Raw genomic sequence first — 55,781 nt, forward strand, 5'->3', positions numbered from 1 at the left:
ATGCTAATTTTTTTAAAATCCATCATGTTCTTCTGGAAGAACTCTGAACTTGATTTTTCTCTACTCATCCTATTTTCAAGATCCATATAATTTGCTTGCAGAGTGAATATTTTCCTTTAATCTTCTTACTATCAGCTTCTCTTCTTCTAGGTTATCTTTCACTCCTGAATATTTGCATTTCCAGGCTATTATTCTCTCTTTTGTTTCTTTGATGAGAAACCATTAAAGATTCAATTTTTTTTCTTTCCACTCATTATATTTGCTAGGAAAATAATTGCAGGAGATAAATTCTGCTCTCACAATTTTAATTTCTCTTTTAAATAATTTTGGAACTGGATTTTGCAGTTCTGTAGGATCCTTTGTCTCATCAAGTATTGGTTCATTTTCCTTCATTCTGCAGCATTTATAGATACCTGAACTGATTTAACAGACCCAGAGGCTATATTTTCTTCTGTTGTTACAGTTTTTTCCTGTTGATTTATGTTTTTATGTTCAAGGTCTTTGAGATTACTTCTTCCTGGAATCTTTGGTACGTTAAACTCCTCCCTCCACCCTTTATTTTTCCTTATCACTCATTTCCTGGCCCTCTCTTCTCTGACTGTGGTTTCCTTCAGGACTGGACCTTAAAGCATCTCAGCCTTCTTTCACACTGAGTGATTCGGGGTTCTCCAAGCTTAGGTAAATTTCCCAACTGATTTTGGGGTAGACAGAACTGATCCTATCAGATATTATGCTCTTCCCTCAAAGTTACTGACATACTACAGAGCTACACACACATATCTAGTCTTGGGGACCTTTTTACTCCTTCTGTTCCTTAATTCTTTGCCCTGACACCAGCAAGATAGGGTTTGCTTTCCCAGGTATTGACAATTCAGAGCTTTGCAGTGCTGATTCTTTGGGTTTGGATCCCTGAGCAAGCTTTTGCTCCTGAAGAACCATGGTCAAGCTGGCTGCTGAGGTCCAGGGAAAACTCTACAATCTGAAACCAGAGTTTTAGAGCACTGGAAAGAGGGGGGGAGGATCAAGGTATAGGAAAGAGTTTTGATGAACATTTGTGTTGTGTCCCTGGCTCTGTTAGTTGAGCCTTGCTGCTGATAATGTGGGCGGGAGGGCAGGGATGTTGAGTGAGCTCAGGGTCAGTGAATTTCAGTTCTTAAATTTTGTTTTGTTCTGTTTTTTTATGTTCTTTTGATTTCCAGAGGTTCTAGACTATAGAAACAGCTAAAATTCTTTATATTTAGTGCATAATTTCTGTTTTGGACAATCATGAGAAAAGAGAAAATATCTATTCATTATCTTATTATTCATTGACCCAGAAGTGGCCACCACTATTTTAATACCAACTTCGGTGATCTCTCCCAAACAGACTACAGACAATATTTGTTTGGCTTCTTGTTTGTTATTATTTTTTAACAGGTAATGAAGGGACAGCTAGTTGGTGCAATGGATAGAGCACCAGCCCTGAAGTCAAAAGGAACTGAATTCAAATTCAATCTTAGACACTTAACACTTCCTGTCTGTGGGTCCCTGGGCAATTTACTTAATCCCAATTGCCTCAGCATAAAAAAAAAAAAAGGTAATGAAATCATAGTCATGAACATTTTAACTATCATTCTTTGAGGATGATGTGAACAGACCAAGGTTCAATTGTTTATTATTCATTGTAAAGGAAAAGACTAAAATAACTCTTTTGCCTTGAGAATTTTTTTTAATTCTTACCTTTTAAAAAGAAACAAATGTTAAGAAATGAATTCTTGGGAAGATACTTTAATTAGTATTTTGAGATAGCTGAATATGAACTTCTTTCTCTAGAATGGAGAAGTTAATACCAGTGGTTAGAAGAGACACTAAATTTGATTGTTGTCACAGCAAACTCATTTTCACTCATTTTTGAACATTTTTATTATTTGTTTCATAGTTACTAAATTGTATAAACCTAATATTGATTTAAATCAAAATTATTGAGGAAAGGTAGCAGTTTATACCAAAATGAAGAATCTTTGAGATCAGAGTAAGTTCCCCTAAAAATGTCTCACCCATAGGAAAACAAGGTAGAAAAAAGGTATTTTCTTCATTGGCCAAGAGGTCAAAGAGCCAAGATGATGGAACCTAGACTACTGGAGGTAGAATCACAGTAAATCATCAGGGAAAAGCAGCAAAACATTCCAAAAGTCGAAAATCTTCCTTCGTGGGAGAGGACCTATTTTTGTGCCTCCATCTCCATTTGTTCTTCCCTTATCCTATCCTATGTCCCAATATCCATAGTCTTAGACAGGCTAGCCTTGGTGTTCAGCAAAAAATATATATATATGATTTATTGACATTTTTTCCTTTTAGTGTTGTGAGCAAATACTGAGATAATCAGAGTTGTTGTGGGAAATGAGGAAGCAAATGTGATTAGACCCTGGCCAAAACCAAAGGCAATTGCTTAAGAATTCCAAGAAATTTACTCTGTTTTGTTGAGAAACAGCCAGTAATAGAAGGAGTCTTTCCTGGGAACGGGACATGTGTTTTCTATGAAGCATAATGGCTCGCAGGCACTGCAGGAGTATCAGCAACTATACTTTGAAGTCTTGTCTGTCTTCAGGGTTCTCTGGTGCTTGGGATGGCGAAGACATGACAATGGTGACCTGTAAGGCAAATGGTAACTTAGAAGTCCCCCATGGAGACAAAGAGATGAAGCAATTGTCAGAGCAGAAAGTCTCTAGAGATGTCACCTTTATGCCGAGGACTGGCTCTGGCTACAAGTACCTACAAGACTGCCATTCTAAAGAATTGGTTGGCCAACTTCCCACATACATTTAATTTTCCAATTCACTCTCAACATTTTTCTCCTCTCTTCCCATCATCTTCCCTTCTTACTCTGTCTCCAAGGTCACTCTGGAATGGAGTGATTCTATAACTGCTTTCTTCATTTATGCTGAATACAAAAAAAAAATGACACAAACCTAGAAAGCCCAAGATAAACAACCAATGAGACGTAAAGATGTGCCCTCTGTCTAGGTGGTCCATATCTGGGTATGTCCTGATAGGTTCCTTTCTAGTCAAGGGACATGTTTCACACCTTTCCTAAGTGGATGCAATATTCCAAATAAAGACTCATCATCAAACTGTCATCAAATTGACCAAAGCCCTTCCAATTTCTATGTCTTCTATTTGGAACTAAGGTAGAGAAAACAAATGTTCCCCAACTATTTTATCCTTATCTAGGATACAATATCTGCTTCATTGTAGGGTAAATGATGGATTTTCAATTGAATAATACTGGTGAGGGAGAAAACAGGGGAAAGTTTCCCTCCATTGTGCCTCTTTAAGACCTGAGAATCTGTGCAGCAAGATTATTGTATATATATGGATACATATATTGGATTTAACATATATTTTAACATGTTTAACATATTTTGGATTATTTGCCATCTACGGGAGGGAATGGGGGGAAAGAGGGGAAAATTTGGAACACAAGATTTTGTAAGGGTTAATGTTGGAAACTATCCATGCATATGTTTTGAAAATAAAAAGCTTTAATTTAAAAAAAAAACCCTGAGGAACCTTTATATCCTCCATGGTGGCCCCAGAAAAGGGTTGGTCTCTGATGATAGATATGATGCTTAGGAGTCTGGAGGCAGAGACACTTATTCTCTCTGAAGACAGGTTGTCCTCCCATTAGGCCTTGAAATGGCCTAGCTCCCAATCCTTCCAGAAGAAGCCCTATTGCCCAGTCCCACCAAAGTAACAGTCACTTCATGGTATCAGCTACTCACCCCACTTGTACTACAGCAGGTGGCTTTGCAGCCAAAGCTTGAAACTGTAAGGGAGATGGCAAGTTCCAAAATAGTTAGGATCAGCAGAGTCCCATTGATTCCCTGGAGAGAGGGACCAAACAGAAAGTGTTGAGGAGTTTACCCAAGACCCAACTTCTAATAAATCAGGAAGAAAAAAATAAAAGAGCAGATTAAATGTGAGAAAAGGAAGAGAACAAAATCCAAGATATATAAGAAGCTCTTTTCAAACCTTAAAATGTAATACGGAGGGTAATTTTTGTTTCATTAGCTATAATAATACCACAAATAAATATATTTGAGACCCATAAAATACTTTGTTAATGATAATTCTGTGTCATATATTGTACAAAGATGACCACCCTTGTTGTGCAAGCTGACCTGCCTATGATCACACACCATGGAGCACTGGGTTCTGTCCCATACACAAGTTAAGCTGGCATCCATTTGGGTATATCATGGATGCTCAAAATAGGTTTGTTTGATAAAGGAAAATGTAAAACCTCTAGGAGACAGAGTTCTGATCAGGGGCCAATTTCTGTGTAAGATTTGGTGAGTCAGTCCCTGAAGTTTCCTAGCCCACAAGAGTGCCTTCAGCCACCAGTCAGAATCCTGAGATTTAAAAATTTATAATTCATTAAGGCATGGGGAGCAAAAGCTTTTATTAGAGGAACTCTTTCTTGTTCCTCATTTGTAGTTCTTGCCTAAATCATACATTGATCTTTATCTCTTACTGCATTCATTCTTTTCTATTCTCCATCCAAGCTAAATTTGGACATTCTCTCTTTCATTCTTGCCCTGCTCTCCCCCTTGCCCCTACTCTCACTGACAAAAGTCTAGAAATAAAATCATGTTTATCTGTTGATTCTTCTGTTCCTTCAAAATTATCCTCAAAAATCATTTTTAAATAGAAAGGGACCTACATGCACAAAAATATTTGTGACAGCAAAGAATTGGAAATTGAAGGGATGCCCATCGATTGGAGAAAGGCTGAACAGGTTATTATATGTGACTGTCATGGAATACTATTGTTTTATAAGAAATAAGAAAGTGGAGTTCAGAAAAGCCTGGAAAGATTTCTATGAACTGATGCCACGTAAAGTGTGAGAAAAACATTGTACACAGTAACAACTTTGTGTGACGATCACCTGAGAAAGACTCTTCTCAGCAATACAGTGATCCAAGATAATTCAATAGACTTGTGATCCAAGATAATTCCAATAGACTTGTGATGGAAAAATGTTTTCCACATCCAGACAAAGAACTATGGAGACTGAATGCAGATCAAAGCATGCTATTTTCACTAGCTTTTGCTATTTGTTCTTTCTTGTGGTTTTTCCCTTTTGTTCTGATTTTTCTGTCATGACATGATTAATATGGAAATATACTAAGCATGATTACACATATATAACCTGTATCAGAATGGGGGATGAGGGAGGGAAAGGAGGTAAGGAGAAATTTTGAAATTCAAAATCTTACAAAAAGCAATGTTGCAAATTACTTTTACATATAATTGGAGGGGAAAAATCAAATGCTTTTAAGTGAAAAAATAATCCAAAATGACTTTCTTGACACCACTTCCTCCTTCGGTCAAAAATAGGTTCCCTCTCCTCAAACATTTCCTGAAACTCCCCTTCATATTTATTTGCCCTCTTCTATCACAGATCTTTTTTCCCTACTTTTATTTCCCCAAAGAACAAACAAGAGAGTGAGTTCTTTGTCAGCAGGAATTGTAGCATTTTTTAAAATTACCTTCTTATTTCCTGCGCAGAGCTTATTATCTCACAAGTATTAAAAAGGACATAGCCACCAAATCAGTTCCAACTGATCAGTAATGAAGAGAACCAGATACATCCAACGAAAGAACACTGGGAAATGAGTGTGGACCCCAACATAGCATTTACACTTTCTGTTATTGTTTGCTTTTTTTTTTGTTTTTCTTCCCAGGTTATTTTTACCTTCTTTCTAAATCCGATTTTTCTTATGCAGCAAGATAACTGTATAAATATGTATACATATATTGTATTTAACATATTTAACATGTATGGGACTACCTGCCATCTAGGAGAAGGGGTGGAGAGAAGGAGGGGAAAAGTTGGAACAGAAGGTTTTGCAAGGGTCAATGTTGAAAAATTACCCATGCATATATTTTATCAATAAAAAGCTACAATAATTTATTTATTTATAAATAATTTATTAAATAAATTAATAATATGATTTATTTACAAATAAATAAATTTGCTAGAAAAAAGAAAAATATAAAAATACAATAAAATATCCAGAGAATGTTCTAAAAAAAAAAGAAAGAAAGAAAGAAAGAAAGAAAGAAAGCTACATATCCAGATCCTTATTTGTTGAATTGAATAAAATGGGAATGAGCTGAACTGAATGAAGATAATAATTTCTTTTTGACCCTTTGAAATGCACAGAATTCATGTTTCTGAGACAAACACAAGAATGACCAGAAATACTAAGGAATTTCCTTTTCTTTCCTCACTCAAGCAAACTGCTTCTCCTCAGAGGTTCAGAGTTCTTAGTGTCTTTGCCCTGGATTGAAAAAAAGATTATCTACTCCAAAGATCCATAGTCAGAAATGGCCCCAGCTAGAAAGTACTCACCACAGATAGCATTATGCCCCCAAAACAGGATTCAGAGACAACTGTTCTAAGACAAAAATAATAGGAGTATTGCATATATGTCAAGTTGAATGAGAGAAAGATGATTCCCAGTACTGCGGCTACTGAACTTACAGCATTCATTGCCAGGCTGGTTTGTACCTGAAAGCAAACAAAAATCCACTTCTCAGTCAACTCATTAACATGGGGTCATGGAGCAGCTTCCGTGTATCCAGTCCTGTTTGAGAGATGGATGTGCATCCAATAGCAAGAGAAAGATATTGAGCAGCTGGATGCTCAAGTCTCTCCAGATACAAGGACCAATTTAAAAACTGCTTCATTCTCAAAGTCTTTGCATTATAGGCAATACAACATTTGCATTGGGACCCTTTGTTGTTGTTCAATCATTTCAGTCATGTTGCAGGCCATGACCCAGTTTGGAATTTTCTTGGTAAAGATACTGGAGTGATCTGACATTTCCTTCTCTAGTTCATTTAACAGATGAGGAAACTGAGGCAGAGTGAAGTGACTTGCCCAGGATCACACAGAGGATTTGAAGCTGGATTTGATAAAGATATCTCCAAGTCAAGCAGTCTATCCATTAATCCCCCGTTATTTTTACATTAATATAATTTTTACTATTGTTTTATATTTTTACATTATTTACATTAATTTTACCTTGATATAATTGAAGAGGTCAGCAGGAACTGAAAAACCAGGAGAATTATTTTTTTTTGTTGTTGGTATGACTACAGGCATTACCAGGTAACAATCTGAATAATGGAGGAATAGCCAATAGTGATTAATACCCGCTGTGACTTCAAGTTACAAGACGGGCCATATGGCATTGGTCAGACAAGCCTATTACAGCCCAGCTAAGGGTTACTGAGGCTATCTCTCAATGAGACTATGCCTTTGGTCAGCTTTGGTCAATGACTGAGAGGAAACATTTCATGAGTAGTTGTGTTTCCATACAGATAAGAAGAAAAAGACCAGGAAAGATGAGATTTTCGTCTTCATTTCTCTGAACTAAACTTATATAGTTTTCTTTTTAAAAATTTCCAGAGGGTGAAAAAAGAGATCAAAAATGTCTTCTTGAGCTACAGACATAGAGAGAATGTCACTCACCAGTGCATTTGTGGTTTTGTTCTCTGCAACAATAGAGAGGACACCAGAGATGATGAACTGTGGACAGAAGATGTAACACATGAATGACAAGTTTTAGTAGCCCTTTTTGTAGTGGCAAGAAACTGGAAATTGAATGGATGCCCATCAGTTGGGAAACGGCTGAACAAATTATGGTATATGAATATTATGGAATATTATTGTTCTCTAAGAAACTACTAGGAGGATGATTACAGAAAGGCCTGGAGAGACTGACAGAAACTGATGCTAAGTGAAAAGAGCAGAACCAGAAGATCATTGTATATAGCAACAAGAAGATTATATGATAATCAATTCTGATGGACATGACTCTTTTCAACAGTGAGATGATTCAGGCCAGTTCCAATGATTCTGTGGTGAAGAGAGTCATCTAGATCCAGAGAAAGGACTGTGGGAACTGAGTGTGAACCACAACATAGCATTTTTCACTCTTTTGTTGCTGTTTGCTTGCATTTTGTTTTCCTATTCATTTTTTTTTCCTTTTTGATCTGATTTTTCTTGTGCAGCATGATAATTATATAAATATCTATACATACATTGGATTTAACATATACCAATCCTTCCCTCTCTTCACCAGTGGAAATTGCAAATGAGAAACACTGGGCATAAAGATCATTTTGTAGACAAATGACTCTCCAAGGAACAAAAGGGAAAAACTCCATATTTCAGAATTAGCTTCATTAATTCTACTCACAAATATTGGTCCCCAGAATAGGTAGCCAGTGTGAAGCAGAAAATTTCTCAGGTAATGAAAATTTGCCAGAGAAGTCAAAATTAAAACCATTCCTAAGGTGAAGTTTATTAGAGCAACCATGATCTGGACAGTCTGAAAAAGAAAAAGATTTTCATGAGTACCTAGAGGATTTATTCACTTCTCTCTAGATACAGAGTTAAGCTTCTTTGTCCTTCCCAAACGTGTTTTTTATTAGACCCTTACTGAGGATGAGCAAGAAGTCACAGGAATTGGAATGTGATAGAGGTTCAATAAAAGCTTATAATTGACTAATTGATTAACTGAAATTTCAAGTCAGAAAAAATAGGATCAATCCCCAACTCTATTCCCTAAAATCCTGAGAACTTTGGACAAGTCCTTTGCTCTGTTTTTTTTTCAGTCATGGGCAACTTTTCATGATTCTATTTGGGATTTTCTTAGCAGAGACACATTTCCCTCTCTAGCTCATTTCACAGATGAGGAAACTGAGCAAATTAGATTAAGTAACTTACCAGCATCACACAGCTAATAAATGTCTGAGACCAATTTTTAATTCATAAAGATAAGTCTTCGTGATTCCGATTCCACTCTAAACACTCTACTATCTAGCTGCCCTCCTTAGTCTATTTCCGCATCTATGAAATAAGACAGTTGGACTAAACAGTTTCTAAGGTCTTATTCAGCTCCAAAAATCCTAGAATTATATAAGAGCCAGATAAGCAGAAAAGTATAATGGATAGCCATCTTGCTGAAGGGTCAGGAAGACCTTGGGATGAGGTCCTCCTAACTCTTACATAGATTGACTCTGTGATCCCAGACATCTTATTTAATTTCTTACCGACTGCTAGCAACACTCTAAGATTATAAATGGTGGGTTCTTGCCTAGCTATATTGGTAGAGGGAATTCTTGTTAGTTCTTCTCAGTCAGAAACATATGAATCTACTGTCCCAAGAATGGAGACTTTGACTCACCCCCAGCACTTTGGGCTCCCCTTTCAAGAATGCCTGCAGGTGTGCTTTCGATCGAAAAAATGGCATAAATCCCTTCCCTGCATCCTGAGGTAAGGAAGTAGGACCTGACTGGGGAAAGGCTGAAACCATTCTCTTTGTAGTTGTCTGGGAGTCCATGAGGCCACTGATGCTGCTGTAAGAAAAGAAAATAATTCACATGAAAAATGGGTTCAGGGTGCCCTCTCCTTCAAAAGAAAAAAAAAAGATGGTGGAAAGGGAGTCGAAAGAAGCTAACACAATCTTAGGCTACAATAACAGAGGGATGGTGTCTAAATAACACCCCAGGCAGATTTTGCCCTGTCAGACCACAATTTTAGGGTCTATAATTTAAGAAGAACATTGATAAGCTGGAGAGTATACAGAAAAGTCCCACCAGGATGGCAAATGGCTTAGACCATACTATATGAGAATTGATTGAAGAAAAAACTGGGAATCATTAGCCTGTAGAAAAAGAATATTTAGGTTGTTGAAAGAATAGATTGAGGCGATGCACATGAAAGGCAAGATCCAAAGGCAAGGAGTTGTGTCCTTCATAGGGGAAGATAACCCTGATTATAAAATACGTACTTTTGACATTTTTCCAGCTATGAAGATGGGTTTAGTATAGATTGAAATATCCTATCCTGGAAGTGACCACAGGCACCTGTCCATTAGGGCTGGGTCCTGATCAAAGATCAGAACAAGGTGAACTGGCTCATATATAGAACTTTGGGACTGATCAGTCTGAATCAAACTAAAAATGCACGGCTGTCACTTTGACTCAGGTTCCGAGTCCTCCAGAGGCCTTGAATTTTATCCTCAAAGTTGAGAGAACTGAGGAAGTGGAGATGTCTGAATGAAAATATGGGTGGGTAAGGATCTTCAGTCCATCCTTCTCATTCTTAACTATCCCAGATGGTTAGATTAGGATATATTCCACCTAGGCAATAGGACTTAGGCAAGAAGGACATTATCATTTACAAAACTCTTTATACCTACTCTTCCAATCCCTTCTCTTTACTTATACCCAGAGAACAATAAGCAAATCAGCCCTGAAAAGGGCTCAGAAACTTGAGGCTTAACGTGGAGGCAACTTTGTCAGCCATGCTAGCATTTGTCCAACTGTCTCAACTTTTAATTTGTTTCCCCATGAAATATACCTAGAATAGTGCTGAGGTTGGCATATAGTGTCCATTTAATATATTTTTGTTGGTTGATCGATTGATTGAAAGGGAATTCATTGAATAAAACATATAAATGAGGTTATCAATCTTACTTAAAGGTGGCTGGGAGAAACAAGCTTTTATAAATCAGCCCTATTCCGACCATGAAAAGGATCCAATTAATAACCTCACTCTTTCTCTGTTCCAGAGAAGGCGGGGCACAGAGACCACAGCTCAAGCCTATTTCCACAACACACTTTCCCCAACAAACTCCTCATTCTATGGGCACTAGGGAGATCTAGAATGGGGAAAATAAATAGGAAGAAATGAAGTTAATCAGCTAAAAGGGCCCATTCCACTCTGATTCCTTGATTCGATGGAGCACTGAAGGCTTAGTATGAATTCAACTATGTCATGAAGAAAGGGGTAGAAGACTACAAATCCTCATTTTCCAACGCTTGCCCTTGTCTAGGGAGAAGGAATGGACAAAACAAGAGAATTAGGGGGAGGGAGGAAGCAATCTATGAACTATCTCTGGAAAAGTCTAGGGGAGAGAAATGCTTTGGAAGAATTATTTCAGGATGCCCCAAGTGGTCAGGAAGTTAAGCTTAAAGTTGTTGTTCCCCTTTGAACTGGGCTTTGAAGAATATATCATAAGATGTGAAAAGGGGGAAAGGTGTGTGGATTTCTGTGAACTCTGACTGCCAATATTCCCCATCTCCCATCCTGCACCCTCTTAGATTTTAGAAAGGACTTCAAGTCCACATTGTAGGAGTGAAGCTGACATGAATACAGATCTGAAATTTGTGCAGTGGAATTTAAGTGTCTATTTAGGAGTCCCTCAAGAACTTTCCACTTCCCCAGCCTTAATCCCATCTGCACAATTATATGTGCAAATGACTGTCACCAAAGAAAGGGACCTTGTCAATATACTGATACAATTTTTTTTCCTCTAGTTTAAGAGACTCTGGTTGCACCTGAGATACAGGCAATGAATTCTAGACTGAAGAATTCAAGGCAGAAGGATCTTCAAAAGGACAACTATCTATTCTTCTTGTTTGGAAAAAACAGGGCAGATTGGAAGACTTTTTTTGGCCGCCCCCAAGCTAGAAGTCTTTGTGAAGGTCTAAGGGTTGTCCAATGAATATCTATTTCCTTCAAAAGATTCCAGCCTAGACAAGGCTAGGAAGACCCAGAAGATCTCTGCTCATAGTCAAAAGATCTTTTATCTTCATCCTCTGGTAACCAAACCTGATCTGTCCTGTCTGACTTGGAGGAGAGCCAACTAAAGAACTCTTTCAATCCTAAACAGGAATATTCCTTCCTCAGGACTCTTTTAGACTCCTTCCAAACCTATCTACTGTGGTTCTAGCTTCTTCTAGAACCAGGGATGGGAATCACAAAGAGTTCTTACCTCTCCTCCTCACTAGTTCATCCAGGGTTTCCTGGCCTTCAATCTTCCTCCTCACGGTCTGATGAGACAAGGGTTCCTCCTCTAGGTTTCCAACCTGTCTTATCTTCCTTCTTCTCCCTGAAACTATGCCCTTCCCCCTGGTCTTCTCTTACTTATGTGCTGGTGATGACTACAGCAAGCAGTTTCCAGAAATCACGAACTATTACTTTCCAATATAGGAAGTGACTAATGATAAGTTTGTGCCACAAATTTATCGCATGTATTATGGGAGAATGTGAAAAGATAGTAAGACATGGATGAATGGATGAAATGCAATTGGAATTAGTGGAGCTCAAGTAAGAAGAAAGAAGAAGGAGGAGAATAAGAAAGAGAAGGAGGAGGAGAAGAAAGAGAAGGGGAAGGAGAAGAAGGAAAAGAAAGAGAAAGGGAAGAAAGAAAAGAAGGAGAAAGAGGAGAAGGAGAAAAAAGAGGATGAAAAGGAGAAGAAGGAGAAAGAGAAGGAGGAGAAGAATGGCTATACATAATCCTGTTCTTTTTCTTATTCATGTTGAGTAGTGTGCAACTTTTTATGACCCCCTTTGGGATTTCCTTGGCAAAAAATACTAGAATGGTTTGTCATTCCTTTCTCCAGTTCATTTTATGATGAAGAAACTGAGAAAAGTTATATGACTTGCCCAGGCTAATACATCCAATAACTGTCTGAGGCAATTTGCCTTTTTGTCTTCCTGGCTCCAGGCCCAGAAATCTAGCACCACCTAGCTGACATGTTCATCAATCTTCATTCTCAGAATAACAGGGTTACTGAGTTCAGCTTTGTCCCTGGAAATCATTGCTTAATGTATAGGCTGTGCAAGGTCACCAGCCTCTCTTTCTCCTCCAGAGCCACCGGGGTCCAGTGTCCAGACATAGATCAGGACCAGAGCCATCCCCGGATCCAGTGAGAGGCCTGGGCTTTCTAAACTAAGGTTTTAACAGGTCTCAATTTGACGAGACTATATCCTTCAGTGATTATGGCTGGGGAGCAGCTGAGGCAGAGAATGGCTTTATTTACCTAATCAAGAATTAATTATCTAACTAACCTCCTTCACCTGAATTCAATTCACTCATATTTCATGTCATCGCCTCCCAGATGCCATGGTCATCTTTGAGAACGAAGGACAAGTGACAATTTCTGTGAGTAGGAGCTTCCCCACTCAGGACCTGGCAATGTAGTTTACCTAATTTCCTTCCTTTCTACCTAATTTCCTTCCTTCCTTCCTTCCTTTCTTCCTTCCTTCTTTTCCTCCTTTCTTCCTTCCTTCTTTTCTTCCTTTCTTCCTTCCTTCTTTCCTTTCTTCCTTCCTATCTCCCTTCCTTCCCTCCTGCCTTCTTTCTTTCCTTCCTTCCCTCCTTCCTTCCTTCCCCACTCCCATCTTCCTCCCTTCCTTTCTTCCTTAATGTCATGGTGTTCGCAATCTAGATTTCTTTTCTATAACTTAAATACCAAATCATTCTAGCTTTCATTGATTGACCCACAAAAGGTCAAACCCACCCGGTCTTTGTTTTGTCCCTGATTGCCTCAGAGTGAATATAAATAGCAAATGTCATTTTGGCCAGAAATGCTGAGGGTCTTCCCCTCTCAGAAGGATTCCTAATGTTTATAGTTTTTCATTTATCGATTTATCTATTCATTTGTTTGTTTGTTTTTTGACTAGGTAAAAAAGACCATTCTTTGCTTCCGTTCTTTCTCACCTAGCCTTAACCACTGATTGGAGGTTACCTCAATCAAATTGAGACTTTAGCTTAAAAAGGCCCAGGTCTCCCATTTCATCCAGGGCCCTCTCCAGTCATCCTGATCTATATCTAGCCACTGGTCCCAGTTGGCTCTGGAGGGGAATGTGCCAGTGACCTTGCACAGTCCATCCCTTACTTAAATTCAACTCAATTGCATGTCACAGCATTCCCTCCTTGATGTCATGGTCATCTTCCAGAACGAAGGACAAACTACAACAACAGCCTGTATTCTTTGAACAGCTTATGCTCCAAACACCTGTAGAGCATCTGGTTTGTAAGTAAGATTCATCTCTCTCTCTCTCTCATAGCTGAGGATCCACACATTTAAATCCAGTAGGTCATCTACAAAATTCATAGTTACCTTTTGTTCTGATTTTTCTTTCACAAAATGTCTAATATGGAAATATGTTTAAAATGATTGTACATGTATAACCTATATCAGATTGCTTGGTGCTTTGAGGAAGAAGGAAGCAAGGGAGGGAAAAAGGGAGAAAAAAACTGTGGAACTCAAAATCTTATAAAAATGAATGTTAAAAACTGACTACATATAATTGGAAAAATAATACTATTGAATTTCTTTAAAAAAGATTTATGGTTACACACCTGAAACATGTTCTTAGTGCTGTGGATTTACAACAGACTAAATAACAAAATGTTATTTTTAAAAAGTTATGTCATATCATAACTGCCATATGAAATTTTAACATTAACAGTTAATAATGCCATGTTAAGTGTGTTAAATTTGAATTACATTTTAATGTAAAGCTTTCTCTCCCTGAATATTTCCAGAAAAAATAGATGTGAGAAATTTTCAGGACCTCTGCAGATGCTAGAATTTAAGTCAAATGTGTTAAGTGTTTCATTTGTCTAGTTATCCAGGTCAATCCTGAAAAATAGTATACAATACAAGGGTGAAGTGTTTCCTTCCATTTATATGCCATAATTTGTTCATCCTTTTGATGATCACCTACCTGATTTCTAGTTCTTTGTAAACACAAAAGAGGTGCTGAAATTATTTTTGTACATATGGAGTTTTCATTTCTTTCCTTGATCTTTTTGAAATATAAAACCAGCAAGAGTCCTATCCTAATTAAAACATAAAATTTTGCGTTTATCTTTCCTGCTGTTTTAGCAGATACATTTTAATTCTAGCTCTCCAATCATTTGTTGGATCCCAACATCTTATACAGAACGTTTTCTATACCCCCAAGTTTATTTGCGTCACATGCATATTTGAAAAGCAATCTCTCCAAATCACTGATATCCATTTTAAAGCAATTCAGAATCATATAGTGGTCCAATATCCTGATTAGACCATCAATTTGTCACATAGTTCTTTAAGATATCTGTGCTAATTTTCACCCTTGATTATTTTGCTTATTTAAACTTGAAAAAAAGTTTCAGGACCTTGGTAATAAAAAATCCCTATTTATTCTATTAGTATATTAGAAGATAACTTCCATAAAGCTTTAAATAAACCAAGGTTTATAGGGAGAATTTGCTCTGTGATGGAGCTAAGGATATTGGGCTTCAATTGTAGATTCTCTCATAAGCTAAAAAGTCAGGAAACCGCAATGAGTGTAAGAGCCTTTGGCCGGATGACAAAAGACCATTTGGAAAGTTGGCTATACCATAGCACTTTCTCAGAAACTGTATGTCTTTAGCAAAGCTACCAGTCCTCTCTTGGCCTCTATATATAATATTTTCCCCATTTTCACAAGAGTAGGGAAATGAGGTACTTTCTCTCTGTACAACAGGGAGATAACTGCCATGGTAAAAAAAAAAGAACACCAGACTGGAAGACAAGACTCTAAATATGATAATCACTGACATGAACCAAAGAAATTCAGGGAACTTGTTTGGACTAAGAGAAGGCTAAACTAGATGATCTCTAAGCAAGTGTAAAAAGTAAGACTTGTATCTGATTCCCTACTAGAGTTCCTTCTCCTACACCACATTGAATCGGGAAGTCCTAAAAAGGAGACTTTGGTGGGAGGGGAAGGGGATGCTGTAAAGGAGTTTATGATTTGGTGGGCAAATGGGAAAACTTTGAGATCAGCAGTAAATAATGACTCACTGACAGGGAAGCAAGTAGAGGCTAGGAAAGCCACCAGAGCAAAGATCAAAGAGTAAGATGGAGCCCTGTGCATTGGAAGTGAAGTCGGGTACATCCTAGGAGGAGGCAGCAGGCTGTTCCAGAAGCTGAGGATGCTCCTTCATGGAGGACAGCTTGTGTTCCAGTTCTGTACCATCAAACCCAACTCCAATAGGGATCCAGGCTGGATTTGGGGTCAGCCACATTAAAACAAATTCACTGACATTTTTATTGATATTACTGTGAGCAAATCCTTGACATTATTAGGGGAGTGTTAGGAGAGAAAGAAAAGAGGAAGTAAGGAGTCCACAACAAAGAAACCCAGGAAATCAACATTATTTTTTTTCTTTTTTTAAAATTGAGAAACAGTCAGCAAGGCAAAGAGCCTTCCCTAAGAACAGGGAAGCATGTGCTCTATATGAAACTGTCAGGATGGCTTCCTGGCGATGCACTTGGGTCAGCAGCTGGGCTCTGAACTGTCCCTCCTTTGCAGGCTTCAGCAATTGGATTTACTGGCACGGAAGGTGGGGAAGGCATGAACACGGTGACCTATAATATCAACAGAAACCCTGAAGTGAGTCCCTCAAAAGTGCAGGAATAAAACTGAAGGGACTATAAGGGCAGAAAACCTTCTAGTGACATGACTTTTATGCTAAGGTCCAAGTCAGGCTAAATGAGAGAGGAAAGTTGGCATTCTGAGGGTGATAGCCAATGTCTCATATCCTCTCACTCTTTCTTTGAACTTGCCACTCATCCATCTCCCTGCCTTCTTCTCTTCCCTCCACTTTTCTAGCTTATGACCACCTTCCCCTCAGGTTTTCTCACTCTTTCTCCAAGTTCACCCTTGGCTAGGTTGCTCTCTGAACTTGCCTAAAATATAGAAGGAGAGATAAAAGGCTGATCCATAATTTTCCCTTTTCCAAAGATCTGGTGGCTGACCAAGGTATGCCAAGATAATCAAATGATCCCAATTAATGAGGCTCAAGGATATGTCTTCACTCTCCACTTTTACGCCTAAAAGGAGCCACTTAGTGATTCTCCAAACAGTAGATTCATTATACGTCCCACCAAAGTGACCAGGTCACCCCATGACTTCAGCTACTCACCCCACTCTGATTACAGCAGCTTGTCTTGCAGCCAAAGCCTGAGACCACAAGGGAGAGGATAAATTCCAAAATATTTAGGATCAGAAGAATAAGATTGATTCCCTGGAAAGAGGAACCAAAGAGAAAATGGTGAGAGGTGGCCATGAGATCCACTTCTAACAACTCAGGAAAAAATTAGGTAAAAGGGAGTGTTGGATAGGACAAGACAGGACATGAGAGATTGTCCCAAAACAAAATTTAAGACATATTTAAAGATCTTGGTATGATATGAATATTACTTATTTTATTATTAGAAATAATAACAAATCATATTTCAATGGCATTGTAAGATTCACATAGCACTTCCCTCACAATAACCCTGTGTGACATATCATAAAAGGATGACTATTCCCATTCTGCACATCAGCAAAAAGGATCAGAAATGCCCACTGGGCATTGTGCCTATGATCACATAAGTATTCTTCCCTTGTGTTCCATGCCATATACAAACTAGACTGGCATCCATCTGGGTATGTCACGGATGCTCAGCAAAAGTTTATTTGATAAAGGAAGCCTCCAACTCCCTAGAAGTAAACAAAGTTCTAACCAGGATTCAATTTCTGTGTCTATTTTCCTTACAGATTTGGTGATTCTGGGCAGCTCAAGTCATCAGTAACTCCCTGGTGCATTGAGCCCATGATGGTACCTGTAGCTACCATCCAGAGACCTGCTCTTAATTGAAATGTTTATCATCCACTAATAGAAGGGGAGGTGAACAAGGGCATCGTTAGAAGATCTCTTGCTCCCCACACTTGTCCCTAATCTCTAATTCCATCTCTATGTGATCTTTATCTCTTGCTGTCATGATTTCTCTTTCCTGATCTCCATCCAGGCTAACTTTATCCAGGCTAGCTCTCCCCATATCTTTCTCTCTTCTCTCTCTTTTCAATGACCTTCCCTGTACCAACCACCAGCCAGGAAAAGGCTAATATGCCCCATGTTTATCTGCTGAAATCCTACTTCTTCAAGAGCAATCTCAGTTAGCATTTACTCCTTAAAAGCTGTCTTGACTCATCTCCTTTTTAAACTGAAAATAAGCTGATTCTTCTTTAATACTTCCTGAAGCTTTCTTTCATAAGACTTTATCATCTCACACATGGTAATAACTGCTTCTTCTTATTATTATTATGGTTATTATTTCACCAAATTGATGAAAATGAACTGAATTGAATGGAAATGTTCATTGCTTTTTGCCCTTTGAAGTTCTCAGAATTTACATTTCTGACTCAGATCACAGCAATAAGATCATAAATATTAATCTGATATATATAATATAAATAATATTATATATATATCATATGTAATAATATAATTAAATATCTCTTTTTTTGTTTCCCAACCCAAAGAAACCACCTGTTCTCAAAGTTTCGGACCTCTACAAAATTTATAATGCTTTTGCCCCGGTCTGTAAAGACTGTCAGTTGCAAAGATCCATGATCGTATTGGTCCCAGTTTGGAAATACTCACCACTAATAGAAAATGACCAAAAACACAGACTTTATTGTCATTACTTCGGTAACAGAAATAGTGAGCGTGATCAAACCATATAAAGCTGACTGAGAGAAGAATGATTCCCACTCCGGCCACCACTGAGCTAAGAATGTTCATCGCCAGGCTGCTTTGGATCTGAAAACACAGAACAGTCAACCTCTTAACATTCACCCAGGGAGCATATCCAGTCTTATTCAAGACACACACGTGCATCCAACAGCAACAAGAGATAGATGCATCTATTGAGCACTTACTATGTGTGAGACTATGTCAGATACTGGAGATACAAGGAATAAAAGGAAAATTGCCCATTTTTCAAAATTCATACATTCTACTAGAAATGCAACATGTATGTGGAAACCCTTTCTTTACATTAAGATAACTTAAGAGATCAAGGGAACTGAAAAGTCAAGAAAACTATTTTTATTTCTGTGGTATGGCTTCAGGTTTTACCAGGTAGCAATCTGAATAATGGGAAAGCAGCCAAAAGTGATTCACACACAAACTTGTGATTCTAAGTTTAACCATGTGGTGTTGGCCAAGCAAGCATATTACAGGCCAGCTAACGGCTGCTGAGATTGTGTCTCAATAATTCTTCTATTTTTCCCTCTCCTTTCAGAGGGTACAAAAAAGATCAGAAGCTTCTTCCTCTTGAGCTGCAGAGAAAGAGGGAGTGTCACTCACCAGGGTATTTGTGGTTTTCTTTTCTGCAGCGATGGAGAGAGAACCAGAGATGATGAACTGTGAACAGGATGGAGAACAAATCAGTGCCCTCAAATCTTCATTTCTATCCCTACTGTGTTCACCCTTGCATAGTCAGTCACTAAGATCTGCCTCTCCCATTCCTAAGAAATTGATGTTTCTGATGGCTCCATCAACTACTTCAGGGGCTTCCTAAACATTTAGAGAAAGAACAAATAGACAGACTTCTTTTATAGTGAGAATTAGCACAAATCGCTCTCAGATCAAGTAACCCTGCTAAAAAGGTATTTAAAAAAAAGGTTTTTTCAATGACATGGACTTGGTGAAAGTTTGGAAGAAAGAGAGAAAGGATGGAGGGAGGAAGAGAGAGAAGAAGGAAAGAGAGAGAGATGTGTACATGTGCGTGTGTGTATATATAGATATGTGTATAAATAAAAATGTATGTGTGCCTCTAGATGTACATGTGCTTATACTTATGTTTATCTTTATGTGTATAAGAAGATTCATAAAACATTCTGAAGATCTGAGAGAAAATTGTTCTGTTATAAACACACATATAAAATAGATAGATGATAGATTATACATAGATGATAGATAAATAAATGATAAACAAGATACATAGATAGATGATAGATACATAGATTAAACATTGATAGATGATAGATAAATAAATGATAGATATATAGATTATACATAGATGATAGATAAATAAACGATAGACAAGATACATAGATGATAGATACATAGATTTTACATTGATAAATGATAGATGATAAATAAGTGATTGATAGATAGATGATAGATATATAGATTATACATTAATAGATGATAGATAGATGATAGATAATGGATAATTGCTAGATGATAAATACATTAATTATACATTGATAGATGATAAATAAATGATAGATAATAGATAATTGATAGATAATAGACATAGATAGACAGATACATACACATATATACATACTAAAGGGGCTTCTTTGAAAACAGAACCACTGCTAATCTCATGGTACTGTGGTGAATTGTGAGTTCTGCGATTCCATTGCATTTAGCTGTATTTGGTTTTGAAGCCTATGGCTGACAAGCTGCTTTGGGAAATATGGGAAGATCACAGAAGGGTTGTTGCAATCACACCTCACATAAAGGTAGAGCTTTTGAGTTGTACATAATGAGATCAAAATGAGTCACTAAACACAAAAGGCTTGATTTGAGGCAACAGAAGCTAAAGAAGAGAGGAGATGAGAAGAACAAGTTGGACCAAGCTCAGCATAGAGGATCAGAAGGCAGAAGAAAGAGTGTAGTTAGCAGCTGCTTAAGGAGATGGGTTAATAGTAAAGACTGCTGCTTTAAGGAAGGATGGAGGAGAATCACAAGAGCAGCTGTTTCAGATGGAATCATTGGAGAGAGCTGACTAAAGGGGAAATGTACAGCTGCTGGGAGCTGGTTTTGCTGAGAGATGATTGGAGAAAGTCGAATCCTCACATTTGAAGGATTTTCTGAGCTTATTGCCATCTGGTTCCCTCCTGAGAGAAGGGAAACCTTTCAGGGCAGCGAGGTGGGGCAGTGGACAGAGTGTCAGGTCTGGGGTCAAGAAGGCCTAGTTCAAATACTGTCTCGGACACTTATTAGCCATATGACTCTGGAGGCCTCAGTTTCCTTACTGGTCAAATGAGCTTTAAATATAGTCACAAAGAGTCAGACATGATGAACAGCCACCACCACCTCTCGGAGGAGAAACCTTCTGTGTTTGTTTCCCTAGAGCATTCTATGTGTGTGAAGGTACCTAGGTGGCACAGTAGGGAGAGAGCCAGCCCAAAGGTCAGAAAATACAAATCAAATCTGGCCTAGGACATTTCCTACTTGGGTGATGCTAGGCAAGTCCTTCAACTTCTGTTTATCTCAGGTTCCCCATCTGTAAAATGGGGATATTAGTAAATAATAATAATAATAGCAAATAAAAAATTAATAGCACCTGCCTCCTGGGGTTGTGGCAAGGATCAAATAAGATAATCAATGCCTCTTCTATAATCCCTAATGCATCATAAGCATTGTATAAATATCACTTGTTCTTATTGTCTCAAAAGAAAGATGAGATTTGCATCTGCAATCTCATGATGTAGCATGAAATATGCATAGAAAAATTGCACATGTTTAACATTTATTGGATTGCTTGCCATCTAATGGAGAGTGTGGGAGAAGGGAGAGGGGAAAGTTTTGAAATACAGGATTTTGCAAAGTGAATGTTGAAAACTATCTCCATATATTTTAAAAATAAAAAGCTAAAAAAAAGAGCAAAAAATAAACTATGCTGATATATTTTACTTTTTTAAAGAAAAAAAGGATAATAATTATGAAGGATAGCTGTATGATAAAAGAGTTTGATATTGTTTCCACGGGGGTAGTTAGATGGTGATAGAACACCGACCCTGGAGAACTTGAACCCCAATTTCCTCGCAAAAATACCAAAGCTATTGTTCCCTCAGCCCAAAAGTCAGAGAAATTTGGGTTTGCATAGCAGCTGTGAGGACGAGGAGCAGAACTGATAGCAGAGTTCTTTTGCCCGGCAGGTGATGCACGGTACAGACTGCAATTGAAAGAATGAGAGCTGCAGAGATGATAGTCCAGAGTTAAGATGTCCTTTGTATATGGGTTTTCCTACTCAATCTACTTCCTGCTGTTTTCTATAGGATGTGCTCACTCTCCGCGATGGACAATGGGATGTACTGTTACATTTTCATTATTTTTACTTTTACCCTCAATTATTATTGTTTTTCTTATCGATAAATGTTTCACATTTAAGAGTCAAGGATGACTGATTTTGCATAAATGGGGAGCCCCTCAAATAAATCTCAGGGATTCCAATGGCAAATCACAAGGATGAATCCACCCCTGAGGTTGGCTCATGACCAGGACTCTGAATGATTTTGTATATGACTACATGACTCCTCCCTAGGAAAATCTGACCTTATAGCCTAGTGATCACTATGAAGCAGCCCAAAGAGCTATGGGGAGTCCGTGCCTTTCTCAGGCTACAAGTAATCAAATAAAAGTTTTATGCTTATTATGTCATTTTAAAGGGAAATGATCTGCTGATAAGCTGTTCTAGAGAATGCCTGAAATATTGACAATTCACTCTAACATTATAGTCACTGCACAGAGATATAAGATATAAATATTGATGCATATGCATATGTAGGTATTTATGTATATCAACCCTTCCCCTAATCTACCACTGGAAGAAACAAAAAGTAAACCTTAGGAACAAGGGACATGTTGCTGGGACTCAAGTTCCCACCTGTCTTCTAGACTTAACGGGAATAACTCTACATTTCAGAATTAGTTTCATTAATTCTACTCACAAATGCTGTTCCCCAGAATATGTAGCCACTGTGAAACAAAAAAGATTCATGCATATAAGGATCCACAGGAATCAAAATGAGAACCATTCCTAAGCTGAAGTTCACCAGGGCAATGATGATCTGGATGGTCTAGAAGGAAAAGAGATTCTCGTGAGCATGCAGAGGAATGATTCACCTCTCACTAGAAATGAAGGTTATGTTCTTCTGCCTTCCTCAAATGTTTTCCTTTCCAGAATTTCACTGGATATATCCCATAGTGCCTGGCGTGTATAGCTGTGCTATTGTTATGAGTTTAAATAGTACATTTTTGGGGTTGTGTTTTTGATCTATTTGGGGGGAATATTAGTAGTGTTTGGTTATACTGCCGCTACTGAGGAGTAGGCTTAATAAAAATCTATAATTGGGCTGTCAAGTCAGAAAATAAAGAGCAATTCCCAGATCTCTTACATAAAATCCCTAGAAATTGACAAATGTCCCTTCCTTTCTTTCTAAGTCTCAGTTTCCTCATCTGTAAAATGAGATTGAACCAGAAGCTCCCCAAGGTCTTGTCCAGCTCTAAAATTCTCTAATCAGATCAATGGAAGAGAGGCAGTAACACACAATGAATAGAGATCTCTCTGGAGGGAAGAACTGGGCTGTGATCTTTTTCTCTCTTACATATAAGTATTGGCTATGTGATCCCAGACACAATACCCCTGATCACTTTGTACATTTACAAATGGAGAATTTGTAGGGAGACATTTCCTCCCAGAGAATTCCCTCATGGCTCCAGATGACAAAAATTAATTTTTACATTAAAATTATTAAATGTATTTTAATTAAACATACAAGATAATGTTTAGTAAATACTTAGCAAATTCTGAAGCTTTGCAAATTTGAATGATTATCTCAATAGGAAAAAACAACCAGGCATTGTGGAATACTATAAAAACAGCTGACACTAAGAGTCACATGATTTGAGTTAGTCTTGCCTTTCACACGAAGGGACAGACTTGGACAATTCACTTGTGCTCATAGCACCCTTCATTCCCTTATGGTCCCATAAATATGTCCCAGAGCTGGGGCCAGTTTGAAGCATTTTACACCAGAGGGACCATAGATTCACTCCAAAACCAAGAGAAAGAGAGGGCTCTAGAGTAGCTTTTGTTGAGGGCTTTTGAAAGTGAATACAATCTGGAAAACAAGTGTAACTGAGAATGTATGTGCTGTACATTCAATGCCCAGTTTTCGGCTCCCTGGAAGGAGGAGCCCCTACTAGAATCATCACTTTTAGACTCACTGCCATCCTGCTAACTCAAGCCCTGATGGATACCACCCCCCCCCCTCAACCTCCTCTCCTTTCAGTTTAGAGGGATAAAGCTGGAATCCCAACTTCTCCCAATGCTTTCCTTTCTAAAGGGCAGATATTGGACTCTTGGATCACTCCACTTAGCATCACTGCCCTCTCACTTCAACTCCACAGAACAAGAAATGGGCATGAAATGGGCAGCCTCTGTTGTCCCAGCTCTCCCTCCTATGTTTTCCTGTCTCCTGTTGTTTCATTTCTTTCTTTAGATTGTGATCTTTGAATGCAGGAATTGTACTTTTTTTCCTTATTAATTGTAGCCCCAGAGATTAGCACAGAGCCTGAGTATTAATTATATTAATTAATAATATTTTATTTAAAATAATAATAATTAATAATAATAAATAATAAATTAATAATATTTATTGGATTGAAGTAAGACTAGTACACAGGCTACTGACATCCCTGAAAGGTAGTTTACTTCTCTGCCCCCAAGTCAGACTGTCAATCAATAAACATTTATTAAGCATTTACTTAATAATTTAATACATTTTATTTAATAATTTACTTGCCAGCTAAGAGGTAAACCAAAAAGAAAATCTAATTAAACAGTTGTAAAAGATTTATTTAATTTCTTTTATGCTATCAGCCATTTCAAATTGTTTCCTTGCTCTTATTGGCCCAAGAAGCCCATACTTTCCAAGATACAAGGATATACTAAAGAATCAGCAGTTGGGAGAGCCAATGGCTAAACTGTCAGAAGTATTTATCCTTCTGAAATTAGCAATGCCTCTAAATCAGAGCTTGATTTGCTGTTTTGTTGATTGTCTAGACTTAATTGATGTAGTCAATTAGGTTAATGTAGATTAAACTTTAAAAGGTGTCCTGCATGCATTTTTTTCAAGAACCTATTATTAAATATTTATACTCCTGATGCTGAACCAAGGAAACATGAGGGTAAATAAACAAAAGGTCGGAGAAATTAGATCAGATGGTTGGTATCAGTACATAAAGAAAAGATCCATTCAATTTAGAACTCCAGTGTTGAGACATTCCCTTTTCTTTTTTCTTCCTCTTCCCAAGAAGCACTTGGGCACTTATTTATCCTATTCCTGCTAGTCATTCTTATATAATGCTATCATCAAGGATAGAATAGGAAAAAAAAAGGCTTCATATGAAAATTCCGACTTTACTCCCTCGGACAACAAGAGGGAGGCAGAAGCTCCAAGTCAGCAACTTAAACCCTCCTTACCCCCTCAGCTAAAAAGAAAAAGATATCTCTCTTCTCCTTCCCTGTCTAAATTAAAAGATTTGAGACGAGGGACCCACGAAGTTGGTACAAATTCCTGGATCCTCCTTTGTTCTAACTGGTACTGTTTAGAGCAGGACAAGCAGGGAGAATGTCCACTTTTAAGAGTAAATAAATATATCCCAAGGGTCATTCTGGCTCAAGGTAAAGTCTACCAAGCTTTGAGAAGGTCATATTTCTGAAGCAACCTGTAGAATGGAAATAGCTTTGAATTTTAAGAAAAGAAATTTGTTCAGATTATGAGCATTTCTCCTTAATACCCTCATACCAGCAAAAGTTATTGATTCTCTCTAGTTTACTCATCTGTAAAATGGGAGTTTCCTGAGATGCAGACTCTTGAGAAAGTATTGGGATTGGAATCATCATCTTAGGGTCTGTTATGTCCTATCTCTATGCTCAGAGCGTGTCTCTAACCCTAGCAGAGTCTCAGTTTCCTCATTTGTAAACCAGCCAGGGAAGACTGGAGTAAATAATTTTTGGTGTCCATTTCATACTTCATGGTATTAAACTCTGTCTTGTTAATATTTAAGTTAATCATCCCATAAGCATTTATTTACTAAGCTCTTACTCCTTGCCAGGCACTGTACCAAGCTCTGCAGACACAAGACAAAAGCAGTTCCTTCTGGCTCCCAAATCCACAAATCTCTTAAGTTCCTCCCAGCTAGAAACATAGGAGTGCTCTCCCAAGAAATGGGGAACTTGGACTCACCCCCAGGACCTTGGGCTCCACTTTCAGGAATTTCTGCAGGTGTGCTTTCGATTTATAGAGCTGCATGGGCATCGCCAATGGAACCTGTGAGAAGTTGATGAAACCTGGCTGAGAAGAGGATGGCCCCATTTCCTTTGGATTTTCCTGGGAGTCCATGACGCTGGTGATGCTGTAAGAAGAGAACAGAAGAAGCACATGAAACATGTGTGACTTTCTGCCCCCCCCAAAAAAAAGAAAGTTGGAACAGGAGCTAAAAAAATAAAATTAATGTTCTCTTGGGTTATAGTAAGAGAGGAGAGCCTGGAATAATGAATTTGATAGGGCCGTATTCTTGAATCTAAGTCAGATCACAACTGGACTGTTGGGTTCAGTTTGTGGTTCTGTGTTTAAGGAATAGCCTGAGAAGCTACAGAGAACAACTAGGATGAGTAAGACTTAGCCACATTACAGTTGATTGAAAAAAAATTTGGGAACGGTTATCCTGGAAAGAAGAAGATTTAGGTTGTTGAAAGGATAAAATGAGGAAATGGATGTGAAAGACTTTGAGAGACATAGGATGAAATCTAAAGACAAGAGGTCATGTCCTTCACAGGGAAAGATAACATTCATGAATCACCATTACAGGGCATATATTACCCACATTTCCCCCCACCCCAATTATGCAAGGATTCATCCTCTCCAACCTCATCCTGGATATTACCAAAGACACAGGGATAAGGGGGTTGGTGGTTGTAGACCTTGAATTGAATTTTAAATTAATTAAGCCACAAAAATATAGAGGTGAGTAAGGTCTCTCACCTCTAACGTCCTCTCCCTCCCATCCATCTGGGATCATAATGGCTCATTGTCTCCATTACAGCAGTGATGTTTAAGAGATAATAGTATAAGAGGGAGCTAAGACTGGGAGAATCATCCCTTCTTCCTTCTCCAGAATTAATTTTATCTGCACACAAAAAAAAACTGCCACCAAAGGAAGAGGGGGATTTCACTAATTCCACAAAACATACCTCATCAGTCCATTGATGCAAAATGTTTATCCCTAGTTTTGCCTGGAGAATCAGGCAATGAGCTCTGGGCTTAGAAATTCAAGGCAGAAGGAGTCCCAGTTATGCAAGGACTCATCCTCTCCAGCCTCATCCTGGATATTATCAAAGACACAAGGATAAGGGGGCTGGTGGTTGTAGACCTTGAATTGAATTTTAAATTAATTAAGCCACAAAAATATAGAGGCCACTGAACCATGCCTCTTGTGCCTTATACCCAGGGCAGATCCAGAGTCTTCTGGCTGCTCCTGAGCCAAAGTGTTTGGGAGGCACCAGGGACTGTTCGGGGGAAACACCAGTGACAGCCCATTCCCTTCAGAGGATTTCAACCTGGGCAAAATTAAAAGGAGCTTTCTGGAAGAACTATAAAGGTCCAGAAGTTCTTTGGGAACCTTTATCTTCATGCTAATACAACCAAACATGCTCTGTCCCAGGATCCCCAGGAGATGGCTGACTGAAGAGCTGTCAGACCCAAAAACTTGAATATTCCTTCCCACTCAAGGCCCCCTTGTGTTCCTCCCCCACTCCCATCTTCCCTCAGTTTTTACTTCATCTGGAAGCAAAAATGGGAACCATCTAGTGTTCTTACCTGGCCAATCCACTAGTTTTTCCAGGTCTACAAGTCTTCCGCCTTACACACTGCCTAGTCAGTGAATGGAGTTCCCCAAACAGGAGATCTTCCTCTGCAGTTGCTCTCTATGCTATCTGCCTGCTTCCCCCTAACACATTGTCCTTCCTCCTTTAGTTTTCTCTGTGCCTCAAAGGATATGCTGATGATGACTAAAGCAAGCAGAGTTTCTGAATATGGTGAATTGTTTCATTTCCAACAGAAGGAAGTAACTAACAATTCCTTTTGTCTCTTTACAAAAGATATATTTTCTTGCTTATTTTTGTAACTTTGATAATGAATTCAAGTTATAAACCATAACAATTTTTTTTCTTTTTTTATTAAAGCTTTTTTGTTTTCAAAACATATGCATGGATAATTTTCAACATTCACTTTTGCAAAATCTTGTGTTCCAAATTTCCCCCCCTTTCCCCTACCCCTTCCCCTAGAGGGCAAGTAATCCAATATATGTGAAACATGTGCAATTCTTCTATACATATTTCCACAATTATCTTGCTGCACAAGAAAAATCAGATCAAAAAGGGGAAAAGTGAGAAAGAAACAATGCAAGCAAACAACAAAAAGAGCAAAAATGCTCTGTTGTGATCCACACTCAATCCCCACAGGTCTTTCTCTGAATATAAATGGATCTCTTCATCACAAAACCATTGGAACTGGCCTGAATCGTCTCATTGTTGAAAAGGGCCACGTCCATCAGAATTGATCATCAGATAATCTTGCTGTTGCCGTGTACAGTGATCTCCTGGCTCTGCTCATTTCCCTCAGCATCAGTTCCTGTCAGTCTCTCCAGGCCTTTCTGAAATCATCCTGCTGGTCATTTCTTAAAGAACACTAATATTCCATAGCATTCAAATACTTCAACTTCTCCAACTGATGAGCATCCACTCACTTTCCAGTTTCTTGCCACTACAAAAAGGGCTGCCACAAACATTTTTGCACATGTGGGTCTCTTTCCTTCCTTTAAGATCTCTGGGATTTGTTATGAAGAGCTCCAATCTCTATTTTCGTATTTAACATTTCTCTCCTTTACATTTTCTTCCAACAAAACTTGACAACTTCCTGTTCCTCATGATGTAATTATTGCCAAGGATGACGTAGAGAGAATTCTCATCGAGGGACAAGCTGAATGATATTTTTATTGAAATTCTGTGAAACCAACCTATAATTAATTCAGGTTGAAAAGAAAGGGAGTATGGCAGAGTAGACAGAGAGTAAGCCTCCAAGCCAGGAAAACTTGGATTCAAATCCAGACTCCAATACATACTGACAAGTCAGAGAGCCTCTCAACACTCTAGTCAATTCTCTAAGACCATCAGTTTAAAAGGAGGAACAAACTTGGGTTGTTAGAAGGAGTTCCCTCGCCCAGATGGTTTCTTATACCAATAAAATCACAGATTTATCTTCTATCACTGATTTAAAAAAAAAAAAAAGGTTGCTATGCATATTGTTGATTTATGGTAAGCTTGCAAAATTCTAAAACTATAACTGGATTGAACTGGCTTTTTAAAGTTCTCTAAAGTTACAATGACTAGTCAGTGGCCCTAATAGTCTCAAAAAGTGAAAGTAGTTCAGCTCCTATTATGTTCTTTCCATTCAATTTCATTTTCCATGCATCATAAGGTCTTTCAGGAGATCTGGGATGTAGCCTGTAGATCTTTTCTGTGAGATTTGGTTTCTTTCCTCAGTCTCCAGTGTAGAAAAAGACTTTTACCCCTCCAAAATAATTTGAATTAAAACTTTTATAATTTGTTATAAGAATGTTCAGTCACCTGTCCCAGGATGCGCAAATGGTAAGGAAACATCAAAGATAATTGATTGAGCAATGGAGAATCATCTATTCCATTTCTATCTAATAAATATATCTAATATCTATTTATCTATAGCTAACAAATGCTTGGTATAGAGGCCAGAATTACAACCAGCTTCAGAAATTTCCAAATGGAAGAACAATGAGGGAACTAACTCCATTATATCCTTCTTTCCCCCAATATACTTCAAGGACGACTTGTATTGGTCAAAGTGAGTGCCTTCTTTCATGGCCCAGAGGAAGGAGATATTTAGTACATTTAGCACAAGGATTCCATGATTTATTGGAAAATTGGGGAAAAAATAATGTTGTGTTTCAAGCCAAACAGCTATTTTGGGTCACAGGGTATTTAATTTGGTGCAAAAGGGAGGCTTACATGACTGGGCAGAGAACTCTGAATTTTTCTCACCAAAGCTAAGAAATGACCGGCCAATGGCTTTCTTCATTTCTATATCTATCACAGTTTCATCTGAGAAAATGTATCCCTGATGACAACATCCCCAGTCCAGATCATTTTTAAGTGTCAATCTCCAAAGTTCCCCCATCTTGAGCTGACTATGTCTCTGATATCTCTGTATGATATATATCCAGCATGTTCTTTGGTCTCTAAGTCTTTCGTCCTAGACAGGGAATGAACATTCATCAATAGGATTTTCATGAGAGCAAACAAATCCCAATGGAGCCAAAATATGCACAGTAGGGGAGGGGAAAGTGTTTGGAAAAGGCACAGAGGGAACTTGACCTTGAAGTCATATTATATTGAAAGTTAGTAAGGTCCCACAGAATAAAGTTTGTTCAACTGCTAGTTGTAAGAGTATTTCTGGAGACATCCCTAGAACTATTTGTTTAATATCTCAGTGTCATTCGCTGGGATTGAGGCTTCCAGGCCTTTAGGATGCTGTTCAGCAGGGGATATCTCAACCACCACAGAAGGATCAGAAGGAGAGAAAATCACCTGTAACATAAAGCCAAAAAAAAAAAGAAAAAGAAATTTGTTCATTGCCTTTAATGATCACCTTCCATCTCCTCCCACCGTATCATCAGCCTTGTCTTTTGACACTGTCAAAGAGCATTTGTGAAGCACTTAGGAGATGCCAGACACAGAACTTGGGGCGGGGGGGGGGCGTACAAAAGCAACTGGAAATAAAAGTCAAAGAGATTTATCCAAGTGGAGAAAGAACAGGTGTATCAAGTAGGAACCCAAGAACCTTCCACAGAGGAAATGGGAAGCCACCTTAGATGAGGTTTTAAGAGACTTCAGCCTGGAGAGATCTTGGAGAAAAGGACCCTGGAATGGAGCCTTGAAACTATGGGTTGTGAGAGGAGGGAGATCCTTCTGGACACAGAGGAACAACCACTGGAAAGGCACCGAGACAGAAGGAGCGGACATGTAGGAAACCAAGTGGCCAGGATGGCTGCATCCCAGCAGCAGCCGAGGAGACGGAAGAAGACTAGAGAACTGACAGGGGACCATACTGGGAAAATCTTTAAATGGCAAAAATGAGCCTGGATTTGGGGCTACAATAAGGGAGAGCTATCAGAGCTTATTGGATTGGGAGGGAGGTCACTCTGGTCAAATGGATAACTTAAGAAAATTACTTTGGTAATTAATGAGAATATAGATTGGAGGAGAGAGAGAGGAGAGGATGGGAGACTAATTAGAAGGCTAGAACAGGAGAGATTGAGAGACTAAGGCTAGAACAAACTCCAGATGAGAAGTGATGAGGAACACCAATGAAAATGGCTGTGCAAGTAGGAAGATAGGGGTGTGTGTGTGTGTGTGTGTGTGTGTGTGTGTGTGTGTAAGAGACAGAGAGACAGAGACAGAGACACAGAGAAAAAGAGAGACAGAGAGTAAAAGAGAGAGAGACAGAGACAGAGAAAGGGGGAGAGAGAGGGAAGGGGGAAAGAAGGGATAGAGGGAGAGAGAAAAAAGGGAGAGGAGGAAAGGGGAGAAGGGAGAAAGAGAGGGAAAAGGAGAGGGAGAAGGAAGAGAAGAGAGAAGGAGAGGGAAAGAGAGAGAGGGAGAGAGGAAGAGAGAAGGGAGGGAGGGAGAGGGAGATCAGAAATGTCAAATGTGAGGCACAGAACACATACCTCATTAGAATCACAACAGTTTGCTTTACTCCCCAAGATTGTGAGAGAAATGGTAATGCAGAATTCTAGCACAGTGAGGATCAATAGCAAAAACAGGAGCCCCTATGGAAATCAGTGTGAAAATCAGATCAACCAGCAAATCACAAAGGACGGTTTTCTAATCCCAATTTAAGCCTGGTTTTTCCACTGGAGCAAGCACCTATCCAGCCCCACATAGTTTGGGATCTGTAAAAGGCTGAGCACTGATGAATTGCTCTCACCAGAGGCCTAGATCATCACCTGACCAAGACGATCTTCCTATATAGCACAGATCATCTCCAATGCAAAGTTGAATAAGAATATGAGCTTCTGGGTGGTAGAGACTGGCTCATTTATTTTGTCTTTGCATTCTTTGTATCTTGCGATTTTTTTTCCTTTTTCTTTATCTCTTCCTTTCCTCCCTCTCCTTTTCTCCCCCTCCCTCTTTCTCTCCTTCTCCCTCTCTTCTTTCTTTCTTTCTTTTGATAAGTGGGGAATCAAATCTGTTATTTCAATGCTATAGGAACTTTAAATAAGAAACTCCATCCACCAATAGTAGTGTTGATTTATATTCTTAGAAGAAATTTGCACAAGAGATTAAGTGACTTGTTTAGAATCAGAGAGAAAAACCTAGGTATTCCTAACCCAAAGAATAGTTCTCTATCCATTATTCCATCCTGCCTTGCAAATAATAGATTTTTAATAAATGACAATGGAAAAAACGGTGGACTTGAAGTTAACAGAGACTGAAACTAAAATCCCATGGCTGCCATTAACCATCTAGGTGATTTCTAAGCAAATCATTTCATCTTCCTGAGCCTCAGTGCCCTTATCTATAAAATGATATACCAATTATATATAGAAGAGATATTGTTAGTTTCATTGGCAGGACTTCTCTTACCATCAATATACCAGATCCAGTTCAGATACTTGTATTACCCAATATCCCAGGATAATGTCTCTCCCTTTAGATCTTTCATACTTCCTGACTTCTGAATATTTACCCAATCTCCATCATTTCTTCCCTCTTGGCTCCCAGTTTTCACGCACTCTTTGGATCTACATTGTCTCCATCTGCCTTCTCTACCCCGTCCATTGTTTACGCATTCCCATTTTGACTTCAGCTCTTCTGGTCCCAGTCAATAATCCTGTACCCCATCTTTCTAGCTGCCCATAGTTCGGCATCATAAAATCACTATCTGTCCTTGCAGAATATACACTCACAAAAGACTTACATTCGATGTGAAACCAGTCAAAGTGCACACAGTAGGAGCTGGTGATAAACAGTGGCTGACTTCCCGACCATTTACCACAAAATGGATGATAAGAAAAATGAAGCCGAGGAGCGAAATGGTTGCACTGGCAACGTTCATTCCAAAACTGCCTTGCACCTAAAAATGATCACAGGAACATTGAGTATATATGGGCACAGAACAAACCCTATATTTTTCTGGGCAACACAGAACTGCATCTGATTATAATTTTCACAGTGAAAACTACTTTTAGGATGACCTATTCTTAACTCTCATATTTCACCCATGAAGAAACAGATTAAGAGAGGAAAGTGTGTTATCTGAAGTCACACTGGGATTTGACTCTAATTCCTGTAATTCCAAATTTATTATTTTGACATTCGCCAGTAAGTGGCACTGCAGTGGATAAAGTACCAGTTCTGGAGTCAGAAAGACTCATTTTTATGGATTAAAATCTAGTTTCAAACACTTATTAACTGTGTGACCCTAAACCAATCACTTAGCCTTGCTTTTCTCAGTTTCCTCAGCTTGAGAAGGAAATAGCAAACTACTCCAATGTCTTTGCCATGAAATCCCCAAATGGGGTCACAAAGAGTTGGACAGAATTAAAATGACTAAATAACAATATGCAACTAATGCAAAAAGATATTTATGAATTGAAGCTCTGGTCTTCAGAAGAGTAAGAGATAAATAGGGAGAAGTGTAGACTTTTCCCCTACAGCCTTCCATTTTACTTTGTATTATATCTTCCTGGTGCATTTGAGCAACATTTTAACTTGGTTATCTGTTTTTTGTCATTTCTCCTCCTACTAGACTGCAAAATCCAACCGGATAAAGTCTGGGTCTTATCTAAATATTATAGAAAATTATTTTCTATATGGGAGATAGTTGATAAGTATTTCAAGTGTCACCATTTAATAAGGCTACTCACTGGCTGCTTTTTGTAGAAAACTTATGAAACTAGTTGTAAAACTTAAAGATATAGAATAAAAAATCATAACTGAATAATTTGGGGGAATGGGTCTGGGCCTATAACTTACAAATGTGGAGATCTCCCTCTATTGAAACTTCTTTCACAACTGTCAACTCATCTATACCTTAGTCTTAGAAAATTGACTGGGAAGGTGAGAAGTTGAGTAGTTTTTCTATGGTTACATAGCTAGTATTTTTCTAACTCAAGCCATGATACCAGAGTTCTACAGGTCCAGGTCCAAATTACTACCTGCAATACCTTTCTTCTTCAATTGATGTTAACTGATGGTGATACCAGGGGTGAAGGTAAGAAATTCCCATCATTCATCCTTGGTAATAACATCTCCTTCTAAGGTGAGAGTTTGCAAGTTTGCGTTATCCATTCTCTTAACTCATTTTCTAATGAAATTTCCATATTTTCCAGACCTACCCAAGCCCTGAATGAATAAAAAACAATCATAGTTCTTCTCAGGTTTGCAATCTAGATGGCATCCTCTACCCCTCACTATCCTATATTTATCTGTTGACCCTTTGTTCAGTCACCAAAGCAATTTTCTTAAAGTGCAGGACTGACCATGTCTCTAATCAATAAATTCCAATGGCTCCCCATTGTTGTAAAGATCTAAAAAGATTAAGCTCAATCCTGTATCATTTTCCTATTGATCCTATTTGCAATTAATTGATTCTGTCCGGGAACTATATGAGTCATGGTTCTTTGGCTCTGAAAGGTTAATTTTAGAAATCTAGCTCTTCTGTCCATAACTGATCTATTCTTGCCTCAAAGAATTTTGCAAACCTTGTGTGAACACAAAGGGAATCAGGCCATCATGCCCCAGAGCCAGCCCTAATGAAAATTCATTGAGTGAAATATCTTCTCTCAGAAGGAAAAAGATTGGATCCTTTCCATGTTCTTAGAGAAAAAGCAGGAATGTCATCACTTACCAAATTTTTTGTAGGTTTTCCCTCAGCTACAATGCAAATAGATCCTGAAATGATGAACTGGTTATAAAAAAAGAAACATCATAAAGAAATGTTAAGTTTCAACCATATTACCCTCTTCTTCTCAATGTGGACTAACAAGTATTCAGCTAATAGGCAAGAGGCTAGCCCTCTCCTCTTCCCCCATCATTAAATCATGATAAGACCTGGATATGAATCATGGTCTTCATAGTTACAGGTAGTATAAATCTGAGAAAGCCATTTAAACTCTTTGAAACTCAGCTTTTCTAACTATAAAATGGGGCTAATAATAGCACATCATTCATAGAGTTATAAGACTCAGATTCAGTTGATTCACAATTTAGAAGCACTCTATGTATATGAACTCTTTTAATGCTTATTTTTGTTACCATTAGGCATCATAGATTGCGATCCATTCTTAAATTTTTGTTCATTGTGATTTTTCTCCATTTCTTTCTCTAAGTCATCCACAGGGAACATGTCCCCAAAATCCGAGGTTAACATGAGGTTCTTTTAACATTTCATAGATACCTGATGCAATTTTCAGATTGCTCCCCATACTCTAACTCGAAGACCAGCCTATTTCCTTATGTTAAAATTTATCCATCAGGATGCATTTCATTTTTTTAGATTTTCTTGTTGTCCTTCCCTCTTAAAGAGAACCAAAAACATCACTTGGTTAGCATCCTGGTACAGTGTGTCCAACTGTGGTTGACCAGAATGTGGAAGGCTCTACTATATATTGGATTTCATGATACCAGAGTTAAGAGGAGCCTTGTTGGGTAGCAAATCTGTCCTGCTTTTACAAAAGGGAGAAACTGAGAAGTGGAAAATCATTGGCTTGAAGACAACCTAGGTGGTATAGTAGATTAGATTATTGTCCCTGGAGTAGGGGAGATATGAATTTAAAACTAACCTCATTCACTATCTGTATGCTTCTGGATACATCACTTAACCTCTCTCAGCCTCAGTTTCTTCATCTATAAAAGGGGAATAATAATAAAGCATCTATATCCCCAAGCCAAAAAAAAAAAAAGCTTAAAATACCACATATATGCTATTATCATTAATAATAACTCTTAGCTACGACTATTAATATTGCTAATAAATGCTAGATATTATATATTTGCATTGATAAGACTAACTAGCATATAGATGTATAAATATATAGTGGCTTTAAGTTTTGCAAACAATTTTGCGTGTATTATTTCATTTTATTCACATGACAACCCTAGAAATGGAATACAGCTGTTGTAATTGTTATGACACAAGAAATGAGTGACAAAATGTGACTCAGACTCCAGTCCCAGAACTCTTGATTTACCTCATTCTGTCAATTACTCTGCCTTTTTCAGAACTTTTTAAGGTTCTTACGCTTGGACAGTAACCACAAAACTATATATCTTTTTTCCATAAAATCTCTGGGGTATACAGGTGAGTTGTTTCCTTCCAAGTTGTGAGAGGATACAGCAAAGTTTAGTAGTCTTGTGTCATGGAACTGAGTGCTTTATAAACTACAAAATTACTATAAGTCTGAATTTTAATAGTAGTGTATATTCATTCAATAATTAATCACTCCATGCCAGACATTGTGCTATGGACTGATGATACAGACATACATGGTACTGCCTATCCTCAAGAAACTTAAATTTTACTAGCGGGAAAATCAACATGAACAGAGAAAAAAGAAATCCCAAATGTTAGTAGTTAATAGTACTTACAAATGCAGCTCCCCAGATAGGGTAGCCTGTGTAAAAGGTAATAAAGAAGGATTTTCTGGGAAAATCAGAAGCATAGTGGAGTAAGCCTAAAAATATCCCTAAAGCAAAGATCAAACTCCCACTCAGGATCTGGAGAGCCTGTAAGGAGAAGAAAGAAAAAAATAAATTGGCCTCTTTATTTTGTCTAACTCAAGAAGATGGTTAAAATTAAGGAACCATAGTGAATTACCCAAGATTTCCTCTTCCTCTGCATTCCACTCCTTGCTCTACAAGGAAATCAGCCTGACCACTTCCCACTGATCCCTGGATGAAACTATAATTACTGACCTCACGTGAATATCCTCTCCCTAACTTTTAAATGAATCTGGATAGGGAGAATATAAGGTCTTACTACTAATTAAGTAACTTAGAACTAGAATTTATGCTTCCCGAATCTCAAACTAATACCTTCAATATTTTTAAATTGATGAATGAATCATTTCATTAATATAGATACTCCCTCCACTGGAATGATTCACAATTCATTCATGCTTTCTAACCTTGTGAAATCCATGTGGTCCCAAAGTCTTTGAAGAGAAGATCTACCCCAAAGAGGTTAGAAAAAGTCAAAGGGCCATTACAGGGGGTCAGGTGAGGGATTCAAAGTAAAGGAAAAGGCTTAAAAGACCTGGAGCTAGGACAGACCTTGAAATCATCTGGTCCAATTCTCTCGTTTTACAAATGAGAATTAAAGGTCCAGATGGAAGAAGTGACTTGCTTGAGGTGGGAGACCCAGGTTCCCTAGCTCTGAATCTAGTTAGTCAACTCTCCATTTCCTGGCCTTTCTGTGTAAACTGGTTATTCTCTCCAAACTCTCACTGAAAGCAGAGGTTGACGTACCCCAAGGACCTTTGAATCTCCCTTGAGCATCTTCAGAGACTGATCCAACGGCTTATAAGGAGATCTAGCCACCATATTCTGTCCCAACCTCATGAGATGAGAATCGTCGCTTGAGGTGGTCACACATTGTGGACTCTTTTCAATCTGCTGCTCCATTGGCTGGAAGACAAAATGATAGGGAATCATCCCACTATATTCCTTCTTCTCCAAAGCAAGATAGTGATTGCAGCTGCTCCTATACACCCAATAGAAGCAGTTCTCAGGTGGAGTGCTGCACTTTAGTTAACTAACTCAACCTTAATCTGAAATGTTCTTGTATGATAAAAGTATTATAGCCTATATAGTCCTAATGAACTGAAATGAGTAAACTATTTGCTTAAATAGTAAGAAAATTGTTCTTTCTCTCTTTCTCCCTTCTTTTTCTTCCATCCCCCTTTCTTTTTCTTTTTTCCTCCCTTCTCTCTCTCTCTTTCCTTCTCCCCCTCTCTCCGTTTCTCTCTTTGTCTTTCTGTCTGTCTATCTGTCTGTCTCTTTCTCTCTCTCTCTCTCTCTCTCTCTCTCTCTCTCTGGCTCTGTCATCTGTCTCTTTCTCTTTTTCTCCCTCCATCCCACCTCCATCCTTCTCTTTCTCCCCCTCATATATGTGTGTATATATACATATACATTTACAGACAAACACACATATATATATAGGTACATATAACAGAACTACAAGCATCAACATACAAATATATCATATAATCTAATTACACAATTTACTCACCATTTGAATCAAAATATAGCAATTTAAACACAAAGCTACATCTATATAGAGATATCTATGTATATAATTATATAGATATGAATATGGAGGAAAACAAATCTCCTCTACAAGGTGATCTTCTACACTGAGAAACTAGCTTCTCATCAAGCCAGAATAGCTGTGTTGTAATTTGTGTTATAATAGAGACTATTTCATTATACATTGGAGATAGACTGAGAGGTGATGTCTCTCACTAAGCTAAACCTATAGCACAACATCCCAAAGCGGGTCTTATTTCATAACGAGAATTTCTCATTTCATAATGAGAAAATAGAGATAGGCTGAGTATGCAACAAGCTAACAAATAGACAGCCTGAGTCCTTCATAGGTTGTAATGAAAAGTAAAAAGTCCTTCAGGGACTTATCAATACATTAGGCCACTCCTGTCTGGAAAGGACAAGGTTTCCCCAAGCTCAGCACCACTAAATGGGTTGTGGACTGTATTGATGGAGAACATCTTCGTACTCAGGATGTTCAAAATCACAGATTCTCAAGTCCAACTTCCTCATTTTTATAAGTTAGCAAATTAAGGCCCCAAAATGCTTAAATGATTTGACCAGATTCATATGATGAGAAACTGAGGTAAGATTTGAATCAGTCCTTCCTAACTCCAATTCCAACACTGTGCTTGCTACCAATCGGCTAATAGTTATAAAGTGCTTAGCGCATACTGGGTGCTTCAAAATTTCTTTCATTTCCACCAGTAGAAGGGCCTATAAGCTATGGGGTGAATTTGTCATGGTTTTATACATTCATATCATCATAGCATCTTAGATTTGAAAGCCATTTTCTTCAATATCATCACTTTACAGAGAGGAAAACTACATTTCAGAGAAGTTAAATGACTTACCCCAGCCTCAGGGACAGGACTAGAACTCCCTGACTTGAAATCCAATACACAACTTCCCTCATTATATTAGTAATAATTCATTCTCATTCTGTCTCTGTCTCTGTCTCTGTCTCTCTCTCTCTTTTTCTCTCTCCCTCCTTCCTTCTCTCTCTCTCCCTCCCTCCCCCCCTCTCTCTTCCCTTTTTCCCTCCCTTCCTCTTTCCTTCTCCCTGCTCCACCCCTCTATGTCTCTATTTCTCTGTCTCTCTCATTTTCTGTCTCTCTGACTCTATATACATCTCTCTCATTTTCTGTCTATCTCACTCTATGCATCTCTCTATGTCATTTTCCGTCTCTCTATCTCTATATATCTTGCTCTTATTTTCTGTCTCTCTGACTATCTCTATACATCTCTTTCATTTTCTGTCTCTCTATACATCTCTCTCGCTTATTTTCTTTCTCTAACTCTCTATCTCTATGCATCTCTCGCTCTCATTTTCTGTCTCACTGACTCCCTTTCTCTGTCCCTCTGTCCCTCCCTCTCTCCCTCTCTCCCCCTCTCTGGGTCTCCCTATGTCTAGCATGTAAATCTTTCATTTCCAAGGATGCTAGAAGCTGTCTACCAAGAGGAGTATTTTAGAGAAGCAGGCAGATAGGCCCCAACAAAGAAGGATTTGTGAGAGCTACCTGGAGGTGATCTTGGCAGATTTCAGCCTTGTTGCACCCCTATGTCTCCTGGATGTCTCTGCTTAGGGAGGTGGAGGAAAACTGTCTTCAAAACATTACGTCTTCACCTTCTTGAAGGGGTTACCCAATACTTGGTTTGGGCAATAAAGATGCTGTGTTCTCAAACTTATCCAAACAGCTTCTGCCTTCCCCTTTAGTCTAAGCAATCATGCAGGAAGTGGTGTCAAAAAATTATGAAACTAAGGGAGAATACATTCAATTTTTTGGTTTGCAAGATCAGCTTCATACATTAATTTGGTCAAAGCTAACCTTGAAAAGTCCCATCTTGGACTCTCCTTTAATCCCAGTAGTTAATTGGAATATCCTCAAAAAAAAAAGGGTGATTAGTATCTTTTGGGGGGGAGAAGAGTTCAACAAGCATTTATTAAGTGCTATGTCTCAGACACTGTGCTCAGCACTGAAAATATAAATACAAGCAGAAAAACAACGCCTTCCTTTCAGGAGCTTATGTTCTAATGGCAGAAAAAAGCCCAAAATAATGGGCCATATTTGTCTCTGTTCAAACAAAGTGCTATAGAAATGTTCTCATCATTATAATTATCATAAAGGGCATTTGCATAGTTCACAAAGCTCTCTCCTCACAACAGCACTGTTGGCTAGGTTTTTAAGTCTACGTTTTATTCTTTCCATTTGTATTTATTCTTTCTGTTCCTCCATTCAGACAATGGAGATCCAAAAAGGTCAAATGATTTTCTCTTCCTCACTCAGGCTCCTGTTTGAATTAGGAGTCTTCATTAAGATCTAGGCAGAAGAAACAGCTTCTTTCATAAAAAAGGTACCATGAGGAAGAAACTCATGGGAAAAAAGATAATATGGATGTCAGTGTTCTTGGCTCAAGGTGGCACTTTAGCTGGGACCCAAAGGAAGCAGAAAGGCAGAGATGAGGAAGGGAGAAAGTTCTGAATGGGAGACAGCCAGTGAAAATGCTCTGTTTGATCAATACCAGGGAAGGCCGTGTTCTTCAGGACTAAGTTTACTATGAGATGCTCTCTCTCTGCCTCATAGGGCCTTCCCTCTAATGGCATCTTTTCCCTTACTCTAACATAGTTAATCTAACTATATGCTCTCCCGACTCTTTCCTGGTGTCTATCATATCCCTTCATTTTGTTTATAACCTATTCCCTTAAATAAATCTACCTTTCGCCAAAGGGAAGACCATTGTGAATTTACCACATGTTTATTTTGAACTAGGAATTGCTACCCAACCACATCAGTATAGGGAGTGGGACATAGTAGGTGAATTTTTTTTTCTCCTCCTTTACAATAATTATTTCCTCAAAGATTTACATGACTGGATGCTGAGCAAAATTAGCAGAACTGGGAATACATTGTATATTAACAGGAAGAATGTGTTATTATCAACTATGAAAAATTGGTTCTTCTCAGTGATTCAGTGATCCAAGGCAATCCCAATAAGTTTGGGACAGAAAATGCCATCTGCATCCAGAAAATGAACTATGGAGATTGAATGTAAATCAATGTGTTGTGTTTCACTTCTTTTTCTGCTTTTTTTTTTAACCTCTCTTGGGTTTTTCCCTTTTGTTCTGATTTTTCTCTCCTAATTTTTTAAATGATTTGTTCACAAGCTTTTTCTTGTCTTATTGCTATAGCTAGCACTCTTAACACAATAATAATGGTGATAATGGACTTCTTTGCCTTATCCTTTTTTGGGTTTTTTTTTTTTGTTCTTGTTTTTGTCTTTTTTTTTTTTTTGAAAGGCCCTTCTATTATGGATAATGCTGGTTCTTGGTTTTACATAGATGCTTCCAATGATATCAAGGAAATCTATAAAATCACTATATATGAAAAAGAATGGGTGTCGATCTCTCTTCTTCTACAACCTAGTTATGATGTATAAATTTTGTGATGTTATTGTAGTAAATACTAATATTTTATTTCAATGTTTGCATCAATATTCATTAAGGATACTAGTTTATCATTTCTATTTTGACTCTTGCCGATTTATATTTCAGGATTATATTTGTGCCATACAGAGTAGATATGGTATGATCTCTCTTTTCCTATTTTCTTTTTCAAACAGTTTATGGAGTATTGGAATTAAGTGTTCTGCAAATATTTGACTGAATTAACTCACTGCTTTTTCCCCCCTTTGGAAGGTCATCTATGGCTTGCTTAATTTCTCTTTCACTTAAAGTCTATTTCTTTTTGTATTGACTTGGTAATTTGTTTTTGGAAATATTCATAGAAATAAAAGAATTGTTGGGATAATTTTCTACTATTTCATAGGCTGTGAATTTATTTTCATTGTTGAAACTAGTCATTTGGATTTTTTTAATAAAACTGTTTTCTAAGGGTTTATCTATTTTATAAAATATTGCATAACTATATAGATTCTTAGTTTTATTTTCTTAATTTAATATTGGGGGTTGCTTTCAGTTTTGTTATTCTCTCCTTTGATTTTAAGGACGGCTAAATTTTAATGTTTATAGATGATTAATTTCTTGTTTTGGGGGAGGGGGATTATCTCTCTCTCTCATATTGATGACAGTGGTGGGGAATATAAATTTTCCACTGTCCAGGCTTCTTGGATTTCTTTCCCAACTTTCATGGGGAAAGAATAGATAGACTTTATGGATGGGACAGTTTTAAGGTCAAAAATTTGCATTGTCTTAATGTCAGGAGTACATACTGTAAATGCTTATTATCTTGACTTGCTTTATTCTGTAGGCAGTTTTTGCTTCTAGAAGTTTTGCTCTGATCACTTTCTTCTAATCTTTCTCCTCCCTAACCATAAGGGACAGAGATCCCAAAGCTGACAAAAGACAGGGCTGCTGTCCTTAAACAAGAATGCAGGGAACAGAGAATGTGCCACAAACATACATAGATCATGGTTAACAATTGCTAGAAAACCAAAGCCACGGTGCCCACAAATTTAATTCCTTTCCTTTTTTTCCTTTCAAAGGAACAACCAGAAAAGCTCACATTTATATGAGCATGTATGTTATATAAATATTTGCAGTAAGAATAGTATGGTACTTTTCAATGTATTTCACATTTGATCATCAGCAAGTTATTAGTTTCAGTCATATCCAACTCCCAATTACCCCACTTGGGTTTTTTTAGCAGAGAAACTAGAGTGGTTTGCCATTTCCTTTTCCAGTTTATTTAACAGATAAGGAACTGAGACAAACAGGGTTAAGCATCTTATCCAGGATCACATAAACCAGTAAATATCTGAGACCTACAGCATCTGGGTGGTATAATGGATAATGCACTTAGTCTTGAGTCAGGAAGAGACTCATCTTTCTGAGTTCAAAGCTGGGCTCAAACACTTCCTAAATGTATGCCTCTGGGCAAGTCACTTAACCTTGTTTGCCTCAGTTTCTCAACGATGAAATAAACTGGAGAAAATGGCAAACTCTGCCAAGAAAACTCCAAATGGGGTCAGGAAGAAACAAGCCAAAAAAAGTCACTGGTACCTCATTATGAATAAAGAGACCCATTCCTGGGACTTGCTGCATGGTCCATTTAGCCCTTTTGTCCACAGAGGTAGCAAAAAGCAACATGAGGTTTATTAGAAAATGCATTTGAAAAAGGAAAAAAACTTAAGAATCTTTCTAGCTCCCAGCAGGTGTCTAGAGCTTCAAAGGTATCTACAAGTTGTAAGATTTATACATGACAGCACCATGATGGCAGTAATAGTGTTAACTGCTAACTCTTCCAGTCCCAGGCACAGGTAACCCACTATGGCTATGGCAGAGAGGATGACAGAACGTGAATATGAAGACCAACCAGGGAATCAAGAAACAGTTCCTGGGGGAGAATGCAAAAGGATTTAGGGAGCAGACCTTGTCACAGAGGCTTCAGACCTTGCCACAGAGAGGCTTCGTGGAGTAGAAAAAGCAAATTTCTTTAACTCCATTCCATAAACATAGGAACACACACAGAGAGAAAATTAATTTCTCTTGCCTGAATTCATATAATCCTTTGCACTTAACTTATAATGTAAATACAAGATAAGTCTACAAAGTTATTTATATGCCATCTACCTCCATTAGAATATGATCTCCAAAAAGGGACTATTTTGTCTTTCTTCATGTCCTTGACACACAGTGCAATAGATGATACATAGCAAATATTTATTAAATTTTTGTTGATTAAGATAAAGATTTTCTATTCTTTGTGTCCTTTTAATCAGAATGAACCTCTCTCAACTCGCAGCAAACAAGCATTTATTCTAGTACCTGTTGTGTTCAATACAAAAAAAGACATATGATAGTTCTTGTTCTTAATGGTCTTGTGTAGGTCCTACCCAGGTGATACTAGACATATGAATAACAAATAATAATTACAATTTAAATACAATGAATTTAAGCAAAGAAGACACAAGCAGTTCAGGATAAGAGGGGGAAAACATCAGAAGAGTTTTGAGATAAAAAATGGTGATTGCACTGGGTATTGAAGAATATGGAAGATTCTCAGAAGTAGAGATGGGTGAATCCATTCCAGGAATGGGAAATTGTCCAATATAAATGATCTTGCAAGAATACTCATGGTAACGAGTCCCAAATCACCAACTTTTCAGTAATGTAACCCATGTTTCACCTTAATACCGACATATCTTCAGTACGATGGTTTTATATCTTCTGAGGTGCTGTCCTTAGGTGATGAACAGAATTTTGGAGATGAAAGTAATAATGGATTAAAGGATGCACTGTACTCTGGATCTTGCTCAGGAGGCCATAGAGAATACTGTGGTTTTACTATCCTGTAAAGGAGAGGTAAAGGAAATGAAGTTTACAAAAGGTCAAGATCATTCAATTATAAACCATTTATTATGATGCTCTAATGTGCTAAGTGCCAAGGATAAAAAGAAAAAAAGAAAATATGTCCTGTTCTCATGGAGTTTACATTTACTGAGGGAAACAAATTGTATTTATTTAATGGACACTGATGAAGTAAGGGAAGCAGGAGAGTTGGGAATCCAAAATCATTTTGGAACTCGTATTTTTGCCGAGTTTTGAAAATAGAATTCCAAAAAGTAAGAGAGAAAAGAGTATCTTCTGGCCATGGCTGACAGCCTATGTAAAGTCAGGGAGACAGGAAATGGAGTGTTTTGTGTAATGAGGAGGAGAAATATTGATTGGAATATAGAATACAAATGGAATAATGTATAGCACGACTTTAAATGTCGGTTAGGCACAGATTGTGAATGGCTTTCACTGCTAAAGGTATTACATTATTTTAGATGCAACCCATGTGCTACTAATCCCAGAAATCATGAGAATGATCCTTCAACCTTCTCCCCTCTTCATCAAATCCAGGCAGTTTCCCCCTTGGAATTTTGAGAAAGATGTTTCATTTTACACCATCTCTATCTGCTCTGGAATAGTAGGTTCTGGGTCTATAAATTATCCAGTATACATGGTCCACAATTCAAGGAATCTAAGCAAACGGTAATGCCCTTGAGAGCATTGTTGGCTGAAGATATTTGGAGAAGGGGAAGAGGAAGTTTTTTAATTCTAAAAACAGAATATTTTATACCTATTTGATTAATAAACACATACTGAATTGACCCTGTTTAATTTTACAAATAAGGTAGTTAAGTCAGGGAGAAAAGTGAATCTCAATATTACAAAGGTAGTCAAGTAATACAGTGACAGTTGAAACAGGAGCTCTGGGATCCAAGTCCACAATTTTTTCTGGGGTCCCATCTTGCCTCTCCTCTATAGATCCAATCCTATTCTAGGGTTTCTAGCAATACTGACTAATAGGCAAGGGAAAAAATAAACCACTGTTCAGTTGGGAGGATTAAAAGCGAATGCTATTAAGATGACTAGTAACAGCTCTGGAACTTACCTGCTTACTACACAGGATACATAGAAATCAGTCTTTGAATGATTAAATTCTGAAAGAGCAGGGTGCTGTGGGTTATAGTGGACAACAGCTTGAAAAAGGACTGCAGTTGCATAAACCTGATGGGCAGAAAGAAATAATTGCAGTAAGAGTGTGTCAAAATTATCTCCCTTCTGCCCTAATTTCCATCTCTCTCTTTCTCCTGGAAGCTTAACCTTTTGAACATGCCTTCTATCTTCTTAACCTTCAATCTCTTTATGTACTGGCTGTTCTGCTATTGATAAAGAAGTCTGATTTTTGCTCAGTTTTTAAAAGACTTCAATTGACCCTAATGTCTCCTCATGCTAAGTTTTTAGTTTTCTCCTCCTTCCAATGGATCATCTACTGGGCAAAACTTACTATACTCATTAGTCCACTTTATCATCTCTTCCTCAATTCCTCACACCTTAAAATTTGGTTTTTGCTTTTTCTATTCAACTATAACAGTGATTTCCAATGTTATCAATGATGTATCAATTGACAAATGGCAGCATTCTCCTCAGGTTTCCTTCTATATCATTCTGTACTCAGTGAGCCAGTTGGCCAAAATCCTATTCCAAGACCCCTGATGATGACTAGGTCTCTTCTTCCAATGTGTTTATTCATATTATCCCAGTCTTTTGCAAATTGTCATCCTTGTCCCCAAGACTATAAATGGAGACAAAAATCAGAGTTCTGTGTCTGCCCTCTTTATTCCATCTTTTAGGAATTCAACTTTTTCTAGAGTAATGACATCCAGATCTATAAATCTAGCCCAATTTTCTCTAGGAAGACTTGTTTTGACAATTACCGTTTGTCTGTTGGTCATCACTACATCAAGTTCAAAATATCCAAAATGGACCATATTATCTATTCCCATCCTAAGAGAGGACTCGCATTTTGCTAACTATGCCTACCATTCTAGTGGGCAGCCAGATCAACTAACTTGCAATAATCTCTGGCTTTCTCTTATGCCTCCCACTTGTTACATCTCTTCAGTTCTATCTTGGAAATGTCTTGCATAAATAACTGCATGGATATGTATACATATGTTGTATGTAACATATACTTTAACATATTTAATATGTATGGGACTACATCGGGGTGGTGAGGGGAAGGAGGGGAAAAGTTGGAACAGAAGGTTTTGCAAGGGTCAATGCTGAAAAATTACCCATGCATATATCTTGTAAATAAAAAACTATTTAAAAGAGAGAGAGAAAATATCTTGCATAAGGGGCTTTGACTCGATTTGACCAGTTCCTGAATAGCAGGTATGTTTTTACAGTGTCAAGACTTTTCACTCTTTTTTCCCCCCAAATAGTGGTAAATTTCCAATCTCTTCTTGGAAAAATCTGCAAATTATAACAATAATAGCAACAAAACTGCAACTGTTTTTAAGTTTTAGCATTCACCAATTCATACTAATAATTATTTTAAATATTTAAAAAATGAAATGCCTTGCATGTGTCCTAAAAGTTTCTCTCACACAACTATCACCCTAATAGAGGTCCTTATTATCTATTACCTGGATTACTGTGAGAATATCCTCCAGTCTCCAAAACATTCTCCAGACAGCCTGCCAGGTAACACTATATCTAGCTTCTGCTCCAGAAGTTCCAATGACTCTTAAACTTCAGCTTTATATATCAGCTCTTCTGTCTATCATACTCCAATCCAACTCCTGCTTAACTCTTCCAAGCTTATTACATGATTACATGAACTAGTACTTATAAAGTGCTTAGCACAAACAGAATATTTGTTGTTGCTGTTGTTCAGTCATCCCCAACTCTATTTGGGGTTGTCTCAGCAAAGATACTGGGATAGTTTACTATTTCCTTCTCTAGCTTGTTTTACAAATGAGGAAATAGTCTTCCTGTTTCTAAGCCCAGTGCTCTATGGTGCTATCCAGTTGTCCACTTGGAACATAATAGGTGTTCAATAAATGCTTGTTCACATTTCCTTTTCTCATGTCCTACATAATTCATTAGTTCTTCCAAACTGGCCTAGTTCCTTCACATAAATTCATTCTATTTTCAGTTTCCATGACTGTCTCCAAGGTTCAGATAGTTCTCTCTAACTTCATCTCCGTTTCAATTTCCAGGTTCCTTCCAAGCCCAGATTGTGTTATTTCATTTTTTTAAGTGCTATATAAATGTTTTCTCTATCCCTTCTCATCTCTTGTACAACAGCTGACATACAGTGACCACTTAATAAATGCATTTATAAGTCGAGATTATCCAAGAAGTAAATCTCTGGATTCACAGTGTAAGAGTAATACACAGAGTCACTCTGTTCATCTAGAAGCAATCATGAAAAAGACGAGTTCTCCCACTTCCCAGATTCAATCTAATGGAAATGTTCTTTATTAGCAAAACAAGACCTGACTGTTTAGGCATCCTAATTCAAGTAGGACCTCTAATAGTGGAAATTGTCTGCCTAGAACTGTGGGGTGAAAAGATTAAATGATAAGTCTAGGTGTAATGAAGGGACAACACTATTAAGTAACTCAGAGATTGTTAAAAGTCAACATTAACCATGAGTTCATATTTTTTCACCTAGAGTTTTCCAATTTAAGTGTTTTCTAGACATCATCCCCTAAGGACCTGATAACAATTCTGATAGACTCCCCTGTGTGACTGATCCACACCCAAGCTCCTTTAAGGAGCGATGGCTCTGATCCAGGAACATCATACTTTGTATTGGGCTCATAGGGTCTAAGCTGAGTGTCAAGGATAGGTCTAGACAGGTACTGCTCTCCTTTGAGACACCCCACATTGCAGAAGGTTCTGTGGTTGCTCTGGATAGATTACTGATGCTAAATGAGGTTAGTGATGAATTGTACTGTAGCTAAAATCTCAGATCTCTAGGAAAGTCCCATCAGCCTAACCTTAGAAATAAAATAACTTTCCAGGCAAATGGGATCCATCTTTTTGGCCATGGAGAATCTCCAAGCCCTGTAGCAATGGATATTGGAGCTTATGTGGTACCACCAGTTCCTTGTTCCCACACACCCCTGGACTCTCATACTAGCATTGGCTCATGGGAAATTCACTTTATTTTTCTCTCGAGATACAGCTCTGATCAACTAGCCATGGCAATAGAGAATAATTCAACAGTTGATTAGCTATGGCATGTACCTCACTTACCTTTGTTTCAATCCCACACTCTGTCACGGAGTAATGGAACTCAAATTCAAATTCTTTCATATGATTTACTGGACAGTCATTTCCCATTGTCAGGTCATTAGAGCTCACCCATACACCATCATTAAACATAAGTTTCTTCACAAATACCTGAAGTATGTGAAGGCTGCATTCTGTTCTCACTGTAGAAAGACCAAAGAATTATTTCACATAGTCTAAATGCAATCAACGGCCCCAAGACATGATTGAAAAATGCCAAATAACTTCCTGACTTGTACCGTCAAGAAAAAAATGTAACCAAAAACTGATCCACACAAAAAAAGAGCTCATATTTTTGTAGTGCTTATATGTTTGCAAAATCCTTTATCTATAATATCCTATTTGACAGTAACACAATCAATAAGAAGAGAGTTATGATCTATGTTTAACATGTTTTCAAGTTTGGTCCCAAATATTGGAGGGGAAATAATATAGCAGATATGGAGACAAGGGAACAGAAAAACTAAGGATATGCACCATGGCAATATCAGACTAAACAATAACTATAAATTTCCTCCAGAACATCATTCAGATTGGTGAAGATGAAAAGATATTGGCTGTTATAAAGTATGACTAGAAATTAATTTGATACTTTTTCAACAGGTATCAGTACTTAACTACTCTGAACTCTATCAGAACTTAACTAATTTCAATCAAAGTTGAACATAGAATAGTCAGTACATGGTATAGATCAGGGTTTCTTAAACTTTTTCCATCTGCAACCCCTCTTTTCCTCAAGAAATTTTGATGGGACCCTGGGTTGAAATAGATGATTCTTCTTTACGGAATCCAAAAATGTTGTAAAAGCAGGTTAAGAAAGAAGAAAAGAGGGTGCAAAATGCCCAAATGAGCAATCTCAACACAACAACCATTCATTTAAGCATTGGGATATGAGTGTTCCACAGCTATCATCCTAAAATCCAGTAGAAGAAGTAGAAATTGGATACACAAGGTTGATTAGAAAGTAATTGAAATAATACAAGAATGGAGGTAAGTAGGCAAACGAGGAAGTGAAAGTGAGGAGAAAATGAAAGTGATAAGTTAACAAACCAAAAATATCAACTGGAGATAAGTAAGAAATGAGTCAATGAAGAACACAAGATTCTAAGACTGAGAGAGATGAGATCAAAGAAACAACTAGTTATGAAGGGAAGATAGTTTGGAAGTAGTAAGAGAGAAAACTGAATAACTTGATTTCAAACATATTGCGTTGTGCTCCACAGGACAGACAAAAGGAAATAACTTGAACCTAATTAAATATATTATTGGGCCTTGAATCAAAGGTAACATCTAGAGATATAAAAATAGAAGTGAATCCATTTGATATATGAATCAAAGAAATGACAATAAAGTGATTCTCATGAGGGTAAAGGAACAAAATATTAAGCACTAAGAATTAAAAGACAACCCTAGGGAGAGTTCAAAAGCAAAGCAACAAGTGTCAATCTCTTCACATCATCTTCAGGGAAGAGGGAAGAAAGGGTAGATAGAAGGAAAGAAAGGAATCTATGTGTTCTAAAATGTTTGTAGTACCTCTCTGTAGTGGTCAAGAACTGGAAACTGAAGGAATGTCTATCAATTGGGGGATGGTTGAACAAGTTGTGGTATATAATTGTGATGAAATTCTACTGTACTATAAGAAACGATGAGTTCAAGGATTTTAGAAAATATGGAAAGACTAGCATAATATAACAACCTCATGTAATAATAATATAGTTCTAAAAATGACTTTCAGAAAATGACTACTATAAATACCCAAATTAACTTTAAAAATATGAAAAAGGAGCTATCTACATCCAGAGAAAGAGCTGATAAAGTATACAGAGATATAGATTTATAGATAGAGAGAGAGATATGTATGAGTGTGTATACCTATTTGTGTCTAATGGTAGCCATCTCTAGGGTGGAGAGAGGGGAGAAAAAAAGAAATTTATAATTTTGTTATATTGGAAAAAATAGCAATAGTACATAGATTTACTGCTTCAATGCAATTTTTCTTTTACTACGCTTGTTTTATTCCACAAATTTTAATTTTAATTTTAAAAAAAGAAAGGAAATGCAGCTACCAAAATAAAAATCTCCATTTAACATGCGAAATGATGAGTTTAGCTTTGGACAAATGACATAGGGAAGAGCAGACAGAGCTTAAGGAAGCTGACATCTCAGGAAGTCAGTTTTTTCACACAAGAAATAGCTATTAAAAACCCAACTAGAAACTACTGTATATTCTCCCATTTACCTGGAAAGCATTGGGTCCAAGCCTGGAAAACTAAAACACACAGCACTTTTAATTTCAGAAAACTATTCATATTAGCTGAGTTTTGAGAAGGGCAAATATCTTCAACAGAGAACAAGAAGTTGCGTAGAGGGCCATTATCTCAAGTTACTTTTGTAGATGATACCTCTCTCAGGTGTCTCCAATGTCCCCCTGTTTCTGCTATTTTCTCTACCTTTACCTCATTTTCTCTACCCCCTATCACGATAACAGCTTTTCTCTATCAACTCAGGTGTTCAGTCAAGGGTTTTAAAATTCAAATCAAATCAAGTTAAATCACCTGATCCTTATTAAGTAACTATTATGTGTCAGGGAAACAAAGAAAGGCAAAGAAAAGCCTGAAAACCTCTATGTACACTAAAAATATCAAGTTAAAAACAGAGATGAACTCAGCCTGAAGACAGTATGGCATTATGAAGAACAGGGGAAGGTTTCTCACAGAAGATGAGATTTTAACACTTGGAAGGAAGCTAGGAAAGCTAAGAGCCAGAGATAATGAAGCAAAGTATTTCAGACCTGAGGGAAATCTAATGAAAAATGCATAAAATCAGGAGTTGGAGTATCTTACACAAGGAACATTAAGGAGACATGAGAAAAAGTGAAGATTTAAGATTTACACATAGAGAGTAGTGCCCTTGGTAGTAATAAATCAAAAAGAAAGGAGGTTTTAGTAGTAAAATAATAAGTTTTGAATATACTGAGTTTTAAAAGTTTCTAGGGCATTCAGTAATATCACATGGGTAGTTAAAGAGAGTAGAATGAAAATCAGGAGAAAAGTTAGGGCTGTATAAAGAGATCTATGAATCATATTCATATAGAGGATAATGTAATCCCTTTGAGTTGAAGTCACAAAGCAAAATAATCTGGAAAGGGTAAGAGTAAAGGATCCAGAATAGAACCTGGGAGTGGGAGAGAGACCGGCACCCAAAGGTAGGAGGTATGACTTGTATGAAAATCCAACCACAGACACTGAGACTACAGACAGGAAAGGGGATCAGGACAGAGCAGTTTACTGAAAAAATAAAAGAAGGGAATGAAGAGGAAAGAGTGTGATTTATTGTTCAAAGAGGTGACAAAGTATGAGAACTAAAAAAAAAAAATTAGCCATTCAAATTGGAAATTAAGATAGCATTGGTAACTTTGAACAAAGCAGTTTCAGTTAAATGATAAAGTCAGAAGCTATACTGCAGAGAATTAATAAAAAAAATACAGGGAAAAAGGAAATTGAGAGACCAGTTCTAGATAGTCTCCTCTGGAAGTTTAAACATAAAACAGAGGAAGAAATATAGGATAACACAAATAGATAAGACTGGATCAGATCAAAGTGTTTTGAGGCTGGGTAAGACATGTGCATGTTTCTATGGAGCTGGGAAGCAGCCAGTAGACAGAGATACTTGAAGACTAGTGAGAGAATGGAGTTAATAAAGGGGCAATCTGCTGGAGAATATGAGATAGAGTAGGATCTTTTTTGTTTTTAGAAATTGGCTTTTTGTAAGAATAAGGACCACTTCTTCATTAAAGATGTGGTTGAAGTAATAAATAGAGAAAAGGCATAAGATGAGAGATGAGAAAGGAAGAAAGAGCTCTCTATGGTCTCATTTTTCTTTAGTGATAGATGAGATAAAATTCTCAGATGAAAATGTATGAAGAGGAGTAGAGAGAGGGAGGGAAAGCATGAGACATTTGAGGAGAGAGGAAAATATTTTGAAAATCTGCAATGGTTAGTGGGACAGTGAATCAAGTTGAGGCATGTAAAGAGATCCCAAAAAGTTTACAGGAATATTATTTCAAAGCTACCAGGTTAAAGAGAAAATATTGGAAGCAACAAGAAAGCAAATTTAAATAAGTATGATGGAGCTACTGGATTACACATAATCTAGGAGCTACTACACTGAAGGATCATAGGTCTTGGAAAACTATATTCATAAAGCAAAAAGAGCTGAGGTTATGACCAAGGGTAACTTAGTGAAGTTAAGTATAATACTAAATAGGGAAAAAATGAACATTTAACAAACTGAAAGACTTTCCAGTTTTTATGTCAAAAGTCCTAGAACTTAAAGGAAAATTTGACATATAGCATCCAGGAGAAATAGAAGGTAAACATTAAAGACCAATCATAGGGATCTCGATACATTAAATTGTTTACTTAAAAACAATTAGGGGCATATAAAAAGATTGCCTTGCTGAAGGGAGGGTCCAGTTAAGATTGCATAATGTATATTTTCAGTGAACCCAGGAATTTTGTGACTTCTCCATTGTCCTTCAGCAGCATGTGAATTGAACTAAAGGAAGTGAATAATGAGCATAATACAAGCTTGGGTTTGGCTTATAGATAACAGGACAAAATAGGATAGGATAAAAACATAAGAGACTTGAAAAAAGATGGTATAGAGTTAAACTAGTTCACCAAGTTATTCAAGATGTTGTGACCAATGCAAGGATAGTGGCCTGGGAAAGAACTGAGACGTAGAGTAATTTGAGGTCAGTTCTTGTGAAAATGGTCCATTTTTGCAAAGTCTATAAAGCAGAAGCTCGATGAGGACATCAGGAATGGTTCTTCTGAGATTTGAACTGTGTCTAGTATTGTGTCATATATATGAAAATATTCAATGAAAACTGAGTAGATCCTCTCAAATCATTGGAGAAGAAAGGAATTTGTGACCAAAGAAGAACTAGAGTACATTATGGAATGTGAATTAGATAATTCTGATTATGTTTTTAAAAAGTTTTTATACAAACAAAATCAATGCAGACAAGATTAGAAGAAAAGAAGAAAACTGGGGAAAATTTTATGTCCAAGGATTCTAGATAAAAGCCTCATTTCAAAAATATAGAATTAACTCAAATTTATAAGAATACAACCCATTCTCCAATTAATAAATGGTCAAAGTTTATGAGCAGACAATTTTCAGCTGAAGAAATTAAAAGCATTTCTATTCATATGAAAAAATGCTCTAAATCACTATTAGCCAGAGAAACGTAAGTTAGGATAACTCTGAGGTACCCCCTCACACCTCTACGATTGGCTAAAAAGACAGGGAAAGATAAGGATGAATGTTGGAGGAGATATGGGATACAAAACCCTAACCCTAATTCTGACGGATGTGGCTCTCTTTCACTTATGAGATAATTCAGATCAGTTCCAATAGATTTGTGATGGAGAGAGCCATCTACACCCAGAGAGAGAATTGTGGAACTGAGGGTAGATCACAACAAAGAATTCTTACTCTTTTTATCATGGTTTGCTAGAATTTTATTTTCCTTCTCTTTTTTTTTAACTTTTTGATCTGATTTTTCTTGTGCAGCAAGATAATTGCATAAATATGTATACATATATTGAATATATAAAATTCTATATTTTAACATATTACAAATATAGTGGATTACATGCCATCTAGTGGAGAGGGTGGGGATAAGAAGGGGAAAGTGGAACATAAGGTTTTTCAAGGGTCAATGATGAAAAATTATCCTTGCATATGTTTTGAAAATAAAAAACTTAAATTTAAAAAAACTTTAAAAAAGAATAATGTGAATACTTGAAAGCTATAATAAAAAAATGATCAGGTCAATGGCTAAGTCTATTATCATAAATATTTTGAAATATTGAAATATTTTCCCAAATGCAAAAAAAAAAAAAAAAAAAAGAAAGAAACTGTTCATCCTAGTGACTGATCCATTGCTGAACCCAATGGCATTTTGTGTGCTTCTTGACTTTTCTAGTGTTGTACACTATTAGCTAATACATTCTTCTTAGTGTCTTTTCCTTTGTGAGCTTTTATGTCACTGCCAAGAGCATTAGAATTGGAGACAGAAAAGTTTGGTTCAGATACTTTTTCTCTTCATTATGTATATGAACTCAGGCATTTATTTCATTCATCTACTCCAGACCTTAACTGTATCATCTGCAATTTGAGGCATTAGTTCTACATGTCTTCTGAGGTCTAGTGCATTGACTTATTGAATTTCCTGACATGGTGACTGTCTAGAAAATGATTGATCTATTCAAATCAATTAGAACTCATTCATTAAGTCCCAACTATATGTCAGGCACTTGCTGGACCTACCCCAGAATGGTACATTTCCCAAGCTTTTTACTTTATACTGATCATTCTGGTACCACTAATGGTCTCCTTATCTCCACTTAAAATCTCTAGGTTCCTTCAAAGCTCAACTCAAATGTTATCTTTTTCATGATAATGTTCTTGATATTCTCTTCTTCCAAATTTTCCTATATTTCCATGTCTATGTTTTGTTTATACTATATCATACATGTGCCATTTCTCCCGAGAGAATGTAAGATCCTTGAAGATAAGGGTTGATTTCACTTTTGTATTTATATTTATACACTCTAAGTGTCCATAATTTTCTACTTCCCCAATGGCATTTACCATTTTCCTTTTCTGTGGTTGGCACAGTATATAGAGTATTAGGCCTGGAACCAGAAAGACTCATCTTCTTGACTTCAAATCTGGCCTCAGACATTTTACTATCTGTGTGACCTTGGGCAAGTCACTTAACCCTGTTTGCCTCAGTTTCCTCATCTGTACAATGAGCTGGAGAAGGAAACAGTCAACTGCCAAGAAAACCTTAAATGGGGCAAAAAGAATGAGACATGACAAAAATTATTGAACAAAAATAAGCATTTATTATGTGCCAAGCACTGGGAATACAATACAAAACTTATAATCGAATACGGGAAGGCAAAGGAAGATGAAAAGAAGGAAGCAAAGAAAGAAGTAGGATAAGGGCATAAAGAATTTAAAGAAGAGCACAATCTGGTGAAAAAGGAAGCAATAGCTGGCCTAGACCCCACCATTAAGTGGGGGCTGGGAGGAGCTCTCTACCTTCAAGTCAAAAGGATTGACCAGAGGGGAATTATTGGAAGTTCCAGGGCAGAAGTGATCTAAAAGGTAAAGAGGTTTCTGGGGCAAGATGGAGAAAAACAGTTTTAGTTTATCGAGTTTTTCTCATTTAGGTTGTTGGTATCCTAGACTGTGGAGCTAGCTAAAATTCCTTATCTTTTGC

General features: G+C 37.5%; 4 protein-coding genes across 4 annotated transcripts; all 4 read right to left on the reverse strand.

The window, feature by feature from the left end:
• Window positions 1–1,697: 1,697 nt before the first annotated feature.
• Window positions 1,698–12,221, reverse strand: LOC105751018 (membrane-spanning 4-domains subfamily A member 4A). The gene is made up of 7 exons (XM_031941361.1): window positions 11,838–12,221; window positions 9,243–9,414; window positions 8,253–8,384; window positions 7,523–7,579; window positions 6,398–6,556; window positions 3,762–3,863; window positions 1,698–2,630 (listed from the first exon to the last, which is right to left on the reverse strand). Exons 2-7 carry the CDS (start codon window positions 9,396–9,398, stop codon window positions 2,559–2,561), a joined length of 678 nt encoding a protein of 225 aa, XP_031797221.1. The 5' UTR covers window positions 9,399–9,414; window positions 11,838–12,221; the 3' UTR covers window positions 1,698–2,558.
• Window positions 12,222–15,920: 3,699 nt separating this feature from the next.
• LOC100931615 (membrane-spanning 4-domains subfamily A member 4A) lies at window positions 15,921–27,511 on the reverse strand. Its single transcript, XM_012553030.3, has 7 exons — window positions 27,341–27,511; window positions 25,709–25,877; window positions 22,406–22,534; window positions 19,026–19,082; window positions 18,318–18,476; window positions 16,812–16,913; window positions 15,921–16,254 (listed from the first exon to the last, which is right to left on the reverse strand). The coding sequence occupies exons 2-7, from the start codon at window positions 25,862–25,864 to the stop codon at window positions 16,120–16,122; spliced, it is 738 nt and encodes a 245-aa protein (XP_012408484.1). The 5' UTR covers window positions 25,865–25,877; window positions 27,341–27,511; the 3' UTR covers window positions 15,921–16,119.
• An 818-nt stretch (window positions 27,512–28,329) lies between these two features.
• Window positions 28,330–39,540, reverse strand: MS4A3 (membrane spanning 4-domains A3). The gene is made up of 7 exons (XM_012553028.3): window positions 39,405–39,540; window positions 37,087–37,245; window positions 36,208–36,345; window positions 34,469–34,525; window positions 32,537–32,692; window positions 31,284–31,385; window positions 28,330–30,141 (listed from the first exon to the last, which is right to left on the reverse strand). Exons 2-7 carry the CDS (start codon window positions 37,240–37,242, stop codon window positions 30,025–30,027), a joined length of 726 nt encoding a protein of 241 aa, XP_012408482.1. The 5' UTR covers window positions 37,243–37,245; window positions 39,405–39,540; the 3' UTR covers window positions 28,330–30,024.
• Window positions 39,541–43,633: 4,093 nt separating this feature from the next.
• LOC116419821 (oocyte-secreted protein 2-like) lies at window positions 43,634–50,917 on the reverse strand. The gene is made up of 4 exons (XM_031942004.1): window positions 50,721–50,917; window positions 48,446–48,624; window positions 45,285–45,400; window positions 43,634–44,193 (listed from the first exon to the last, which is right to left on the reverse strand). Exons 1-4 carry the CDS (start codon window positions 50,788–50,790, stop codon window positions 44,049–44,051), a joined length of 510 nt encoding a protein of 169 aa, XP_031797864.1. The 5' UTR covers window positions 50,791–50,917; the 3' UTR covers window positions 43,634–44,048.
• Window positions 50,918–55,781: the final 4,864 nt, after the last annotated feature.

Source organism: Sarcophilus harrisii, chromosome 6 (genome assembly GCF_902635505.1).
Source record: "Sarcophilus harrisii chromosome 6, mSarHar1.11, whole genome shotgun sequence".
Classification (NCBI taxonomy): domain Eukaryota; kingdom Metazoa; phylum Chordata; class Mammalia; order Dasyuromorphia; family Dasyuridae; genus Sarcophilus; species Sarcophilus harrisii.

Excerpts from the sequence above, each read along its gene's own strand:
- LOC105751018 (XM_031941361.1), bottom strand. The coding sequence starts at position 9,398 with ATGGACTCCCAGACAACTACAAAGAGAATGGTTTCAGCCTTTCCCCAG. Across the intron at positions 6,557-7,522 it reads ACAAAACCACAAATGCACTG|GTACAAACCAGCCTGGCAAT; the intron begins GTGAGTGACATT and ends GTTTGCTTTCAG. Across the intron at positions 2,631-3,761 it reads CCTGCTGTAGTACAAGTGGG|GTCACCATTGTCATGTCTTC; the intron begins GTGAGTAGCTGA and ends TTTGCCTTACAG.
- LOC100931615 (XM_012553030.3), bottom strand. The coding sequence starts at position 25,864 with ATGGACTCCCAGGAAAATCCAAAGGAAATGGGGCCATCCTCTTCTCAG. Across the intron at positions 19,083-22,405 it reads TATTCTGGGGAACAGCATTT|TTCATCATCTCTGGTTCTCT; the intron begins GTGAGTAGAATT and ends TCCTGTTCACAG. Across the intron at positions 18,477-19,025 it reads AGAAAACCACAAATACCCTG|ATCCAAAGCAGCCTGGCGAT; the intron begins GTGAGTGACACT and ends CTGTGTTTTCAG.
- MS4A3 (XM_012553028.3), bottom strand. The coding sequence starts at position 37,242 with ATGGAGCAGCAGATTGAAAAGAGTCCACAATGTGTGACCACCTCAAGC. Across the intron at positions 34,526-36,207 it reads CTATCTGGGGAGCTGCATTT|TTCATCATTTCAGGATCTAT; the intron begins GTAAGTACTATT and ends TTTTATAACCAG. Across the intron at positions 31,386-32,536 it reads TGACTGGTTTCACATCGAAT|GGGCTCCTGTTTTTGCTATT; the intron begins GTAAGTCTTTTG and ends TGATTTCCATAG.
- LOC116419821 (XM_031942004.1), bottom strand. The coding sequence starts at position 50,790 with ATGAATAGTTTTCTGAAATTAAAAGTGCTGTGTGTTTTAGTTTTCCAG. Across the intron at positions 48,625-50,720 it reads TTGGACCCAATGCTTTCCAG|TGAGAACAGAATGCAGCCTT; the intron begins GTAAATGGGAGA and ends GTCTTTCTACAG. Across the intron at positions 44,194-45,284 it reads GTATCCTGTGTAGTAAGCAG|GATAGTAAAACCACAGTATT; the intron begins GTAAGTTCCAGA and ends TCTCCTTTACAG.